This window comes from Poromitra crassiceps (assembly GCF_964638095.1).
Source record: "Poromitra crassiceps genome assembly, chromosome: 4".
NCBI lineage: Eukaryota > Metazoa > Chordata > Actinopteri > Beryciformes > Melamphaidae > Poromitra > Poromitra crassiceps.
In genome coordinates this window covers 7,066,689-7,124,188 of record NC_139626.1, presented here as the reverse complement: position 1 = coordinate 7,124,188, position 57,500 = coordinate 7,066,689, and the positions used below count along the sequence as shown (strand labels likewise).

General features: G+C 43.8%; 2 protein-coding genes across 4 annotated transcripts in view; one reads left to right on the top strand and one right to left on the bottom strand.

The window, feature by feature from the left end:
* Window positions 1-1,814: 1,814 nt before the first annotated feature.
* dhx8 (DEAH (Asp-Glu-Ala-His) box polypeptide 8) lies at window positions 1,815-43,534 on the top strand. 2 transcript variants are annotated; one of them, XM_083634589.1, is made up of 23 exons: window positions 1,815-1,967; window positions 2,278-2,363; window positions 2,499-2,571; window positions 3,742-3,833; window positions 5,716-5,822; window positions 6,824-7,258; window positions 8,173-8,317; window positions 9,676-9,882; window positions 10,063-10,150; window positions 10,871-10,968; window positions 11,356-11,503; window positions 12,776-12,957; window positions 13,327-13,521; window positions 14,005-14,190; window positions 14,335-14,545; window positions 15,080-15,261; window positions 16,158-16,298; window positions 16,579-16,734; window positions 20,912-21,049; window positions 21,230-21,358; window positions 21,860-22,056; window positions 23,555-23,734; window positions 24,041-25,011. In XM_083634589.1, exons 1-23 carry the CDS (start codon window positions 1,859-1,861, stop codon window positions 24,258-24,260), a joined length of 3,705 nt encoding a protein of 1,234 aa, XP_083490715.1. In that variant the 5' UTR covers window positions 1,815-1,858; the 3' UTR covers window positions 24,261-25,011. The 2 variants fall into 2 exon arrangements, with proteins under 2 accessions (XP_083490715.1, XP_083490716.1); XM_083634590.1 differs by lacking the exons at window positions 1,815-1,967; window positions 2,278-2,363; window positions 2,499-2,571; ... (18 more) ...; window positions 23,555-23,734; window positions 24,041-25,011 and adding exons at window positions 25,380-25,516; window positions 25,699-25,784; window positions 25,883-25,949; ... (18 more) ...; window positions 42,194-42,373; window positions 42,603-43,534.
* A 3,275-nt stretch (window positions 43,535-46,809) lies between these two features.
* Window positions 46,810-57,500, bottom strand: part of etv4 (ETS variant transcription factor 4) — a 50,534-nt gene continuing 39,843 nt past the window's right edge. For both annotated transcript variants that reach the window (XM_083634591.1, XM_083634592.1), the window contains exons 8-12: window positions 55,545-55,613; window positions 54,371-54,418; window positions 52,059-52,231; window positions 47,794-47,895; window positions 46,810-47,310 (exon numbers count right to left, since the gene is read on the bottom strand). In XM_083634591.1, coding sequence (XP_083490717.1) covers window positions 47,080-47,310; window positions 47,794-47,895; window positions 52,059-52,231; window positions 54,371-54,418; window positions 55,545-55,613 — 623 coding nt within the window. In that variant the 3' untranslated portion in view covers window positions 46,810-47,079. The remainder of the gene's footprint in view (window positions 47,311-47,793; window positions 47,896-52,058; window positions 52,232-54,370; window positions 54,419-55,544; window positions 55,614-57,500) is intronic.

The window sequence follows — 57,500 nt, the reverse complement described above, 5'->3', positions numbered from 1 at the left end:
ACCTCCTGGGAGGAACGCCTCTCAGAGCCAATGCATTAAGCGATTATTGGCTCAAGTCGACATATGAAGACATACAAACCATATATTTTTTAAGGAAATGTAAAACATGAAAAAGAGTTGGGAGAGTGTGAGGAACGATGTGCAATAAACGTGGATTGCAGTTCAGCACCAGTGTGTATACACAGTATCACAGATCTGACTTTAGAGGCCTTTTCTCCATTAAGATCAGCACAAAAAGAGATTCTGACTGATCACAGTACAGTATACTGTATATATGTACATAAGACACATACAGGCAGTTATAGGTTACTATGTTTTAAAGAATTGTAAAACATCCGAGAGTATGTCAACATTACACATATTATGCAAGAAATCAGGAAAGATTCCTTGACTGCAGTGATTCTGTACTCGTCTGTCTAGTGTCTAGCGTGTGTTTACAGATGGGTATGGGAATTAACTGTAAGGATCTTAGAGCTGCAGGGGCAGGGGTGGGGGCGATCAGCGGGGGGCCCCGCGCAAATAACAGGACGCCTGCAGAGAGAGGCATGGAAACACATGACAGGAGGAAGTGTGTATGTGTGGCGCGCGCGTGTCTGTGTGTGTATGTGTGTGTGTGTGTGTCTGTCTGTGTGTGTGTGTGTGTGTGTGTGGAGGGGGGAGGGGTCATGTGACTGGGTCAAGTGGGTGAGGATGTGCTGGGAGCAGTATGGCGGGTTATCCCAGGATACCGGTGTCTACTACAAACATATTGGAAAAGACACATTGTTACACATGACATTACAGTAGCACTGACGGTATTGCGCACAGGGGGCACTATACGTGCTGCCTCGATTCATTGGCCTACATGACTCCTTCAGTGAAACACTTCAGAGACTTGATGATCTGAGACCAGAAGCACATTAGTTGAGGGAAATATGAGAGCATGAATCATGGCTGCTTGCACTGACACTTTGTGTTTTGGCCAAAAAGAGGGAGAAAAACATAGTGTTGGCCTAAGCTCGTAGCTCAGGACTGCATGTGGAGTGATTCATTACTATGTGCTGTCGAAAGCACAGTAGAAGCTTTAAGCCTGTCCAAATTCATATGAAAAGGCCTTGTGTGTGAGCCGTATATTATTCAAGGTGTCTATCATCTTGTTCTTACTCAACGCTTTGGGTAGGTTATTTTGTGACTCATGCTAATAATTTGATAAAGTTCACTGAGTTCACAGGCAGCCGAACAAAAAATAGAGCGAATGCCTGTTGCGGTTTCGGCACAACATCCCATTCCCCTCCATATTTCACCTCTAAAAACCACGAGTTTTAATCAATTCTTCATTACACTGTATCAAATTATTTAAGCCACCAGGCTAGGCCAGACATAATTGGGCTTTTGCTATGCATCCCCACAGCCAAAGTTAAATTTGTACAGATATATAATAAATAAAACATAAAATGAAATAAGTTGTGCATATATTTGCATAGATCTTTATTACACCTATAATGTCTTAGGAAGGTTTTCAACACGGCCATCTCTTAATGAGATGTTCTATTAAATATATTCAAACGAGACATAACGTTACAATAAATAAAACAAGGGCCAGGAGCCTCATCGTTCAGCAAAATACCCTAAAATCCCTAAGAGGTGCCTTTGGTTAAATGGATCTATTTCAAAACAGATTATTCTATTACCACAACCTACATGATGACAACTTGACAAAAAAAAACAATCAGTGTCCTTTCAAAGATTTTAGCGCCATCGCGTGGCGAGATTGACCAACTGCACGCGTCGTGTTTCCGTACAAGCCGGAAGTTGCTCAAATCCAATATGTCTGCTGCCGCTGTCTACGTTTTCTGAACAAAAACAAGACTCGTGGAGAATGGCAGACCTCGGAGTTGACGAACTACAGCAGCTTGAATACTTATCTTTGGTGTCCAAGGTCTGCACGGAGCTCGACAACCATCTGGGAATAAGTGACAAAGACCTGGGTATGTACTTTGTCGCTGAGAACAGCCGCTTTGTTCATAGGAGCAGCTGAGCTAACTGGCTAACATTATTAGCTGCTGCTAGCTAGCCATCCAGTGGCAAGTTTTCCAACAGAGCGTTCAAGTTGTTCTGTGTTGCTGCAATTGAAATTGCAATTGCGCCTTTACGTGTTTAGTGACGTTGCTCTTAATAGATATTGACGTTGCTATAATATGTGTGGCTGTTTGTGCCTTTGTTATAACGTCGTTGACGTCACTGCTTTCTTTATAAACATACCGCTAATCCGATTCACATTGTTTCATTACTTTACAGCCGAATTTGTCATCAACCTCGCTGAGAAACAACCGAGCTTTGATGGATTCAAATCTCTTTTACTCAAAAATGGAGCGGAATTCACAGTAAGTTACACTCGAGCATAACGTTACACATCTGTAGCTGTCAGTCAGTCACTGATATTAAAGAAAATAGATGTCACGTTAGCTAACTAGGTGAGTGTCTGTTTTAAACCTAAATCTGTTTTTGTGTTTGTGTAGGATTCTCTCATCAGCAATTTGCTCAGACTCATTCAAACTATGCGACCCCCGTCCAAGGAATCTGCAAGCAAAGGTAAGTTAATAATGTGACCTTTGAACTGCCAGGGCATTAACGTAGGTATAAAGTTGAATACGTTTAACTCTGCTTTTGTTAGCACATTTTCGGATGTGATTGTGACATTATAAAGTGACATTTGCATCAACTTTTCGGCCAACAAACTGATGGGGTTATGTCACTACATTGATGTGCATAAAAAGTTGTAGTAGTTCCTCTGCTAATTGCGGATCTATTTAAATAAAGATGAAAGAGGGCATCCGGGTAGTCACGAGGGTCACAGGTTCGAGCCCCCATGTTACCTCCGGCTTGGTCGGGCGTCCATAAGGGTAGAATTGCCCGTGTCTGTGGGTGGGAAGCCGGGTTGAGGGTATGTGTGTGTCCTGGTCGCTGCACTAGCGTCTCCTCTGTTAGCTGGGGCATCTGTTCCGGGGGAGGGGAACTGGGGGCAATAGCGTGATCGTCCCATGCTAGGTCCCGCCAGTGAAACTCCTCGCTGTCAGGGGAAAAGAAGCGGCTGGCGACTGCACATGTATTGGAGGAAGCATGTTGAATGGGAAATCCGTAAAAAGATGAAAGTTGAGATGGGGGGCTGTTTAGACTGAACTGTGATAAGAACTCAAGAGAAACTTCACCCTGGAGTGGCAAATCATTCATCATTGATGTGTCATGTATCATTGTGTGTTTCCTGTACTTGTACTGTGTTGTTGGTAATCCTGTGTATGCGATGCGCTGTTGTTTTCCACACATCAATTTCCACTAACACTTTATAGCCAGGGTTGGAGTTACTTTATAATAACCAGGGTTGGAGTTACTTTATAATAACCAGGGTTGGAGGTATGTGGGGGCCAATAGGGGCTGAGCTCCCATAAGGAGAGTCTAAGATCCCATCCCATGAACACATACACCTGTGGGGGTCCAACATACGTACAGACTTTCTCTCTCCCTTGTAACCGATATCGCTGGGCGATGTTTCCGACTCTGGTGAAGGCAAATCTAAAGTTAATGAATATGATTACATATATAAATATAATGCTAGAAAGGTAAGAAGCTGTACTTGACTTTTACGCCATTAGTTGGGAACTTTACATGGTCATTTATAACAGTAAATGAAGCTGTCCAAGTTAGGACAATAGAGCAGCATAAGTGTCCGAGACAATGATATTAACCCGCCATTTCTTTTAATAGGCTCTGAGCCTGTGGACAAGCCAAAGACGGAAAAGGACAGGTTGAAGGAGCTGTTCCCTGCACTGTGTAGAGAAAATGATCCAGCACCCACAGTAAGTGACAGTTTTGCTCATTAATAGATTGTATTGGCGTTCTATCATGCACCAGTGTACTTAAATAGTCACATAACCTAACCTAACTTCTTCCTACTCCTTTTCGGGCATGATAAACAAATGTAAATTGATTGTGAATTTGATGTCTATTGTATGCTGTGAATTCCAATTGACTATGATTGTTTGGCACTTGTTGCCTATATTTATTTTATTTTTTTGTTTTGTTTTGTTTTTTGTTTTTACCATGTTCGAAATAAATCTAATCAAAAACCTAAAGCAGTGGTTCTCAACTGGTCTAGCCTCACGATCCACATTTTTCCTTAGTCATTAAGTCGCGACACAAATTTCACGATTTTTCCGTCGCCCAAATTTAGCCAAACTTTGGCGCATTATTTAGACCCCTTCCCGAAAGCTAGCATGACAAGATTGGTACCAATGAATGTCTTACTGTCGGTCTTCTAGTTTCATATAATAGCAGGATCTTCACTCTGGCTCTAAAAAGGAGCCCTCTACAGCCTCTGAAAGACAGTAATATCGGCCGTGGATGCCGGCGTCCTCAGACTAGAACTTTTCAAGCACACATCCGTGACCCACATTTGGGTCTCGACCCACCAGTTGAGAACCCCTGACTTAAAGAACTAACTACAAAAGGGTTATTATCAGTGTTTTTTTACTGACAAATACACGGGTCACTTCCTATGAAGCCAATGAAATAGGATATAAAGAATAAATGAGTCCCTTAGATCAGTGACATAACCAAGATGATTGATTAGAGAGCTCTCTCATTCGTTGACAATCTCTCCCTCTCAAGCAGGGGAGATTCTTTTCTTTTCTTTTTCATTTGAATTTCAATCAAATCGAGACATCCAACACGGCAAGAGATTCCAACAACAGCCCTGAAACGTCTGTATCCACCAAACTGTTTCGCTGGCTCTTTAAGAAATGTATATTAGTGAGCAGCCATTAACCCAGCACAGACAGTTGCAGTCTGCACAAGCTTATATGTAGGCTATGAACAACACTGCAGTTTCAACTGTCAGATTATCCCAGATTTGGTGCTATATTTGGCTGGATGCATAACAGTAATTCCATTGTTTGATATCTTTTGAGATGGGGGCAGAAGCTGACATTCACACCCAGGCATTCAGTTTCCTATCCTGATAAGAGCTGCTGGCTTTCAAAAGAACAGTGATCTGCTGATTCTTGAGTAGAGGAATTATTTTGAGGAACGTGGGTTGGAACTTGGTCGTCATTTAAGCTTCAAACAAACTCCTGTGAACTAATGTGGACTCCTCTATGGTCTATGGTTGCAAAATACGATCTCATGATCTCATCATAGCAGCAGCACAAGGGACGTCTCTAGGTCGAAACGGTGCATCTGTGCACTAAATTGCCAGATCAACATCTGTGAATCTCAAAAGTAATTAAATGGTCAAGCTCCCTAACCAAGTAAAGATGTAAAGCATTGACAGCTGATAAACTTCAGCTTGCCTATAATGATTGCATGCGCATCTTGCTGAAAAAGCCCAGGTGGAGCAGTGCTAGTGAGCTGTTCTGTAAGGCGGGGGTGGCCACTTTCCAGGCGCTCCTGAGAAATCTGAGGTACAGGTTAATCTGTAGATTGAACGTGTCTCAGAATGTTATTATTAAGTTGCTCACTGATCCTGGGCTAAGCACTGTGAGATACCTGTCACATATGTGGAAACTCTGGTATGACTCTCTTTTATAATGTACTTTTGTTCTTTTATTGTGCCCTTATGTGCTTTTTGTAATTGTGTATGTGACATCTATGGACCAAGCATCTGCCAATAAAGGTTTGATTGATTGATTGATTGATTACTGTTCCTCCAATGTCTTTTTGTCCGGCTAACTCCTCCCTCAGAAGCTACTAGATGAAGATGATTTGAAAGTAGCAGAGGATGCCATGAAAGAGTTGGAGATGTTTCTGCCCAGTGTCAGTGGGGTCGACTCAAAGAGCAGCAAGAGCAGGTAAGAGAACTGAAAAGTCACGTTTTATGTTCTTTGCTTTGAGGAACTCTTTCGCTCATTCCCCTCCTATATAGTATTTTTGATATTGATCTGTTGCTGGACAAACCAACAACATGCTAACATGTTCACAAATGTCCTGTTTTGTGTACTGAATATATTGTATTGATATGATCATAAACTGTTGACAGCTGTCGGGCTGATGTAGTGGGATCCTAACTTTCAGCTATAACCCCAGCATGGGTTTGAATGGAAGTGAAAAGATATTACATTAGGCATTAGGCTACATTACTTATCAAAAGGAGTTGACATAGAATAGCCTAAATGTGTGTGATTTGGTTAAAGATAGTTCAGAGATACAGTAGTTTTGGGGGGATTTTAATGTTTTTCCCACTTTCACAACTAATAAATGCCATCAGAGAGACACTTTTCTATGTATTTGGTCTAGTCTGAAGTAGGGATGCAACGGTATGAGTTTTTGACAGTATGATAACCTTGGACAAAAATACCACGGTATCGCGGACCATTTGTGTTTTTACAATAGCCGAAATATTCCCATACAGCCGACGTCGTCTTTTTAGATGGGGGAAAGTTCAGGGGGGTCCTTGCGGCTCCTCTCTACTGTGCTCTAGTCTAGGTAGGCATGCAGCCAGGGGGAGGGGCCACACGTAAGCTGCACTCTGCAAGCGACCTGGGCACTTTGTTTTGGGGAAACAGCTGATACTGCGGGGAAGGTATGATGCCAAATTTGAGTGGTTTTGATACCGTGACGTTTTCAAACCGCGGTATACCTTCAAACGGTATACCGCTGCATCCCTAGTCTGAAGTATGTCAAACAGCAATATCAGGCTATCTCGGCTCAATTGTTGAGTGTCTATGGGATCAAATAACATAATCATGATCCAATAGGCCTCCAGGAATTGAGTGAGGGGGTGGCACTGTTCCATGCTTTGTCTTTACAAACCCTTGCTTTATGTAATTGTACTTTTTCACTTCTCTCCCAGGTCAGAAAAGAAGAGGCGACACAGCCGAAGTCGTAGCAGAAGCAAAGAAAGAGACCGAGATCGAGACCGAGACAAAGATCGGGACCGGGACCGGAGGAGACGGCACCGTTCTCGCTCTCGCTCCAGGTCCAGGTCTCGCTCCAGAGACCGCGACCGGCACAGAGACAGAGACCGAGAGCGTGGCAAAAGAAGAGAGCGATCGTCCCGCTGGAGCGAGCGTTCCCCTAGCCCCCGCAGAGACAGAGAGAGAGAGAGAGAGAGAGACAAAGACAAAGACAAAGACAAAGACAAAGACCAAGACAAAGATGCTGACCGCTGGAAGGACAAACATGTGGACCGGCCTCCACCAGAGGAGCCTTCTGTGGGAGATATCTACAATGGCAAAATCACCAGCATCATGCAGTTTGGATGCTTTGTACAACTGGAGGGACTACGGTCAGTATAAAGCTACCAAACTGCTGCAAACACAACATGGCCATAACCTAGAAAAGAGAAGGACCTAGAATTGATACAGGTGTACAAGTACCTGATGTAGATCAGCCGATACATGTACCAGAGTACACTCCTGTTCTACAGAGCGGATGTGCGTGCTCTACTTTCTTTTGCTCTGACTTTTAATGACAAAATAAATAGGGCTGTGGCGATTCACTTATCTCCCGATTCGATACTATCACGATTCTTGGGTGCCGATTCGATTTATATTGCGATTCTTAAGTATTGCGATTCTACGATTATTGCGATTCGATATTACGATTTATTGCGATTTTTGTTTATTTTTTTCTTTTATTTTTTCAGTTTGTTTGCTTTTTACACTAGATTAGAACATGGGAAAAGTTTAATCATACACTAGAGACTGTATATTATATATCATGAGTAGGGCTGGGCGATATAGTTAAAAACAGGGGCGGACTGGGATCATAATTCAGGCCGGGCATTAGATACCAAGCAGGCCAGGCCGATATGGGCCGACGCGCGTGAAATTTGGGCCGTTTGAAGCCCAATTTGGGCCGTTTGAAGCCAGATTTGGGCCGTTTGAAGTCCAATTTTACAATGAGATGCACCCACTTTAACCCTGAAGTGTAATTATTACTTCAGACTAACTAATAAAGTAATAAAACCACTAGTAAACCAGTAGGCGCCGCCTGGCCTGCTGTTCAGTGAGTGGCCTGACTGCAAGCACCAATTTTTTTTTTTTTTTTTTTTTTTTTTTTTTTTTGCGATTATCGATTATGGAATAAAAGATCGATTCAAAAAATCGTGACATTAAAAATCGCGATACTTGGGTGAATCGATTTTTTCCCCCACCCCTAAAAATAAATCTCAATCGTGTTGAATTTTCCCATTTGCAGGAAGCGGTGGGAGGGCTTGGTGCACATCTCCGAGCTGCGTCGAGAGGGCCGTGTGGCCAACGTGGCCGACGTGGTCAGCAAAGGTCAAAGAGTCAAGATCAAGGTGTTATCTTTCACCGGCTCCAAGACCAGCCTCAGCATGAAGGTAAGAAAGCAGACATCTACAGGATACGTGTGGTCACACACACTAAAGACCAGCCTCAGCATGAAGGTAAGAAAGCAGACATCTACAGGATACGTGTGGTCATACACACTAAAGACCAGCCTCAGCATGAAGGTAAGAAAGCAGACATCTACAGGATACGTGTGGTCACACACACTAAAGACCAGCCTCAGCATGAAGGTAAGAAAGCAGACATCTACAGGATACGTGTGGTCACACACACTAAAGACCAGCCTCAGCATGAAGGTAAGAAAGCAGACATCTACAGGATACGTGTGGTCACACACACTAAAGACCAGCCTCAGCATGAAGGTAAGAAAGCAGACATCTACAGGATACATGTGGTCATACACACTACAGACCAGCCTCAGCATGAAGGTAAGAAAGCAGACATCTACAGGATACGTGTGGTCATACACACTAAAGACCAGCCTCAGCATGAAGGTAAGAAAGCAGACATCTACAGGATACATGTGGTCATACACACTACAGACCAGCCTCAGCATGAAGGTAAGAAAGCAGACATCTACAGGATACATGTGGTCACACACACTACAGACCAGCCTCAGCATGAAGGTAAGAAAGCAGACATCTACAGGATACATGTGGTCACACACAGCATGAAGGTAAGAAAGCAGACATCTACAGGATACATGTGGTCACACACAGCATGAAGGTAAGAAAGCAGACATCTACAGGATACATGTGGTCACACACACACTACAAGTCCTTGAGTGAAGGACGTCAACTGCAGTTTTAGAGAATTGGTGGAGAGGATTTTCACAGATCTATTTCTTGCCATAACCTAGAAAATTGAGACTGCTGCTGCTTACTTAATTCAAAGAGATTCATTATATTATTAATTCATTATAGATGGTTTTCACCAGAGTGCAACCCCCACAGCACTTCCTTTTTCTCAGCATTCGGCAAACTGCAGAAATATTCACTTGACATCATTACTTTTGTTTTCGCCGCTCAGCTGTATAGACAGTTTTCACGGAATGGTCAGTCCTGCACTTGAATGTTTTTTTTTCTTTTATGTCCATAGCAAACACTGCAACAGGAAGTGAACGGGGGTTCAATTTAGAATGTTTTTGTTGTCAAGTTAAAACCGTCTATAGAAACTAAGCAAGTCATAAGGCCAGCTTTACCTCCTGCCAGACACTCAGTGTATCAGGTCTCTCTTGTAAAAGAGATTTTAATCTCAATGGGACAAGCCTGGTTAAATAACGGTAAAAAAAAAAGAATCAGCACAGGACTTCCTCTCGGGGTAGACTGGGACCCCTTGAAGTGTCTGTGCACATTTGGCCTATTTTCCACCTCTTTCTCCTCCCTGTCAGGACGTGGACCAGGAGACAGGGGAGGACTTGAACCCCAACAGGAGAAGGAACATGGGTCCAGACGGAGGGGACGACGCGTCCATGAGGAACCCCGACCGGCCGACCAACCTGAACCCGGGTCACGCTCCTGAGCTGGAGCAGGACGACACCCTGGAGCGCAAGAGGCTCACCAAGATATCGGATCCAGAGAAGTGGGAGATCAAACAGGTAGGCTTGTGTTCGTTGGTGCAGGAGAGTGGCAGCGTGGCCAGGGAGACCACTGTTCAGCTGGAAAGATCTGGGTTCAAGCCCCCATGGCAGCAAGCATCATCCATGCTCAACAGTTTCTGCTCATTTAGGCTTCATTTGTCAGATGCTCATTTTCCCATGTATCTCTTCTACCCTCAGATGATCGCAGCCAATGTCCTGTCCAAAGAGGAATTCCCTGATTTTGATGATGAGACAGGAATACTTCCTAAAGTCGATGATGAAGAAGGTAAGAAATGACCAGTTGTACTAATGAATTGCAGTTGAGTGATAAGTAGTTAGTTAGTTGTGGGGGTTTTGGGTCTCATTGAAAAGGCAGATGGCAGTTGGGTAGAAGCTGTCCTTGTGATGAGACGTTCTAGTACTGCCAGACATCAGTCTTCTGCCATGGGGGAGGACCCTGAAGAGTTCATGACCTGGGTGGGAGGGGTCAGCGGGGTGGGGGGGGGGGTGGGATATGCCATTTGCAGTATTTTCCCTAGAAGATTTTAAGTAATAAAAAAAAATGGGGGGGGGGGGGGCAATTTCAGCTCATTTTAGACCATTATTCTGACCATATCTGTGTACAAACATTTGGAAAATCCAGAGCACATAATAAATAAACAACACCCCAAAAAGCTTAAAGACAGAATTTGTCCAGTGGGGACCAGCATTGATTTTACATTCATTCGGCTTGGGTGCTCCTTATCCTATTTCTCCTTAAACTTTTCCCATATTTTGGATGCTCTGGGTCGGTTTGTTTTTTTATTCTCATTTGTACACTCAGGGTTTCATAATGCTATAGCCATGTTCAAAATAGAATAATGTGTCCATCGTGAATGTGCAAATCAACCAATGTACATAGTCAGCATGAATGATCTGATGACTTCAACCTTCATACTAAAAGATGGTATAACCAAATGGATGAGGTTGGACTGCTTGCTAACTGATCTTGCTCCTTGTCATTCAGATGAGGACTTGGAGATTGAGCTGGTAGAAGAAGAACCTCCGTTCCTGAGGGGACACACCAAACAAAGCATGGACATGAGTCCTGTCAAGATTGTTAAGGTACACTATATCTTAACTGTATGGTATACAGACTGTGTGTATGTAGGGGGGGGGTTGTATATAATGTTCTATTATATATTATTTTGCATTGCTATATTGCTGTATATGCGATGGAAAAATTGAATAGTAAAATTTGATTAATATTGTGTATTGTGTCTGTAATGTGTATGTTTTTTAATGGAGTGAGTGCTAATAAAGTTTATTGATTGAATAGAATAATTTTTGGAATAGAATTGATCCTTCTTCCTCTGCCATGCAGAATTTGTTTATCTAGTTGGCCTACAGCCTGACTTATAACACGCTTTTTATGTCCTGTTATAGGCTGGCTATAGATTATTAAAGTCAACTCTCAAAATGATCAAAATCCTCCCTCTTATTGTCCGTCAGAATCCCGATGGCTCCCTGTCCCAAGCAGCCATGATGCAGAGCGCTCTGGCCAAGGAGAGGCGAGAGCTGAAGCAGGCAGCGCGTGAGGCAGAGATGGACTCCATCCCCATGGGCCTCAACAAGCACTGGGTCGACCCGCTGCCAGACGGTCAGAACATACATTAGATGTGTACATGATTCATATTTAATGAACAACTGTTGATGCTGAAGCTGAACCAGACGGTCAGGAAATACATTAGATGTGTACATGATTCATATTTAATGAACAACTGTTGATGCTGAAGCTGAACCAGACGGTCAGGAAATACATTAGATGTGTACATTATTCATATTTAATGAACAACTGTTGATGCTGAAGCTGAAGTACATTTAGTACAATTGATCTAATGTACGGAAACATCAGGCCAGCTGCAATTTGGCATACACTCTCAAGTATGGAGTATGGACTATTTCAGCCACTGTCTCCATTTGATGTATTTTTCAAGTTTGATCTCTGCCGTTTAGTTTTGAGTGTTGCAAATCTTTTTGGAACGTATTAGCCCTGCTTCAACTAGGGATGGGCATCGAATTTCGAATTTTCGAATAATCGTTGTTATTATCAAGGTCGACTTTTATTATTGAAATTCGAAATTCGAAAAAAAAAAAAAAAAAAAAAAAAAAAAAAAAAAAAAATTTGAGTGAAATGTTGCATTGTCTCCCCTGATTCTAAGTATAGTCAAATCGCTTGGTTTGAGCAAGTAAAACAATTTTTATAAGCATTTTAAGCAAGGTTTATGGAAAAATGAATGGCGGATGAAATCCCATGAAGAGGGAGAGGGGGTGACTTTGGCACCCCTTTGGCACTCAGACCTGAGCCTACTAAATATTTAATGAACCACTCATGATTGTCAAAACTGTTTTTTATTTTCGAAAATGTCAATGTAAAAAAAAAAAAAATGTAAAAAAAAAAAAAAAAAAATTACATTTTTAATTTTTTTTACATTTTTATTTTTATTTTTGAAATTCGAATTAAATTCGAATTTGGCCAGCGAATTTCGAATAGTGTTTTTGCTAGAAATGCCCATCCCTAGCTTCAACCAGACTGCAGCCCAGTCCGTGTCAGACATGATACTTCCTTCACGGTGGCAGACAGCAGCCCTAAGGCTGTCCACTACTGGAAGTGGTTATCTGGTTTCCTGCAGCCCCCCCCTAGCAGGCCGGATGGATTGGTCTTAGCATGGCGCTGTGTGGGCCATATCATATGCCCTCCATGGCCCGAGGTGCTCCAGACTGTTTGCAAGGCCGGCACTATCCTGCCAGAACCCCCCGCAGAGAACGGGCTTTGATTCCAACATTGATCCGATGAGGTTTTGGGAGGGAGAGTTAACAAATGCCTAGCAGTTTTCCTCACGATATTAATATTCCGCTGTGTTTTTCATAGTTGATGGAAGACAGATTGCAGCCAACATGAGAGGCATCGGCATGATGCCCAACGACATCCCCGAGTGGAAGAAGCACGCTTTTGGCGGAAACAAGGCTTCGTATGGAAAGAAGACCCAGATGTCCATCCTGGAGCAGAGAGAGAGCCTGCCCATCTATAAGCTCAAAGAGCAGCTCATTCAGGTCCGTGTAGAAAGCAAACTGAAACACATCCTTTCACACATCACACATGGAGGTCTGCACTTAATTGTGGTTGGTATTAGGCTAAAAACAAACAATAAAGTGATGTCTGAAGAAGAATAGCCAGGTAAACCTCTTAAAAATCCAAAGGAAAGTTAAGATTGCAATGGCTTTCTAATAGAAAAAGGACAGGGCAGATTGGGCGTAACATTATACGTGCTTTTTGGCCACAGTGACACTAACTGGACCTTGAAGCCCAGGTTTTGACAGTGATTCTAAACAAAGATCAAAATGCCTAAGCGAGAAGTGCTGCTCGTCCAGTCAGTTGGGTCAGTTTAACTAACTTGTTGCTTCCTTGTTAATCCGTCATAGGCTGTCCATGACAACCAGATCCTGATTGTGATTGGAGAGACAGGTTCTGGGAAGACCACGCAGATCACCCAGTACCTGGCAGAAGCGGGCTACACCACCCGGGGGAAGATCGGCTGTACTCAGCCCCGTCGTGTGGCCGCCATGTCTGTGGCCAAGAGAGTTTCTGAAGAGTACGGCTGCTGCTTGGGCCAGGAGGTGAGTGACCGCTTCTCTGCACTATTTGGATGCCAATTCACTTATGTGAATTACGTGTGTGTGTACCTGATCAAACCCTGAATGAAAACAAAACAAGCTAGTTTTTACATTTTCCAGACATATTGGGCAACTGTCCTCCACTGCAGCTCCAACCTTTTTTGTACCAAGGACCGGTAGATAGATGGGGAAAAAAGTCACGGACCAGTTGTCAATTTTAATAATATATATATATAATATATATTACCATATATATTTTTTTTTATAAACATAGGCTATAATATTATAGGCTGTGTGGTAGTTGAAACATAGTTTCAAGTTGACGTTTATTTATGTTTGTAGTTTGTAAAAAAGATGTTTGTTTAAAAAAAAAGAAAATTGACCGGGCTCGCGGCCCGGTACCAAATGCGTTGCGGCCCCGTACCGGTCGGTTGGGAACCACTGCTCTAGAGGGCTGATACATTTCATTTCTGCTTTTTTCTCCAGGTGGGTTACACCATTCGTTTTGAGGACTGTACCAGCCCTGAGACCGTGATCAAGTACATGACAGACGGTATGCTGCTGAGAGAGTGCCTGATCGACTCTGAACTGGGCCAGTATGCCATCATCATGTTGGACGAAGCCCATGAGAGAACAATCCACACTGACGTTCTCTTTGGCCTGCTCAAGAAGGTAAGCAAGATGTCTCCAATCTGAACCTCTGCATTGCTGCTGCTGGATGAAAACCCAATCCAAACATTTAGAAAAAACGGTGACTAAGTTCCATCCCTGTGTTTAAGAGAGACTGGGTGTTTATTTCTTTTTTCTCTTTCTCAGACGGTACAGAAGCGCACAGACATGAAGTTGATTGTAACCTCAGCTACACTGGATGCTGTGAAGTTCTCTCAGTATTTCTATGAAGCACCCATCTTCACCATCCCAGGAAGAACTTATCCAGTGGAGGTTCTCTACACCAAAGAACCTGAGACGGACTACCTGGATGCCAGTCTCATCACGGTCATGCAGATTCACCTCACTGAGCCTCCAGGTACGATCCAAATCCTTCAAAAGGGAGAGGCACAAGCATACTGGACTTCTCACTAAATACAATTCAGCGACACACCTCCAGGCTCTTTTCTGTTCCAAGCTTGTTGGCTCCATCTCTGTACTCTCATCTGCTCAGACGCAACATCTTACATCAGCAGAGGGTCTGAATCACACAAGTCAGCATTTCCGCGTTTTACCATCAGAAATCCGGTGGCAAAATCTGATTGGCTGGGCTGTTACGGAAGTCCGGCTCTCTGCGTGCATTGGTGCATTGTTTAAAAATCTATGAGTTACATCACGCAAATAAGGAGGTCCGTGGTTGGTCAATTCATATGTCTGTCACGCATTTTGTTTTGGTCCCAGGGGGGGGGCGATTCTTATCCACTTGTCAAGAGTTGTGCCCTAGATGTACAGTACGGTAGATTTATCTACGGCTGGCTACTGCGAGACTACTGCCTCTGTGAACTGAAAGCAAACCCAAGACACATCAAATCTCAAACCTGTGCTTCTCTCCTTGTCCGTTGTCTCTGTCCAGGTGACGTCCTGGTCTTTCTGACGGGTCAGGAGGAGATCGACACCGCCTGTGAGATCCTGTACGAGCGGATGAAGTCACTGGGGCCTGATGTCCCTGAACTCATCATCCTGCCCGTCTATTCTGCGCTGCCCAGCGAAATGCAAACACGCATCTTTGACCCTGCACCCCCGGGCAGCAGAAAGGTGTGTATAGTCAATATACGTCCACGTCCAGGCCGTGTTTCATTTCGGCCCAAACAGGGGCTTTTGTGAAATGTGTTTCAGGATTTTGGGATAATTTCCAGGACAACTTTTACACGACAGACTAATATTCAATGACTCCTATCCAAGCATAGCCTATTTTATTTCTAATTTCTAAAAGTTCATACACAATCACAGTTAAAACTCTCCATTTATCATCACAACCACAGTGTTATTGTCTGATATGTTATGTAATGTAGGCCTACTTGGCAAAAACATGTCAACATATCTACATATACAACATACATACAACATATATATAGCAACATATCAATCAAAATAACATGTATTACAACAATCATATTAGGCCCATGCTAACATTTGATGTTGCAGTTCAACATCCTCCTCTTCTGTCATGTCAACAACATCAGTTGATTGATTGTTTGTTTTTGGCCACATGGCATAACTGAAGTAAAGGCTGTATGTTCTGATATAAACCAGCGCTCCACTGCTGGCTGAGCATGCAGACGGTGCTGCTCTCGACCGCGCGCCTCCTGCGTCACAGCGTGCGTGACCCTATCCATACAGTAGCACTCTGCATCGATACGCGCTTCAGCAAGGAGTAGTAGTGTCTACGCTCCTATTGGCTAGTGTGTGCTGCTCGTTAGTCATTCACGTGCAGTTCAACCGAGCCTGATGTGTGATGTGACGGTGCCTACAGCACCCAGACAGAGCAGAGCGGCTCGCTGCTCCTCTGTTTACTCACTCGTTTAGTCAACGTGATCCCTAATTGTCCAAATTGCAACAAATCCGACACTGCAAATTGCAGTAACGTTAGAATACAGAAGGTTCACTCTTATTTGTGCGCATCATTCAATGAGCTGTCATTTTTTCCTTAGGTCGTCATTGCTACAAACATTGCAGAGACATCACTGACCATCGATGGTATCTATTATGTGGTGGACCCAGGCTTTGTCAAGCAGAAAGTCTACAATTCTAAGACTGGCATTGACCAACTGGTAGTGACTCCCATCTCACAGGTATGCTAATGATGTATTTGGTATTTACACATTATTTCTTCAATGAACGTCTTCAACTGTAACCAAAAAAAAGAATATACAAAACTAAAAGAAACAACGTACAAGTTCCTGACACTGTATTTTATTTTAGCACATAAGAAATCTTCAAATTTTAAGATGGCAATCCTGTAGCTTACTGAAACAAAAACCGCAACAACAAAAAACACAGTATTGCTGCACCTGACACTAAATGTTTGAGAAGATATACTCTCATAACATTTGCTTTACATCCATTTATTAGGCCCAAGCCAAGCAGAGGGCAGGTCGAGCTGGCAGAACGGGCCCGGGGAAAACTTACCGGCTCTACACAGAGAGAGCCTACAGAGATGAGATGCTGACAACCAACGTGCCGGAGATCCAGAGAACTAACTTGGCCAGCACTGTGCTGTCTCTGAAGGTAAGCAGTAACTCTGCACTGTGCTGTCTCTGAAGGTAAGCAGTAACTCTGCACTGTGCTGTCTCTGAAGGTAAGCAGTAACTCTGCACTGTGCTGTCTCTGAAGGTAAGCAGTAACTCTGCACTGTGCTGTCTCTGAAGGTAAGCAGTAACTCTGCACATCATATGTTGAGCTTGCTACTGGTATGGCTCAGCGGTCAGTGCAGCTGCCTCACAGCAAGAAGGTCCCCGGGTTTGAACTCCGGTCCGTCCCAGGTCCTTTCTGTGTGGAGTTTTTCTCGCCGCGTTCGTGTGGGTTTCCTCCGGGTGCAACGGTTTCCTAACCTGACACTGCCAGATGGGGGCAGTATTATCTCGTCAAGAGATCTTGCGAGAGAATCCAGCTGGCTTGCAAGGTTACCGGTTTCCTCCCACCATCAAAGACATGGATGTTAGGGTTAATACTCCTGTCAGTCTGTGTGAGGCACTGGCAATTCTAACTGGAGTTCCAAGGGACAGCAGTTGAAAATTAGCCATCTATATATCTATATATACTGTATATCTATCTATCTATCTCTATATCTATATCTACAGTATATCTATATCTATATCTATCTATCTATCTATACTTGGCTTTTAACACATTCACTGCCAGCCGTTTTTCAATACTGTAGTTAGCTTCTGCCAAGGTTTTTTTTTGAGGATTCTGGCTCATCTTTCAAGAGCCGAGGATTCGTTTCTGTTAGGATTTTGTGAACACACAATATCTCAAAAGAACTAATAGAATGTGTGCTTTCTCTGTCTAAAAGAGTTAGTTTGTAGAGTTAGTAGTTATGTAAGCATTAGCAGTTGAATACAGCATGGTTTCAGCGTCTGAAAATTTATTCTGAGATAAACGGCTTTTTGTGAAATTCGATAGAACAGTCACTTTAACCATTCATTTTTGGCATCAGTAAGACGTCAGACATCTAAACAATAGTTTTGAACAGTAATTTCCTCCATAACAGCAGGAAACACCCCTCTCCTTCAAACTCCTCCCTCCGTGTGTGTTCTTCTTGGCTGCAGCGGGCGTGTCACAAGCTCGTTTCTGCTGCTGTTGTAACCTCGTGTCACCAGGCTCACTGCTTTGCTGCTGCTCCTGCCTGCTGGCGGCCGCTCGGCAAGTCTGGATATGGGCTCGCTCGTTTCTTGCGGTTTCGGTTGAGAGCTTTGATGAAGCTTTTGCGATTCTGGTCTTATTTATGCTGCGTGTTTCAAAGTGTCTTGCACCCATAATCTATTATGCAAATTTGCAATCCTTCCCCGCCAGCTCCCAAATGCGAAAGCGAAAGCGTTTTCGCCAATCCATTTTCATGAGAATGGCTTCCTCACACTGCTTTTTGCTTGCCTTCCTCTAGTTTGGAGAGCACTGTCGCCACTTAGTGGGTCGGTGGAATGGGTTGTACACGTTCGGTTGCTCCAATATTTTTATAGGAGACGTGGGGAGCGTTGATTCACGTCCCACCGTCAAAATTTTTTTTTTTTTTTTAAGCCGAGATATCTCGTCATTGGCAGTCAACCGTTGGATTCTGTAAGCCGAGATATCTCGTCAATGGCAGTCAACCGTTGGATTCTGTAAGCCGAGATATCTCGTCATTGGCAGTCAACCGTTGGATTCTGTAAGCCGAGATATCTCGTCATTGGCAGTCAACCGTTGGATTCTGTAAGCCGAGATATCTCGTCATTGGCAGTCAACCGTTGGATTCTGTAAGCCGAGATATCTCGTCAATGGCAGTGAACGTGTTAAAAGTGACCAATTAGTCAAATGGAGTTGACTCTACAGCTTTTATACACACACACATTCACCACAATGCAATGTGGCTAATGAAAAGAGAGCATAATGCTGTGAAAAATACAATTTACATTTGTTTACTCACAAACGTGACATTTGGATCTTAATGCAGGATTGTCACTCATATCAGGTAGTGGGCCAGATAATTTTTTGCTAACATCATTTTGACCTGTCAACACATGGCTATTTATTATTTGAAAATAATCATTCAAGAAGGCCTACAGATACAAATCAATGAGAAATTGCATTGTTGGCACATGCAATGTAAGATTACATAAAGCACAAGAGAAAACTGCAACAAACAGAATGCGACATATTGACAAGAATACATCTCAAGTACCGTAAATTCCGGACTATAAGCCGCACCGGTGTATAAGCCGCACCTGCAAAGTTGACTATTTTTTTCTTATATAAGCCACACCGGACTATAAGCCGCGGGTGTTTTAATGTTTATTTTTATTTTTATTGTGTTTTAATGTTTAATTACCATATGTAAGGGTTCATGCACAGAGGGGATTGTCGGGAAAGAGATGGCTGTTTGAGGAAGCTCCCATTTATTAACATTTCAACAAAACAACATAACACAACACCACCTGTGTTGTTTTTTACAGTGCACACAGTGTCCGCGGTGTGGTGAAAAGAGGGCAAGAGAGGAAATTAAAACAGAAGTGGATTTATAGTTAGAAAGAGTGCTAAAGAAGAGAGAATTCCGTTTTTTATTTTTTTATTTTAGTTACTCACAGTACTATTGACCAGTCCAACTCAAAAGATATTCGGCAGTTTCACTTTGAGCTCTTGTTCCGCCGCTGTCCATCAATGGTTATGACGAGTCTCGCTGGGTACAGTACGCCAAAGCGATATCCATTGACTTTAACCTTTTCGATGATGCTGTTGTATGTTGCGCGTTTCTGTTGCACCAACGCGGAGAGGTCCTGCCGGACGAAAAAGCGCGTACCCTTCTGCTTCTTCCCCGCAGCCTGGAGGATGAGTTGACGGTCGGGCCAGCGGAGTAGGCGGATGAAGATGGCCCTCGGTGTCAGGCCGGGGTCTGGACGTGGCCGAGGCGCCCGGTGTGCCCTGTCCACTGTGGTTTCTCGCCTTCCTTCAGGTCCAGGATGTAACACAGGATTTTGCCAAGGAAAGCGTCCATGTCACCAATCTCAGCTCCTCTTTTACATTGATCAGGCGAATGTTATTTCTTTTACTCCTGCTGATTAAGTCATCAACCTGCGTGTGCAGGGTTTCGATTTGTTTTTGCATTTTATCCATTTTCGGACTCACTGTGTTGTTTTTGTCCTCCAGTGCGCTGATGCGCTTTTCCGCATTAGAAACTCTGTTCACGGTTGCCTTATTTTCTTTAGTGAGTGAGTGGATGGACTTCTGCACGTTTTCAAACTTGTTTTCAAGCTGCTCAAAACCTCTGAGCGATGTCGGACTTAATCGATAGTGTTTCACGGAGTAAAAGTTAAGCCCAAGCCATGTATCTCCAGCCTCCAGCAGGTGAGTCATTTCCTCATTCATGGCGGTGATTGCTTCGTCTGCTGTTTAATTACCATATGTAAGGATTCATGCACAGAGGGGATTGTCGGGAAAGAGATGGCTGTTTGAGGAAGCTCCCATTTATTAACATTTCAACAAAACAACATAACACAACACCACCTGTGTTTTTTTTACAGTGCACACAGTGTCCGTGGTGTGGTGAAAAGAGGGCAAGAGAGGGAATTAAAACAGAAGTGGATTTATAGTTAGAAAGAGTGTTAAAAAGAGAGATTTTTTTGGGGGGAAAAAATCCATAGATAAGCCGCACCGTTATATAAGCCGCAGGGGCCAAAAAAGGCCAAAAAACGGGAAAAAAGCCGCGGCTTATAGTCCGGAATTTACGGTAAGCTAGAAGAGAGAAGTGCAACAAATAGCCAATCAGAAGAGCCAAACTGTAGAAAGCATGTTTCCTGTTCGTACACCTATTAACAATAATTACATATTGCGTTCGATTATCTGTGTTATTCATTTGAAAGAATGAGCTAATCAAGTTGACAGCGTAAAGTAACAGACATATCTTTACCTGTCACAACACCTCTCTAATGCTGTTTTGCTGCAGTTACGTCCGCACCAAGAGTTGCAGCAGTTTCGAGTTCTCCCCCAGGTCGTTGTTTTGTGCATCTTTAAAAGCCCTTGGTGGCGACTTGTAGGCTGCACAGAGGGATTTTTACTACAACTACTTTTATCCCGCTCTTAACCCAAAGCACAGCTGTTACCTGGATGCACCCCCCCCCCCCCCCCCTTTTGAGACCCGCTTGCGGGCCGTGTCTGACATCTCTGTCTTCATGCAGAGCATCTACTTAGGTTAAATTTGTATTCCCTTCCCCAGGCAATGGGCATCAATGACCTGCTGTCGTTTGACTTCATGGACGCTCCCCCCATGGAGACTCTGATCACAGCCATGGAGCAGCTCTACACTCTGGGAGCTCTGGACGATGAAGGCTTACTCACACGGCTGGGGAGAAGGGTAAGGAGGGGAGGAACATGTGTTCAGTTAGTCAAATCTCTGCAACAGAACTGTCAAACATGAACAGAAATGAATGAAATAACATCCCCCTGATACTAAATTGCTTTTTTGCTTGTTTCTCGATCTCCTGCCCACTTTCCGTACCTTTTCTTCTCCCCTCTCTGTTCATCTGTCTCCTAGATGGCTGAGTTCCCTCTGGAGCCCATGCTTTGTAAGATGTTGATCATGTCCGTCCATCTGGGCTGCAGTGAAGAGATGCTCACCATCGTCTCCATGCTGTCTGTTCAGAATGTCTTCTACAGACCTAAGGTATGCTTACTCCAAGACATTATAGTTACATTATGTGACGTAATTATATATACATGTACATTATATGACTTGACTTAATTATATAGGACTTTTTCTCCTGAGTAGGCAGTTGTCCAAGAACATGGTGTGCTGTCATTTAAGAACCAGAGCAAAAATGCATTTTGTGGGTTCTGTCAGAAAGATTATGAGTGTTGGGAGTATTTGAGCTGTGTTGGTAGTGGTAGTGTATTTCTGTGCCTGACAGTGCCCATGGAAACCAAATTGCTCTATATCCATATATATGATCTTTCATATATGTTCACTCAGTCCGTCTTCTGAGAGGCACCGGTTTAGTTTGTCAGCTGAAGTGCGGATATTCCCTCTTTGTTCTATATCCACTTTGAAAGGGGAACAAAAAAAACGTATTGAGCTTATAGATGATCTAGTCGTTATTGTTTTTACCAGTCATACATGAATTGTTTAAATTGATTGATTGATTGATTGATTGATTCTGTGATAAAGGACAAACAGGCCTTGGCCGACCAGAAGAAGGCAAAGTTCCACCAGGCCGAGGGAGATCACCTGACCTTGCTGGCTGTCTACAACTCCTGGAAGAACAATAAGTTCTCCAACCCCTGGTGTTACGAGAACTTCATCCAGGCGCGCTCCCTGCGCAGAGCCCAGGACATCCGCAAGCAGATGCTGGGTATCATGGACAGGTACAGCAGGCATCAAATACGAGCTGTTGAATTCCAAAGCGTGTGTATTTGTAGAGTGAACTGCATAGCTTCCTGTCTCTCACATCCTGTAGAGCAGGGCTATTCAACTAAATTGTTCAGGGGGCCACATTGTCAGAAACCTAAGGGGCCGGGGGCCGGACCGTTCCCCGAGCCATTATATGTACACTTGACACAACACGCCACCACATTTTCGCAGCCATGCTGGAACTATTATTAAGTAGGGGGTGCTGTAAGGAATGGAATCTCGACGGGCAGCGTCGAAGAAAATCTGATGTTTTTTGGACTTTTATCCATATTTAGAAGAATATTTAATTTTAAATTAACATTAGGATTATACTGTTGTGATGTCATTATTCAGTATCTTCTCCTTTTCTCACTCACTTTCATGTAACCACCTGCTCTCCCTTTAGTCGTTTTACACTACAACAGACAGCAACACAGGCATAAACACTCACGAACTTATTATTATTATGGAAAACCAGATTATGATGAAAATCAAACACTGTAATGTAACAAACAAGGAAAAATGAAATAAAACAGCTTCTCCCGGGCCAGTCATAGATCTTTGTCCCCGACCCAATTTTTTTTTTTTTTTTTTTTTTTTTTTTAAATCAAACTCTGGCCGGCCGGATCAAAATTCAAACGGGCCATATCCGGCCCGTGGGCCGCCAGTTGAATAGGCCTGCTGTAGAGTGAACTGCATAGCTTCCTGTCTCTCACATCCTGCACTGTATGTGAGGTCCTGTTGTTCTTGTACCATGTGTCAAATGATGCACTGTTACTATCTGAGCTGTCAATATGAACCGATAGCACCAAGTCCTTGATGTTTATTGTACTTGGCATCTAAACCTTTTCTCGTCTGATCTGATTGTAATGGGATTGGACCAGGATGCATTCAACTCACTCATAATGTAAAGATGGCAGGTTATGGCGTCCAGGTAGTGTAGCGGTAGATTCCCTGCTTACCAACACGAGGGTCGCAGGTTCGTCTCCACGTGTTCCCTCCTGCTCCTTCGGGCGTCCATACAGGCACAATTGGCTGTGCCTGAGGGTGGGAAGCCGGATTGGGGGCATGTGTCCTGGTCGCTGCACTAGTGCCTCCTCTGGTCGGTCGGGGGGCCTGGTCGGGGTGAAAGGGAACTGGTGGGAAATGGGAATAGCGTGATCATCCCACGTGCTACGTCCTGCCGGTGAAGCTCCCCCTGTCAGGTGAAAAGAAGCGACTGGCTACTGCGCATGTGTCGGACGAAGCATGATGCTAGTCTCGGCTCTCCCCAGATCGGTAGAGGGGGGAGCAACGCCCGGGGCAGCCAGTAGGGCAGCATGGGGATAAATTGGCCAAGTATAATTGGGAAGAATCAGGGGGTGGGGGGGGTGGCAGGTTAGGTGAAGTAGATTAAATGTTAGCTATGTGTGAAAGTACACTAAAAGCTGTTGGTTTTTCTCACGTACATCTAACATGTTATTCTCTCCTCAGACACAAACTGGATGTGGTGTCTTGTGGCAAAGCCACAGTTCGAGTCCAGAAAGCGATCTGCAGTGGCTTCTTCAGGAATGCAGCCAAAAAGGACCCGCAGGAGGGCTACCGGACCCTCATAGACCAGCAGGTGGTGTACATCCACCCCTCCAGCGCCCTGTTCAACCGCCAGCCTGAGTGGTACGGTAGCACCTCAATACAACCTCCTAGCAGTCACACATGAAATATATGTCCTTTAAAGTAGTTGATAATCATTTGGTGATTTGATACTCATGGTCGTGATTTCATTGATTTTCTTCATGAGAGCTGATGTGTGCAAACTTGCAGGTAGCTGTGCTCTGCTTTCAGCGTGGGGACATTAACAATGCTAACAAGCCATTTTTGATGAAAGTGAAAAAATAAAATAAGCCCGGCAAAGGAAAAGTATGCAACTGCAATTCAAATCGTTAACGCAACCCTTAAACTTTCTACCTCACTTGTCTGCAGGGTTGTGTACCATGAGCTGGTGCTGACCACCAAGGAGTACATGCGGGAGGTGACGACCATCGACCCTCGCTGGCTGGTGGAGTTTTCACCAGCCTTTTTCAAAGTGTCTGACCCCACACGCCTCAGCAAGCAGAAGAAACAACAGCGCCTCGAGCCTCTGTACAACCGTTACGAGGAGCCCAATGCATGGAGGATATCTCGCGCCTTCAGACGCCGTTGATACGTTTGACATTATAAATGTGAAACAGGTGCTTCTGGCTGAAATCCGTATCATCACAACTCTAGAAATTATGTATTCACTCCGGCTACTATTGAAATTGTGCATATTGTACATTTTTATTTTTTCTCAACAGTTCCCATCTGTCATTTTGTTTTAAAAAGTAACTATTAACCTTGATTTGAACTGGTTTTCTAGAAAGCATCTTGGCACCGAGTGTAACATTAGGTCTGCACAAGTATACATTTGATTAGGAAACCCAGAGCCATGTACTGTACTTGCCATAGCATTGAACCAGGACAGGGAAGAAAGCTTCAGCATCTGTCCTTTGAGACAAAGGATTTAGGATTAATCTTCTGTGAGGACTAGGAGATTATACATAACAAAACCGTGAACTATTTATATTGACTTAAGGACCTGTTTGGTAACATCAACATAAATTGTAATGGGGCCTTGATGCCATTTGACTAGTCAATGTTTTAGTAGTGAATTGAAACAATACATGTTTTATATGTTTTGTACTATAATTGGGACCATTCACTAGTCTTGTCTAAAGTGTAGCTCTCTGAGGTTGCTTAACTGTACTTACAAGTGGAATTATTGAACATTAAGGAGCATTAGTGAACATTAATAAAATGTGTCCTCAAAGACGGGAGTTCTGTGGCTGCTGTCGATTTTCTGGTGAACTATATGGGCATGGTTTGTTTCTGTGGATGAAATATTCAGGATCCATTACTGACATCAGTCCGTTTAATTTTTTACCCCAGTGTACTTAATCAAAACAGAATACATGCGGTACAATATAACTTTGTTGTTTGATTTCTCTGTCATGCATCATAGCTGCTCCATTCAGAATAAACAATGATTGATATGACATTGCACATAACTTATAACCGCACCTTGTTCAATTACACGTAAACATATAGCACACAGGGACCCTCAGTTAACCCTATCTTGCTCTTAAGCCACTGTATCCTGATTTACACATCACAAGTGGCAGTGGCACACAGTCCAAGGAACGGCCTCGCTGTAGATCGTGTTGTTTCTCTGTTGGTCTGTAGGGGGCAGCAGCACTGAAACACTTGGTTGGAGCTGTGTTGACAAGCCAACACGAAGAAGAAACAAACACTTCCTGGTCAGCTCGTAAACAAGAAAAATGTCTAGTTTAGATGCGCTAGAACGTCTTGAATATTTATCTTTAGTGTCGAAGGTGTGCACCGAGTTGGAGAATCATCTGGGGTTCAGCGAAAAAGATCTGGGTATGTGAATGGAAGCATCGTTTCCTTAACTGCTACCTTCTGAACTTGATATGGCTTGATAGCGTCAACTGCTATTAGCAGTTAGCTAGCCTCATGATTAGCATAGGTTGAGTAACGTTAAACTGTATCAAACTAAACTAACGTTAGCAACTTTAGCTAAAACACGAATTGCTATTTTGCAGCTGAATTTATCATCAACCTTGCTGAGAAACATCCAACATTTGAGGAATTCAAAGCCATTCTGTTAAAAAATGGAGCAGATTTCACCGTAAGTGTGAACAAACATTACTCTACAGTTGTAAGTTTTGCTGTGGCAAGCTTTGCAATGTATCAGCATGTACTCAAAGTCCACATTTACTTTTACAGGATACCCTTATTGGTAATTTACTCAGACTTATTCAAACTATGCGACCGTCAGCATCTACAAGTAAAGGTATGGTACGATTTTATTATATCCAGCTTAAATATAAGAGCAGCTGATGTATCCTGTACTGTTAAATAATTTATTCTCTATGGTGGTAACTGACAGCACATCAGCCAGTGGTCAAGCCAAAGAGTGAGAAGGACAAGCTGAAAGATACATACCCTGCTTTATGTAAACCAGATGATCCAGTGTGGACGGTAAGCTTCAGTATACTAAGTACATGTATACTGTGTATACTGTGTGCGTGTGCGATGTCCAAAGAAACTGTGTGCTCAACTCAGCCTGAAAAAACATCGGGTGCCAACAGGTGTTGTGCCAAAAAGTGATTTGCTGCCAGAAACTGCTTTCGCTCCGTGGGACCACGCACATCGCTGCCTCTACCCACCCTGTGAGAGACCACCTCCGGGGAAGACCCCCTGTGCCAAAAAGTGATTTGCGCTTTGAATTGGATTACCAGGGGAACGAGGGTCCGCCTTGCGGGGCGGGAGCCTGTGTGTAGCCCGGGGGGCGGGGAGGGGTGCTTAAGTGTGGGGTGTGCGCCGGGTCCTGGGGGTAGGGGTCTCCCCTGGAGGTGGTCTTCCCGGAGAAGATGGGAGCTGGGCCGGGTAGGCAGGCTGGGTGGTGGGGGCCGGCCATGGGGCTCACCTGGGTGGGTAGAGTGTGTGGTCCCACGGAGCGAAATCAGTTTCTGGCAGCAAATCAGTTTTTGGCACAACACCGGCCCAATAGAGCATGAAGAGTCCGCTAAAACTGGCAGCACTCACAGATCGAGTTTCAAAAGTCTTGAATCTGCACAGCAGCCGTACAACGAAGAGACACGTTTCAGCCTGTGCCTTTGCTGAGGAAAGCCACATGTGTATGTGATGTCCCTGTACCTTGTGTGTCAGTTTGTACTATGAAAACTAAGCTGACTATGTCACTTCATGGTTGCCAATGCCAAGAATAATTCTAATAATAATATTGTATTTTCCAATTTAAGCTATTCAGATTTGGACACAATGAGAGATAATATGGACTAACTAGGGAGTTAGCAACTGCAATTCTAAGTATGTATGGAGCTATTTTAATGGCGGTCTCACCTGTCCATCAGATTCCACCACGCTGTCCAGATAAAAATGATGAGCAGGTCGCAGCAGCTGCCATGAAAGAGCTGGAGATGCTTATGCCTAGTGTCAGTGGAACGAGCTCTGACAACAGGTACAAAAGATGGGTGGAGATTTGTCACACAAATTGATATCTAGAATTGGGGAGGGGTCGTATACTGTACTGTATACTGTATATGGTTTTAAGTTACATAATGTAACTCTGTTTGCAATGTAACTTGCATTGTAAACAGAGTTTGATGATCATTTGACTGAGCTTGTTCCCGTTTGCTCCCCAGGTGGGACAAGGATCAGCAGAACGACACGAGTCGAGACAGAGAAAGTGGACGTCGCTGGTCTCGTTCCCGCTCCAGATCGAGGGAACGCGACGGGGAAACAAACCACAAGCGCAGAAGGAAGCGGGTGTCCCGCTGGAGTGACCGCACACCCAGCCCGCGCAGGGACAGCAACAACGACAACAACGACAACAACGACAACGGCAACAACAACAATGACCACAGAGACTCTAACCGCTGGCACGACAGACACGTTGACCGGCCGCCGCCAGACGAGCCTGTTGTGGGCGACATCTACAACGGCAAAATCAGCAGCATTATGCAGTTTGGCTGTTTTGTTCAGCTAGAGGGACTGAGGTCAGTGCGTGATGGCCTCATACAAGACATAGTGTCATGTGCGTATGTCTAGACTAGCTGTCGGGTAGACACATTCATTAAAACAAACGCACAACCTGCTCACTATAACTGTTCTTTCCACCTTTTACTGTGAAGAAATATATTTTCTTTCAGGATTCAACTTATTTGGATGCATCACTTCATTTATTTCCATTGCAGAAGCGAGATTCTTCTTACCATATAGCACTTTGGATGAAAACATCCAGCAAATGACATTGTGTTATGTTGCCTTCAGATGTGGTTTTTGCCTGTATTTGACTACAATGTTTTGAGTGTCTTGGAGCTTCTCCTTCTGTAAGCCTCTGGTGTAACTGTGAAGGATGTCTTTGCAGAAAGCGCTGGGAAGGCCTGGTGCACATCTCAGAGCTACGCAAAGAAGGTCGTATAGCCAACATGTCTGATGTGGTCAACAAGGGCCAAAAGGTGAAGGTGAAGGTGCTGTCATTCACTGGGACCAAGGCCAGCCTTAGCATGAAGGTGAGAACATCAACTGTGGATGTCATACTGTGTAATATTGTGTAAGAAGAGCTGGTTTTCGGGGTTTTTTAAGTCCATATTCGAAGGCAGAAACGGTTGTAAATTGTTGAAATGTTGCAGTTTGGTGACTGCTCTTTTCCTCATCTTTCTCCCCCAACTGTCTGAAAAACTGAACAAAGAATGGGTGGGGCAACTGTGCCATGAAATCATTTTATGAATATACAACACTAATAATGGTGATCAGCATTTGATACCCACCTGTCACACATCTGTGAAATGGTTAATTGGAACCTCTTGCATATTATAAAAAAAAAAGTATTCTTTGTGTTTTTAACTGTTTGGGGGTAGCAAATGAATTAGTGTTACATGTATTTTACCCCAAATGTTAGACAATCATAGCAAATTAAAAGAAAGTTCTTTAATATATTTTTCTTTGATTTACAATTTAGCCTACGCTGATGCAGTAAAAACCAAAACCAACTGGTTAATTTTAATTTAAAGACCCCCTAAAGTCATGTTTCAAGATGTGTATAAAATACTCTACTTTGAATAATGGTTTTTCCAACCATTTTTTTTAATTATTTTGTTAAAGCAGCTACGAGCAACTTTTTCGATTGTTATTAAACAGTATAAATTTAATATCAATGCATCACATCTTACCTCTAATAGTCGACGAGACCAACGCAGATTAGTCTCGCTTGAGCCCCGAGTGAATCGGCCAGTGTAGGCTGTCTGTGGCCAGGGAAGATCAGGAAGTGAAATGAAACGGTTTGCAGCAGCCACTTCGGCCATAACCACAAAATAACTTCCAAAAAACCTGTTAGAATATAACGAGAGATGTTCGCGAGAGTATGCGTGGCGTTCACATTGTTTATGTTATGTTGCTAGGCAGCGCAAACGGCGAGGCAGGCAGCTGCGTTTCACTTCCGGGTTTCACTTTTGGGTAGCCGGGCCGGCGGTAAGGAGAGAGAGAGAGCCCCCTGTTGACGCGAGTTTAGACAGACACAGACTTAATAATCATCCAAGGGAGCAATCTCCAATTCACACGGCTTTGGTCTCAACTACTATTATAGGTAAGATGTGATGCATCAATATTGTAATTATACTGTTTAATAACAATCAAAGAAGTTGCTCGTAGCTGCTTTAAACCCCTTAAAATGACCTCCTCTCCTTCTCCCTCATTTGAAAATCCAAAGCAACCAATCATGGTTATCTAGAACATAACTAGCCAATCACAGCTTACAACACGGGCTTTCAACACATTCTCACTCGTGACAAAGTGACAACAAGGGTTCCTGACCGGTCTGCAGTATATGACGAGTTGGGAGTGAGAATGTGTTGGGGCTTTAAATGCTGAATACTGGACAGGGATTGGCTCCAGGATTCGAATCGTGACGTCACAAACCTTGCTTGTTGAAAACGGCCTTTTCAGTGAGCTGAGAGGAATTTCCACTTTCAGACGATTGTGGAAACAGCTATTTTTTTTATTTAGTTTTAGTCTTAGTCCCGTGTTGAATGTCCTTGTTAGTCCGTATCATATTTAGTCAACCTCATCCTGTTTTTATTTAGTCAAGTTTTAGTCGACTAAAAGTTTGAGCATTTTATGCCTACCCCACACTACAGGATAATTTGCAAGATTATGGCCAAGATTCCCCCCTCCCGATTTTCTCGGGGGTGCTTCCGATTTGAGGCGCGTCGGGCAGATAATCTTCCCAAATGATCCTGTAGTGTGTGGGGTTCAAAGATTCACAATCGGGAAGACTGCCTCTTCCCGATTGTGAATCGGGCATATCTAACATGTTAGATATTTACAACCCGACAGGCGATTGCATCTTGAGCAGAGAGCCAGTAGTAGCTGCGTTTCCATTACAGTTTTTCGCAAAATAATCTGGTCCGTGTCCGCCCGCAGCCCCGCACAGAAACAAAGAACGAGGAAATTGTCATCGAGGTGAAATACCCGTGCGTCTTTGAACGGGACTGAAAACTAATGCTATACTGCAAAGCATGTAGCCTACAACAAGCGCTTAGGTCTCATATGCTTCCCGCATCGGCGAGGGTCCGCACGGATAAGTGAGTCAAATCAGCAGACGCGCCCCTCCACAAGGCACCTGTGCAGACGGTTTTCGCCTGGCCGTGCACAGTAGGCCTACACCCCTGTCTGCGCAAATATTAGTTAAACAAATCCTTTCAGTGCAAATGCATTATAAAAACAAAAAATAAGATTTGTTTAGAAAACGAAATGACACAAATGTATTATTATTATTATTATTATTATTATCATTATTACTACTAGGCTACTACACCCGGTGCGCACACTGAATAGGCATTTTAAAAGTTAACGTCGAGCCCTGCTTCCAAGGTGAATCTTCGGCATAATCTTCTAGTGTGTGGGGTTGCGTTTGAACAGACGCGATTGTGTCTGTGTCCCAAGAATGAAATGTTAAAAAATCGGCTCTCTCTGTCCTGTAGTGTGTGGGCTCTCAAGATTTTTATAATCTTCAAGGATTTGAAAATCCTGTAGGGTGGGGTAGGCATAAGTCAAATAAAACCATAAGTATTTTAGTCTAGTTTTAGTCAACGGAAACTGTTCACATTTTAGTCTAGTTTTAGTCAATGACAACTGTTGAATCTGCTGATGCGCCTGCACTAGTAACGGTAATTCAAAGCAGTGTTGGCAACTCTCTCCCAGAAGACATAGTGGATCTGGATTTGCCAAATCCAGATCCACTATGGCCACTGGCTTCTCGGGTGTCAACAGGAAATCTTCAATCTCACTTGTCTATGTCTTACCAGGATGTAGACCAGGAGACGGGGGAGGACCTGAACCCCAACAGGAGGAGGAACATGGACCTGTTTGGGCTAGGAGAGGAAGCCAGGAACCCAGACCGCCCCGTCGTCCCCAGCCTGCAAGAGTTGGAGGAAGACCCCACAGAGCGCAAAAGACTCTCCAAGATAACAGACCTGGAGAAATGGGAAATCAAACAGGTATTCATACCAGACATGCACACAGAGATGCAAAACAGAAGCTTTACATTTTTAAGTCCTTAGCCCTGGTTCACATCATATGCCGAAGCCACGCTGAAGCTACGCAGCGCGGAGGCAGTTTCATCTCGGCGTCTTGTTAACAGGCAAGACCGATCACACCAGACGCACGCCATGCCGAAGCTACACTGCGCGCACGCCTGAGCGGTAGTTTCAGCTTCTGTTCTATTTTTCAAGCATGCAGTGCACTGCTGCCAGGTATGAAGTCAATGTAAGTTGTGAGCGGGGGGAGGGCAGCGCTGAGCGAGGTGCTGAGGAAAAGAGAGTGCTTCCGGTGTGAAGGGGCAAAGCTCGTGCTTGAAGCTTCCGTGAAGCGCTTGCTTCAGCGCTGCTTCTGAGTAGCGCCCTGTGTGAACCGAGCGCAAGGCAAAATCTTCCTTGACAGTTTTTTTTACACTGTTCCATTTACATCAAGCAACTTTTTCCCCATTCAGATGATTGCGGCAAATGTTCTTCCTAAAGAAGAGTTCCCAGAATTTGACGAAGAGACAGGGATCCTCCCCAACATCGATGACGAAGAGGGTAACCCCCCCCCGCAATAATCACAATAATAATAATAATAATAAAATATTTTTGCAAAATGATTATTATACTGCATGCAAACAGATGATAATACCTCTAACTATGCTGTCAACAGATGAGGACATGGAGATTGATCTGGTTGAAGAAGAGGCACCGTTCCTGAGGGGACAGACTAAGTTTACCATGAACATGAGCCCAGTCAAAATAGTAAAGGTATGTCCGTGCTCTAAAAAGGAAAATTACTATTTTCTTCCAATATGTCTGTGTTTTTTTATTGCCGTTCAAATGTAGGAATGGATCACTGGAAATAGTTCTAGGCATCTAACGGCTTTTTGCACTCTCTCTCTCTCTCTCTCTCTCTCTCTCTCTCTCTCTCTCTCTCTCTCTCTCTCTCTCTCTCTCTCTCTCTCTCTCTCTCTCTCTCTCTCTCTCTCTCTCTCTCTCTCTCTCTCTCTCTCTCTCTCTCTCTCTCTCTCTCTCTCTCTCTCTCTCTCTCTCTCTCTCTCTCTCTCTCTCCTCTTTTCATTGTATAATTTTGTCCGTCAGAATCCCGATGGCTCTCTGTCCCAAGCAGCCATGATGCAGAGCGCTCTGGCCAAGGAGAGGAGAGAGCTGAAGCAGCAGGCTCGGGCCGAAGAGATGGATGCCATCCCTACTGGTCTCAACAAGAACTGGATAGACCCCATGCCTGACTGTAAGGCCCTGCAACATTTTCTTTTCTTTTTTTTTGTGACCAAGTTTTTATTGGTTTTTCTTTTGTTCACATGAGGCTACATTACAGATCAAATAACACAAATATTATGGGGTAATTATACATGAATCATTATACAACATTAGGTGATCAGCATAGTGCAAACATTTCAGAGATGTGGTGACAAACACATAAGATAATAAACTCACATCAATCTCTGGACATCACCTACAATGCATAGGACCTTAAGTCAAAGATAAGGTAAGGCCCTGCAACATTTTCTGATATGATTTTGACACCTTTTTTTACTAAGGCTATGATGAATGAAAACGTTCTCTTCTCTAGCCAACTGTACACTTGAATGAGGGCTGTGAATTCAGATGTAGGCAAATCTCTGATTCCCTTCAGTAAATTGTATAGCACACATACTGTAGGTAGGCACACAGAGCATTTTCCGCTGTCAACTGAGACAAAATTGAGTCCTCCGGCCTCAAACGTTTGTTGACCAGAAGCTAATTAAAAGGCAAAAACACTTGAGGTTGATTCAGAAACTTGTGAAAATCTAAACAAACAAACAAAAGAAACTTAGCTGCCGTCTACCAGACCTCTTACACTGTAACTCCCCCTTGGATTACCATGCCATGGCTGGAGATGATGATCTGGCTTTTAGAGTGGCTGGCAGAGACATAATGCACTATGTATGTGTCTCCCATGGCCTGAGGTGGAATCAGAGATGATGGCATGAAGAAGTTCTCTCCAGCCTGGGACACAGTCTCGCTCTGACTCATCATGCAGTACAACAGGAGCTTTTCATTCATTATCATGGCTGGTTATCATGATTAAACAAAAGGGGGTGGGGGGGGCGGATCCTAACCTGTGATCTGATCTCATGATCTGGCGTGAATCCAGCTGCCTTGAAGTTTAGGGGAATCCTGCCAAAACCTCGCATTGGTTCTAACTCACTAGTGGAATGATGAAGACTGAGGAAAACTAAAAATAAATATCTACAATATTAAAAAAAAAAAAAACTTTATCATCTGTACAGATGAAGGAAGGCAGATTGCAGCCAATATGAGAGGCATTGGTGCCATGCCTGTTGATGTGCCAGCGTGGAAACGATATGCCCTTGGAGGCAATCAGGTGTCCTATGGCAAGAAGACAGAACTTTCCATCTTGGAGCAGAGAGAGACCCTGCCCATCTTCAAGCTCAAGGAGCAGCTCGTTCAGGTTTGTGCAGCGAGGAGATTATTAGTGTGGGGCATTCCTGCTTTATTAGATACAGAAGGTGGAGAATATGAAAGATGAATGAGAGAGAGGGACTGACTTGTGAAAGTCTGACTTTTTTCCCCCTGACACTTTTATCTTCTTACAGGCTGTCCATGATAATCAAATCTTGATTGTAGTCGGGGAAACTGGTTCGGGGAAGACCACGCAGATCACCCAGTACCTGGCAGAGGCGGGCTACACCGTCCGGGGGAAGATCGGCTGTACTCAGCCACGTCGTGTGGCGGCCATGTCGGTGGCCAAGAGAGTTTCTGAAGAGTACGGCTGCTGTCTGGGCCAGGAGGTGAGTGACCTTCCCAAACTGTACCAGATCATCTTGTGAGGTTGTTTGTTTTCTCCTGATGTGAGAGCAGCTTTCTCACTTCATTGTGGCCAGTTTGTGTCTCTCTCTGTAAGCTTTTACCCCCCCATCTTACTAGATTACAGTTCTAGGGGCCCTTTACACGAGGACAGTTTCTGAAAGAAACGACACAATAGCGTTTCCTTCACACCTTTTCCTTCACACCTTCTCCCTGTTTACATGAGCGCTGTTGAATTTTTAAAACGCCGTAATGTACATGCCAGGTCGCTAGGTGGCAGTGTGATCACCTTATTCTTTGCCCATACAAGGACGCTTACTGCATGACGTAATTTCGCTTTAAACGCGGAAGTAGAGTACACTTTCCGCAGTCATTTAGACTTGCCAAAAAGCTTTTTTCAAGCTAAAAAAAAAACCCAAACTGTTAAAGTTTTAATATTTGTCGGGTGAGAACGTAACATATATGTGACCAGTTTATCAGAATAATGCCTATTGGAAATCTTTAACGAGCAGCGAGGACCGGGAGTGCTGACTGTGATCTGTCACCCTACTGCTACTGGCAGTGAGAAAACACTGTCGACGTGCTTTGTAACTATAACGTTAAATGCCGACCGGGTACAGCCATCGGCTCCTCGCAGCAGTAACGCTATGAACATGTAACTGAAGTTGGCCGCAGTGTAGCTTAATTCTGAATGTTGCCAAACTTCATTCATACTGACGTTTTATTTGGTTGTCAACTCGCGCACGGCTATGGCGTAATCGCGTGTGTCGCCTGTGCAGGCACGTCAGAGTTTCTGAAATGTGCCGTTCCAGTGATTACATGGAGCGCTCAGCCCCGCTCAGCGGGAAGCGTCTCAAACAATTCCACTCTGGAGGGTGGTTTTAAAATGTGTCGTTTCCTAAGCGCGAATTCGCCGTCGCCGTCTAAAAGGGAGGCACTAACGATAAAATAATTCCCCGTTTCCATAGGAAACCGTCCTCGTGTAAAGTGCCCCCTAGTCAACAATTAATTGAAGTCTCTCAGTTACGCTGAATATTTGAGTATTTGCTTTAGCCCAGAGGTTTTCAAAGTGGGAGGCGGGCCCCCCCAGGGGGGGGGGGGTCTTCCAGGTTTGTCCGAGGGTCGACGGGAGGCCCACAGTGTCATTGAAAAGCTCTACTTTAGCCTGTGTGGAGTGGAAAATGGAGGGGTGGTTACACTTCAGCAATCCAAATCCAAATGTTTTAGTTTTTCTATTATGCCAGATAAAATCAGTCAGCCCCATAAACATAACTGAATGAAGTGAAGTACTGAGGTCACTGGGGGCTTTGGGCCTGCCGGCGTCAAACACATATCCTCCAACTTGCGTATCATGAAAGTTTTCACCTTAGATTCCTCCTCTCTGACTCACAGGCACTGTGATTCCTTACCTGTTTCTTCCCCCTTTGTGGATTTGAGGTGGGCTACACCATTCGTTTTGAGGACTGCACCAGCACGGAGACGGTGATCAAGTACATGACCCATGGTATGCTCCAGAGGGAGTGTCTCTTGGACCCAGACATGAGTCAGTACTCCCTCATTATGCTGGACGAGGCCCACGAGAGAACAATTCACACAGATGTGCTGTTTGGCCTCCTCAAGAAGGTATTGAAGGGTTTTATTGAATTAAAAAAAAAGTGCCTAGTATTTTAAAGAAAGTAAATTGCATTCTTCTATACTGACAATATGTAGTGATGCTGATTTCATATACTTGGTTTCATATATTATTACCTAACCTGAATCTGCCAGATGGGGGCGCTATTGTTTTCACAACAAGACACACCTGCATATCTTTGCCTTTTTTTTTTTAGACAATACGGAAACGCAAGGATATGAAGCTGATCGTCTCTTCCGCTACACTGGACGCTGTCAAATTCTCTCAGTACTTCTTCGAGGCTCCCATCTTCACCATCCCAGGAAGAACTTTCCCAGTGGAGGTTCTCTACTGCAAAGAACCTGAGACAGACTATCTGGATGCCGCTCTCATCACTGTCATGCAGATCCATCTGACTGAGCCTCCAGGTACATTATGGTGGCTTTTGATTGATTGATTGATTGATTGATTGATTGATTGATTGATTGATTGATTGATTTGTTTAGGTGTCAGTGGGTTCCCCTCTGGCATCTTGAATTTCAAGGACAAATAATGGAACCAAGTTTTTTTTAAGATACTTAGATGTAGTTGTGTTGAGAAACATAGTCTGATTTCCTCTCAAGGACAGTGGCTGTTGTGCATTTCTGAAGTTGGACCAGCCTTCCTTATTAAGATGTAAACACCTCTTCTCTCCTTGTCCGTTGTCTTTGTCCAGGTGACGTCCTGGTCTTTCTGACGGGTCAGGAGGAGATCGACACCTCATGTGAGATCCTGTACGACAGGATGAAGTCACTGGGGCCTGATGTCCCTGAACTCATCATCCTGCCCGTCTATTCTGCGCTGCCCAGCGAAATGCAAACACGTATCTTTGACCCTGCACCCATAGGCAGCAGAAAGGTAACGGAAAACGCAGAAGAAAATCAGCGCTGTGTATTGTTGGAAAGTTTTGACACATTAATACCAGTTCTTACACTTCAAATTCCATCCTAATTCTAAAATGTATTCTCCCCCCCCCCCCCCCCCAAATGCCAATCTTTGGTGAATGACAGCACAATATATACCATGCGACCTCATAAATGTATTACATTTTCACATAATTTTCTCTCCAAATAGGCCATAGTTACCCTTTGATGCCTTAAACCTGATATGTATGTATACCCATATATCAGCACAGAATAGATATGTGTCATTTGCCCCACCATATTTACTGTATATCTACATTTTATTTCTGCTGATTTTATTATTTATTTTTTATTCTCTCACTTCTATTTCATCTGCTCACCACCAGGTCATCATTGCCACAAACATTGCCGAGACATCTTTAACCATCGATGGAGTCTACTATGTGGTGGACCCCGGCTTTGTCAAGCAGATTGTGTATAATTCCAAGACCGGCATCGACCAGCTTGTGGTGACCCCAATATCACAGGTCATCCGTTTGAACAGAATCCTTATCATTATGAAATTAAACATTTCACTTTTGCCATCCATTGTAACTTGCATGTCTTCAAAACCCAGATCGGAATTGAAAACCCAGAATGCAATGATACCCGAACATGGCTTTCCTAAACCTTCTGTTGTTGTTGTTGTTGTTGCTTTTGCAGGCCCAGGCTAAGCAAAGGTCTGGTCGAGCTGGCAGAACAGGCCCAGGGAAATGTTACCGGCTCTACACAGAGAGAGCCTACCGAGATGAGATGCTGACAACCAACGTGCCGGAGATCCAGAGAACTAACTTGGCCAGCACTGTGCTGTCTCTGAAGGTATGTGCTTTAGATAAGATCATAGAGAAAAAACAAGACATTTTGAACCTAAACAGTATGTGTGACTTTGAATCTCAGTTATTAGTTGACAAAAATCGAGTGATATTTTTACTTGACTTTTCTCTCATTGTTTCCCCAGGCCATGGGTATTAATGACCTCTTGGCATTTGACTTCATGGACGCTCCCCCCATGGAGACTCTGATCATCGCCATGGAGCAGCTCTACACTCTGGGAGCTCTGGACGATGAGGGCTTACTCACACGGCTGGGGAGAAGGGTAAGGAGGGGAGGAACACAATAACTGTATGTGTGTGTTCAACACAACAGTTAAATAATCATTCAATATGATGCTGACACAGCTGTGTTTGATTCAAGATTCAAGATTATTTTAATAGCCATCGTGAGTAAACATGTTGCAAATGAGGAATTTGTCTATGTGCAGTATGCAGCACAGCGATCACAGCAATAGCAAAATAGGAAGCAGACAGCAAGAGAATCTTCAAATTATTAATTATAAGGTGCGAAGTAAAATACGTTTAAAGTGACATAGAGGTATAGTGGATGTAAATAAGTCCATGTAAAATGTCAGGTAAAGGTTAAAAAAAAAAAAAAAAAAAAAAAATCCGTTTTTTTACACCCCAGACCTTATTTCCAGCTTAACACATTGACTGCCAGCCGTTTTTTTTTGCTGTAGGTAGCTTCTGCCAAGCCGTTTTTTGAGGATTCTGGCTCATTTTACAAGAGCCGAGGATTCGTTTCAGCTTGGACTTTGTGAACATACAATATCTCAAAAGTACTAATAGAATGTGTACTTTCTCTGTCTAAAAGAGTTAGTTTGTAGAGTTAGTAGTTATGTAAGCATTAGCAGTTGAATACAGCATGGTTTTAGCGTCAGAAAAAATATTCAGAGATAAACGGCTTTTTGTGAAATTGGATAGAACAGTCACTTTAACCATTCATTTTTGGCTCTCTCTCTCTCTCTCTCCCTCCCCCTCTCGCTCTCTCTCTCTCTCTCCCTCCCTCTCGCTCTCCCTCCCTCTCTCTCTCTCTCTCTCTCTCTCTCTCTCCCTCCCTCTCGCTCTCCCTCCCTCTCTCTCTCTCTCCCTCCCTCTCGGGAGGGAGACGCACTAGGTTTAATCCTAGTGAGAGGGGGAGAGGGAGAGAGAGAGAGAGAGGGAGGGAGGGAGAGAGAGAGAGCGAGAGAGAGAGAGAGAGAGAGGGAGAGAGCGAGAGGGAGAGTTGCTTCAACTCCTCCCTCCGTGGGCGGACAAGCTTGTCACCAGTCAGTGCTTTGCTGCTGTCCTGTGCCTGTCTGCACGGCCGCTGTTTGAGGAAGTCGGCATGGACTCGCTCGCTTCTTGGAGTTTTGGTTGAGAGAAGCTTTTGCGATTCTGGTCATATTTATGCTGCGTGTTTCAAAGTGTGTTACATCTGTAATCTATTATGTAAATTTGCAATCCCGCATCGCCAGCAATCAGCGCGAAAATGAAAGCGTTTTCCCCCATCCATTTTCATGAGAATGGCTGGGGTGAGAATGGCGTGACAAGTTAAAAAAATGCTTGCCTTCCTCTAGTCAGGAGAGCACTGTTGCCACTTAGTGGGTCGGTGGAATGGGTTGTACACGTTGTACACGTCCAATACTTATATAAGATATGTAAAAGGGTTAGATGCACAACCCACCGTCAAAAAAAAAAAATCGATGCCAAGGACGTGTTTACACGTTGTTGGCAGTCAACAGCTGGATTCTGAAAACGTGTTTACACGTTGTTGGCAGTGAATGTGTTAAAATATGATGTTTTACTCACCCAAATAACTTTGGTTTAATTCGGATGCCCATAGAAGATATTTCACTCCGAGTACACTCCTCAAACAGGCTATAACGGGCGCAAACGGGGCAAGCTGCATGCGCTCTGTAAATAACACTTTTTCTGTCACGCCGCGGTCCATATCCTCATTATATGATCCATAAATACACGTGAGGCTGTTTGTACCAGGTTTGTACCTCCGGGCTGTTCTGGTCTCCTCATACGGGGTCTGTGAATCCAAATCTCGCTCGTCCCGTTCAAGTCTCGTGAGAGTTTCCACACCGGCTGCTCTGAAGTTAGCTGCGCACAGGAGCCATTCCCTCGCAACTATTGTCTTGTTTACAACAACTGGAAGATTTTGTGAAAAATGGCAGAATATTTGTCTGATTTCGAGGATATGGATGATGACTTTGAATACGATGGCCGCCCTTATCGATTTGAGCCAGAGTATACGCTTGAAGAGTTGGCCGAAATTGAAGAGCAGACGAGGAGAGAGAGAGAGAGAGAGAGGAACAGCAGGACGTACAAGCCGCTGCACGGCCGAGAATAAATGGTGATTGGTGGTGTTCATGTGGACGCTGTAACTCTCACGGTTCACAGACCCCGTATGAGGAGACCAGAACAGCCCGGAGGCGTACAAACAGCCTCACATGTATTTATGGATCATATAATGAGGAATTGGACCGCGGCGTGACAGAAAAAGTGTTATTTACAGAGCGCATGCAGCTTGCCCCGTTTGCGCCCGTTATAGCCTGTTTGAGGAGTGTACTCGGAGCGAAATATCTTCTATAGGCATCCGAATGAAACCGAAGTTATTTGGGTGAGTAAAACATCATATTTTAAGCTGGAAATAAGGTCTGGGGTGTAAAAAAACTGAATTCTCCTTTAAGGCTAGATTCAGACAGACTCCGGCGAGGCGTAGTGGCCGCTGCATGTAGTGCAGCTCTAGTATGGCGATGTGGGCGGGTCTCACTTCACCCCCCTTTCTGCCCTCTCCCCTTCAAAACAAGCATGTGTGCGAGCGAAGCAGGAAACAATGTTTTTCAAACGCTGAAGAGAGGAGACGAGAAGAAATAAGAAGAGACGAGAATGAAACAGAGCAGAGCTGTGTGTGTGTGTGTGTGTGTGTGTGTGTGTGTGTGTGTGTGTGTGTGTGTGTGTGTGTGTGTGTGTGTGTGTGTGGAGTAGATTGGCCAGCTGCAGCATGACGTCGTCCTCTCAAAGTCGCCCTGAGCTCTCTCGCCGTACGATCGCTGCATGTTTTTCACGACGCCCCCTGCTGTTAGAGTTATGTGCAAAAGGAGCCCCAACCAAGTATTAAGTGCATACATTAACATACTTTTCAGAAGTTTGACATTTCTGTATTATAAATAATGTTTTTGGTTGGTTTTATGTAATCTAATATTTTGAGATTCTGGATTTTTGATTTTCATGAGCTGTAAGCCATAATCATCTAAATTAAAACAAAAAAGACTTGAAATATTTCACTTTATGTGGAATGAATCTAGAATATATGAAAGTTTCACTTTTTGAATTAAATTACACAACCTTTCTACGATATTCAAATTTTTTGAGATGCAACTGTATATATTTGTATTATATTTGATGGTCAAATCAATCTTTACTCTTAAAATGCTGTTCAAATGATCCTGTGCATCCATTCTGTACCATTCTTTTCCCAAGACAGAAAAATCTACTGCACACAGTTGCTTTTTGATAATGCTCGACGAGCCTCGAAATTAATTAACTTGAAGATAATAGCTGATCAAAATCCAGTGTCATAGAATTGTCATGACATGAGTCTATTTGGTTTGATCTTCAATTTTTCCAAACTTATTTGTATTAGGTACTTATTGTGTAAGCTCACCGACCTATTAGTTCCCTGTGCATACTGTCTGTGTTGGGTTAACTGTGCTGTAGAATTCTCTGTCAATTTTGTGATGCATCTCTGTCTTTGTGCGTCAGATGGCTGAGTTCCCTCTGGAGCCCATGCTGTGCAAGATGTTGATCATGTCCGTCCATCTGAGCTGCAGTGAAGAGATGCTCACCATCGTCTCCATGCTGTCTGTTCAGAACATCTTTTACAGACCTAAGGTTAGTAACTATACACCACAACAGTTACAGTGACCACATTATTAAATTACGCACAGCAGTTTATAATCTTTTGTTATGAAAGCTGAATTGTTTTCATATGATATACAGTACATGTACACAGTGGTCAGCAATTGTTGCTAGCCTTCACTGGCAGCAGTGCATCAAGCTAACTAGATTACTTAGCTATTGAATTACTTGATTCATGATCAGACTAACAAGGGAGGGAATCCTTGTTGGAGAAACGATATAAAAGCTTCTTTTTTTTTCCCATGGCAACAACATGGTAAAGTTGAAAAACACTGGAACACAGAGTACTGGAGTACTGGAACACATTTCAGCCGAAAGCCGGAGATGAAACAAAAAACGAGCAAAACAACAAACCCTTGCTTTTGCAGGACAAACAAGCGCAGGCTGACCAGAAGAAGGCCAAGTTCTTCCAGCTTGAGGGAGACCATCTCACTCTGCTGGCTGTGTACAACTCCTGGAAGAACAACAAGTTCGCCAACCCCTGGTGTTTTGAGAACTTCATCCAGGCCCGCTCTTTAAAGAGAGCCCAGGACATCCGCAAGCAGATGATGAGCATCATGGACAGGTAGCGTATATCCATCTGTGTTTCATCAATTCGTTGGAGCTCTTTCAGTAAAAAAAAAAAAAATCCCTATCAAAACTTGTCTTTGTGTTCTCAAACAAACATTGCGTAATAACATTGATAGAAGTGTTTAATGGACAAAACAAAGACCACATTTTCTACTATGTAATATAGAAGTAGGGGCTCTTTTATAGTTTATTGCCGATCATGTAATATTGGTCACTTATAAAAGTGTACTGTACTAATAATGTAAGTTATTCCCAGTTTATGAAACCAATCGCAGATAACATTTAACCTTCCCCAGACACAAGTTGGATGTGGTGTCTTGTGGAAAAGCGGCACTGCGGGTCCAGAAAGCTATTTGTAGCGGTTACTTCAGGAACGCTGCCAGGAAGCACCCTCAGGAGGGGTACCGCACCCTGATCGACCAGCAGGTGGTGTACCTTCACCCTTCCAGCACCCTCTTCAACCGTCAACCAGAGTGGTGAGTCCACCATTGACAGTATTGCAGGGTTCGATTAAATGGGCGTATCTATCTGACGTGAGACTAGACACATCTTGAGAAGGGGGTTGGCTCTGTCATAACACAATCATTGACTGTGGCTGATTAACACAGTTTCCTATCCATATTCGTTTGATACCGTGACCTGTATATTGCGTTGTATAATCATTAATAATCGTATGTGTGTTCTCAACATTATCCTTTTCTGCAGGCTTGTGTACCATGAGCTGGTGCTGACCACCAAGGAGTACATGCGGGAGGTGACGACCATCGACCCTCGCTGGCTGGTGGAGTTTGCACCAGCTTTCTACAGAGTTGCCGACCCCACGCGCCTCAGCAGGCAGAAGAAACAACAGAAACTGGAACCTCTCTACAACCGTTACGAGGAGCCCAACGCATGGAGAATATCCCGCGCGTTCAGGCGGCGTTGAAGATCTCTTGTGCTGAACACTCGTACCACATGGGCGTGGCACACATGGGCATACAGTATTGTCTGGTGCATATTGAGCCAGCTGATGGCTGATAAAGACACTTTTCCATTTGTACTTTGGTCTGATTGATGTATTTATTTTGCTTTGTCTAAGGGCAACCTTGGACTTAGAATCAGGCTACTGTATTAATTGTGTTGTTTGAATACAAACCCTGTTAACAAATATACTTACGTTTTGTCATCTTCATTCAGATTGAATCAGTGGGTGGGGAAGGAGGGGGCTATGTACCCAGTTTTGGTGGCTGTAATTTTCGCTTGTTAATTTTTGGAGGTTATATCTCGATTCTTGGACTTCCTAGAAATTAAAATAAAGATATTTTAAAAAATCCAATTGGCTTTAGTAAACATAGGTCAAGTTCAGAAAAGTGTTTTGGCCTCAAATCCTCCATTTCCGCTAGTAGTGCCTTGGGGTTAGATCACGAAAAAGCACAGACATACTACAAAGTAGCCTAGTGGGGTTCCCAAACTTTTCCATGTCAAGGCTCCCCAAATAAGCATTAGCCTTTGGCTGTGGACCCTCTATTGTCCCCTCTATTGTAAGATGTCTATAAAAACCCATTGACAATACTATTAAAAATGTCAAAAATCACATCCATACAACCTCAGAATATATTTCCTTTTATGAATGTAATAACCCAATAATTACATTTGTATCAAATCTTTTATTTCTTCATATTCAACATTTCTTCATATGCAATATTTGTTTTCCATTATAAACATTGTTCCAGTCTATTACCCACACCAGAAATGACAATGAATGTGATGGTGTTTTAATTGGCATCCCAATTAGATAGATGGGCATGGCAAATATGATTTTTATGTGGAAGAAAATGATTCACTTATATGTATTAATACTACACTAAATATAATTATAAAATATAATACAATAAAATACATTCTTTATACTGTAGTATTATATTAACAAATATAACGGAATACATTTCCTTCCCAATAAAGATGTTTTTTTTTAAGCATTTCCATTAATTTGATAAAGCCCCCTGGCACCCCCACTGTCAATTTATAAATAGTTAAATAGGCTTACCGTAGTTATGGCAAGAAATTAAGCCTAAGGCCTAAAGATGACATTCCAATAACAAAGTTAATAGGAAACAACATTACTGGGTCCAAGACATTTCCAGTAGACTAAAAGAAGAAATGTGGCCTGAAAAGTATTTTTTTAATCAAAAAACAAATCAATGATTTCTCTTTATTGTTAAGGCTTCCTGCTTTATTAGAGACTGTCTGATATTTACATGGGATGGGGTAAATTATATATATATTTTTTTTAATCAAGTGCCCTACCTGACATTTAGATTATTTTCTCTCTGCCCTCCCCCTGCACATGTAAAAAAACGATCTGTGCTCCCCCACCCAGTTCAGCCTTTTATAATTTTATACACAACTTTGTTTGAAATAAAACAGTAATATTAACTTTTTATCACCCGACCGTCATATTGAGAGCCTGATTGAAATTGTATTCCTATATGCGCAGCAGCAAGGGCAGCAACGTTTCATGTGATTTGAGTTGTTATAGAAAATATAGCCTATATGCACGGCTCACAAGATTTGGTTCCTGTTACAATTATGATTTAATGAGACGTGCGGCGGCTCTACGCATGGACAGATATCACGGATCATATTATAGTGCCATTTTAATCCATTTAATGTCAATCAAAAGATACAGGTGAAATAGGATATACCTGATGATATTGATCGATTGTTGAAGTTTTTCTTTACTCTGTAGCCTACTCCTCCATTACGTGACTGCAAGCCTTCTATTTAACTCCCACAACATTCTGAGAATGATATTCTTAAAAGGCGCAGCGCAGAAAGGAATGTATGTGCAGGTACCAGTAGGCTATTGTTTTCATATTTATATCATCATATCATTTGGTCGTGTGGTCAGTATAGTTGATTAATGAGCAGAGATGGGAAGTAACTACGGTAAGTACAAATACTTCATTACTGTACTTGAGTAGGATTTTCAGGTATCTGTACTTTACTGAGTATTTATTTTTCTGACAACTTTTTACTTTTACTCCCTACAATTTAACATCTGTACTTTCTACTCCTTACATTTTCAAAACAGGCTAGTTACTTTAATTTTAATGCATGACAGACAAATATGATGTAACATTGTTTGTTTGTGACTGTCTGGCTGAATATGATCTTATAATTTATATCCACTTTGACAAGCATCACAGGTATCTCTTTGCTAAAGCTGTGACAGGGGGGCCTCTGACAGGGCCTTGCTGCAGCCGCCCCCTCTCTCTGGAATGCCCTCCCCAGTCACATCTGACAGGCCAAAACTCATTGTCTTTCATACTCGTTATGTCATCTTTCCAAAAAAGCTGTGGATCTTTTACATTTAATAAGTTGAATGACATTATGACAAGCTCCACGTAGTGATGGTGGAGCAGGAATTAAACGAGCCATCTGCATGCTTCCACGTCTCTATGTGGTCGATATATCCATCGCACCACCAGCTCCCCTTCGTACTCAAAGCTCTTCAGCTTTTATCTTTTTCGTCTGTCACTGTTCAAAACTGACTGAGCCTTGAACCCACGACCTCAAAAGTTACTGAGGTTTGAAACCACAAGCTAAACACTGCTGGGCAGTAATGAAACTCTCTGAGCCACTGGGTCACACTTCTTAAAATGGGCTTTCTCAGAGCATTTCATTCTTTCCTCTGGCTGTTGCTGTTCAAAACTGACTGAGACTCAAACCCAAGACCTCAAGTGACCATGGAACGTACTGCTGGGCAGCAAACCAACTCTCTGTGCCACCAGGTCTGAGTTCTCAAGGCTGGTTTTCTCAGCGGTTTTCACTCTTTCCTCTGGCTGTTCCCATTCAAAACTGACTGAGGCTTGAACCCACGACCCCAAAAGTGACTGAGGCCTCAATACAGCTGGGAAGCAAAGCAACCCTCTGTGCCACCAGAGGTCTTCCACTTTTTCCTCTGGCTTTTGCCGTAACGTTCAAAACTGACTTGGGCTCGAAGAACCCACGTTGTTTGTCTGTCTCTCTCGTCTCATGCTTTCAGCTTTCACGCATTATGTGCCTCTTTTTTGTGGGGGGGAAAAATTATTAATCAAAGTATATTCTTTATGCATCTTAAAAGATGTTTTGAAGGGATCTTTTAAGTTGAATAGTATTTGAATTATATTAATATGACATGAGTTTCTATTCGCCTGGCACAGAAAATACTTGTACTTTTATACAAAGACAGAGATCCCGCGATCTCTCTATATACAGACAGACACGCACCAAGTATCGCTGCTTTATCTCGTTGGCTCATTTTAGGCAGTTTGTAACACTTAAGAAAATAATAAAAATACTGTAGTTAAAAGAAAATCCATTGTTCCCAGGTGTGAACAAGCAGAGTATTGATCACTATAAGCAAATTATTCAAACAGCATGTGTAGTATAGGAATGATTTGGGACGAAGCTTTTTGATGCATATTAGCGGTTGATCACTATAAGCGGATTCCACTGTATTACTCAAATTTTAGGTGAGTAAAGTGTCCTTCAATAAACTATTCTACAAAGGGTTCCCACTGCTGATCTTGAACCCCAGTCTCTCAAACCACAGATAGACCACTATAGATAGACAAACAGCACACACAGCTGCAGCTATTGGTTGACACATCCAGGACACGTAATAGATAGCCGAGCAGAGGAGTGAGACTTGCAACCTGTCAACCTGTGCGCTTGTTACTTGTTTTTTCCCTTCTTCCCAAAAACATATATTTTTGCTAAATATTTGTATGAGATAAATATTCATAAAAACCCACTATTTGTGCTTTTACGATTCAGATTCGGCTCCACCCCTCCACCTCTCTAAAACTACAGTATACGATATGATCACATGCAATTCATCACAAAAACAGGAGAAAGAATAGTCCGCACTTCATTTTGGGTAGTATTACGGGTATTTATTAAGCAATCTCTTTAACCACAGTCATGTTTATGGATTGAATAGGCCTCAGAAGTGAGAGGAATGCAGCTCTTAAAAACGCAGAAAAAAATCCCTAATGAGATTAATTTAAACAAAAAAAAACAAAAAAACACCATAGCCTTATATACAAGTGGATGGGGTGGGCATGTGCAAGAGGTGCTGGGGGAATGGGGGCATGTGTATGATGATGGGTGGGTACAACAGGAAGCTTTCTGAAGGCAGGGGGACAGGGGGGCGGCTTTAGTACATGTAGCCTTTGGAGTAGGGCTGCTGGGGGCCCATGTTTTGTGGGGCTTGTTCGGGGGGGTAGGACCCTCCCTCGTCCAGGTGGGACAGGGGCACTGTGTCCTCCTCGTTGACGTAGCGCTCAAACTCCGCCTTCAGGCTGGGCCTTTGATTGTCGGGGAAGGCCAGGGAGATGAGGGCCTCGGGCTCACACACAAACTTGTAAACATAGCGCTCTCCTGCCACCTGCAGGAAGAGGGAAAAGCTTCATTCACACGGGTGCATACCTTTGAATTCCTTTTCTAGTTAATATCTATCCAATATTTTCATAGCTGTCTAAAGCATAGCTGTCTAAAGCATATATATACATATATATATAATGATTAAATCTCCCATACCAATGATTTAATGTATTATATATAAAGGTATATAAACTATATATAAACTGTATAAAACAGAATTCAGTGAGTGAAATCAGTGTGTGAATGCGTGCGCACTGGGCAGAAAGCAATTGGAGCTGATTGGAGAAGCAGTCTAATGATCTAACCCCCGTATGTTCTGTTGTTCTCTGCACACTGAACAAGGCCAGGTGGGGTTGCAACATGTTGGGTGTGTTTTCTCACATTTTAACATGGAATAGCCAAGAATAATAAAGGCCCTTTATTATAATTAGCAGTTTCAATTGACAAATCCTCACAGCTAAAAATATGGCTAGAATGTGCTTTGTACCTTCTGCATGATTCCCTTCTCGTAGTAGTAGCGCAGAGAGCGGCTGAGCTTGTCGTAGTTCATGGCTGGACGGTTCTTCTGCATGCCCCACAGCCTGGCAACCTGAGGAGAGGGAGGAGGGAGGGAGGGAGGGAGGGAGGGAGGGAGGGAGGGAGGGAGGGAATGGCAGGGGAGGAGGAGACAGGGAGGAGATGTGGTGGTTACGCATCTGGGATGGTTCGCCTCTGGTGAGCTCTTGGGTCAGGGTCCTTCACGGGTGACTAGCTACATGGCTATTTGCATTGTTTAGAACAGGGGTTCCCAACCTTTTTTGTGCCAACGACCAGTAGATACTCACCAGGTGGCGAAAAAAGGGTAAATAACAGCCTTTTGTGTTGTACTGTATGTAGCCTACAGTATTTATGTTTTTGTTTCAACTACAAACATAAATAAACGTCAACTTGAAACTATGTTTCAACTACCACACAGCCTATATAATATTATAGCCTATGTTTAATTTTAAAAAAAATGGACCGGGCTCGCGGTACCAAATGCGTTGCGGCCCGGTACCGGTCCGCGGCCCGGTGGTTGGGGGACCACTGGTTTAGAAGAGCTGAGGATTTAGGCTTTCTTTCAAATGACAAGTCTACACATGAGAATAATTTGGGTCTGTGTTGTTTTCATTTTTGTTTTCTTAAAAAAAAAAAAAACAATCATTGAACCCACAAATCAGTGACACACAATCATGTGTAACTCCGTACTCTAGCCACTAGGGGGCCTCAGTGGCAAGTGAAACGCTTCCTCGGGGGTGTGTCGACATTGCCAAGAGCTGGGCGAGTCCCCACATGTGGATTCACTTCCTTTTTATGTAACCCATTACCACTTGAATGCAACCAAAGTCCCACAATGTGCGCAGTGAAATAAGAGTCGGTGGCTGCTTGTCATAGGCAGGCTATGAAATACACTCAACCCCGAGTTGAACTCCCAGCCGACATGAGGGCCACTCATTCTGATACCAAACATCTCACAGTCACAATCACATCATTTAGGGCTCGTGAACGAGCCTCATGTTGACAAACATCTCACATATTGGAGGAGATATTGAAATGGGGTGAGGAGATACTCAGAGAGTCATGAGTCAGGAGGAGATGGGTATGTATCCCACACTGGCCGTGCAGCCAGCAGCTGCGTTTGATCTTTGAGTGTTGCTCTTAGCTCTAATTGCTCTTGTAAAACTCTCGCCTCATTCATTTTTAATGTACAGTAAAAAGATAATGGAAAAGAGCGTTGTTGGCCTATCTGTATTACGGCCCCGCCCACATCCAATCGAGATGCAGACTTAAACATGGCAAAAAGAAATGTCTCGGCCCAAAGAAATGTGAGGAGGTGAGAGAGGAGGGGTGGAGGTGGAGGGGTGTTGGATGAGGAGGGGTGGAGGTGGAGGGGTGTTGGATGAGGAAGGGTGGAGGTGGAGGGGTGTTGGATGAGGAGGGGTGGAGGTGGAGGGGTGTTGGATGAGGAAGGGTGGAGGTGGAGGGGTGTTGGATGATTCAGTGAGGAGGGGTGGAGGCGGAGGGGTGTTGGATGAGGAGGGGTGGAGGCGGAGGGGTGTTGGATGAGGAGGGGTGGAGGTGGAGGGGTGTTGGATGAGGAAGGGTGGAGGAGGAGGGGTGTTGGATGAGGGGTGGAGGTGGAGGGGTGTTGGATGAGGAGGGGTGGAGGTGGAGGGGTGTTGGATGATTCAGTGAGGAGGGGTGGAGGTGGAGGGGTGTTGGATGAGGAGGGGTGGAGGTGGAGGGGTGTTGGATGAGGAGGGGTGGAGGTGGAGGGGTGTTGGATGAGGAAGGGTGGAGGAGGAGGGGTGTTGGATGAGGGGTGGAGGTGGAGGGGTGTTGGATGAGGAGGGGTGGAGGTGGAGGGGTGTTGGATGATTCAGTGAGGAGGGGTGGAGGCGGAGGGGTGTTGGATGAGGAGGGGTGGAGGCGGAGGGGTGTTGGATGAGGAGGGGTGGAGGAGGAGGAGGGGTGTTGGATGAGGAGGGGTGGAGGTGGAGGGGTGTTGGATGAGGAGGGGTGGAGGTGGAGGGGTGTTGGATGAGGAGGGGTGGAGGTGGAGGGGTGTTGGATGAGGAGGGGTGGAGGTGGAGGGGTGTTGGATGAGGAGGGGTGGAGGTGGAGGGGTGTTGGATGAGGAGGGGTGGTGGATGCGGAGGGGTGTTGGATGAGGAGGGGTGGAGGCGGATGAGGGGTGTTGGATGAGGAGGGGTGGAGGCGGAGGGGTGTTGGATGATTCAGTGAGGAGGGGTGGTGGAGGTGGAGGGGTGTTGGATGAGGAGGGGTGGTGGAGGTGGAGGGGTGTTGGATGAGGAGGGGTGGTGGAGGTGGAGGGGTGTTGGATGATTCAGTGATAGCAGCACTTGTCCTTCATTTTGTATCAATCTACCGTTTCATGTGTTGAATAATGAATGGGGGACTAATGGAGGAGGGATCAGAGAATAGACTTATAAGGGCACGTGGGCAAATCTCACTTGTGATCGTTCTAATCTAGGCATCGCCTCCAAAGCATTTGCTCTACATGGATTCATTCCGAGTCATATTCCTGTTGCTGCTCTTATCAGATTTGGATTCACATTGCGATCTCTATCAATACTTTTCCAATATAGGTGGATAAGGAACTAGATTAAAATGAGATCAAACCTAATATTGACACATTTTAAATGGGGTATCTCTTTAATTCCACACACTGAAGCTTGATGCAGATTTCATGTAATGTTCTATCTATCTATCTATCTATCTATCTATCTATCTATCTATCTATCTATCTATCTATCTATCTATCTATATCTACTGTATCTATCTATCTATCTATCTATCTATCTACTGTATCTATCTATCTATCTATCTATCTATCTATCTATCTATCTATCTATCTATCTATCTATCTATCTATATATCTATCTATCTATCTATATACACACACACACAAGTAACCCAAGTCTCCACAAGCCCTGAGATGCCAAGTTGACTTGAAAAGATGTAATTTACACCCTGTTTTTACCCGAAACCTTCACTGTAGCCGTAGGAACCAGGAAGCACAACGGGGACATGGGAACCTGCGACAGTGAAGATTTCAGCTCAAAACACGGTGTAAATGACAGTAAAAACAAGGTGTAAATGACCGTGGAGACTTGGATTACGCCAGACGAGCAGTATGGAGGCATGTTGTAAAAGTTGCTGAAATCAAGGGGGCAAGTGGATAATGACAGATTTTTAATTTTTGGGTGAACTTCTCCTTTTGCTCCTAAGATGAGGTTCAGGAGCACTTAGCAGGGAAATCATAAGAACACAAAAACCAATGGAGCGGGGGGGGGGGGGGGGGGAACTGGGGGGAAATGCAGGAAAACAAGAATAGTTGTGTTGCATCCCTGCATCTATGTATTTGTCTCCTACTATGTTAGGAGTGTGTGTGTGTGTGTGTGTGTGTGTGTGTGTGTGTGTGTGTGTGTGTGTGTGTGTTCAAGGTCCCTATGGCTGAAACATCACATGACTAATCAGGCCCGGCTCCAGACCCAAGTTACAGAGGGGGCCTGCCACTAGCTTGGGGGCGCCAAGCTACCCAAGGGGGGTCCGGGGGGATTCTCCCCCGGAAGAAGATTTTGTACATTTTAAAGTAAAATTCGTCAACCTGGTGCATTTGAGAGCAAAATGAAGAGGCTAAATCTGTGAAGAACTACACACATCTCTAATGTGTTGTGACTTTACAAATAATTAGGCCTAAACAATTAATATTAAGTGTATTTACACATTGTGCACAAATTGCATTCATTGTGACAAATTTACAATAGTTAATATCCAGCCAGAATCATTGCAAATGGATGTTCAAAGTAACAGTTAGCAATAGCATTCAGTTAATCAATGCCTAATGACAGCCAGATTCCATGTTAAACTTTAAAACAGAAAAACGGAAAAACGTTTAGCAAAAAAAAAAAAAAAAAAAAAAATTTTTTTTTTTTTTTTTGAATGGGGGGGCCAGTTTGTTGAATGGGGGGGCCCGGCCCGGTCAGGCCCGCCCCTAGCGCCGGGCCTGTGACTAATGATACAATGAAGGATCTGCTTTTAACGGATAGACCTACTCATCCCTTTGCACATACTAATTATGTAAGATAATTAATCAATTAATTATTTAAGACAGCACCTCCACTCCTATCCCCCCCCCCACTGTTGTGTCCAAAGAACCCGAAGCTAAATCACACCTTCAATTAAAAAGTCAAATAAGTTGAGGCTTACTTCTTCGGGTTCAATGAGTTTGAACTCCATGCCGCGGCCGGTCCAGGCGATGAAGTGGGCGTTGCCCGGGTCGTCCAGCAGGGCCACCAGGAACTGCCAGAGTTGCAGGGAGCCACGGCGCTGGTAAGGCGTGCCCTCACGAAACACACCACCCCCCTCCTGCTTCACCTCACCTGGACAAGGAGCAAACAGACTGGGGCTCAGCGGGCTTTTATGCTATGGCCTTATGTCTCCCTTTTACTTCTCATTCACCAAGTGTGATTAAATAGATCCTTTATGTGATTCAAGCACGTCAAGCTTTATAAAGACCTAACCGCCCCAACAAGGTGAAATCCATGGCAGTCTGTCTTCTCTTTCAAAATGAAAAGGCTTTTATTGTGTTGGCTAACCCCAACAACAGTGAAATCCACTAGAATCGTATCTTCTCTTAGTTAAAATTGGCTAAGTGGCGTCTGTGGCGGTGTGTGTCACGATTGTGATGTCATCAGTGATGATGTCATCAGTGATGTCACTTGAGCAATTGTGATGTCATCAGTGATGTCTTCTTCTTCTGCTGTGTTTTATGGCAGTTGGCATCCTTTATGTTGCATTACCTTCTTTATCCATCCACTGTTTCCCTACATTCTGTAAAACTCCTCTCCTCTGGTTCTCCCACCCTCTTCTCTCTCCCTCCAGTGATAAATCCTTCCTGGCTGAGGCTATATAAGTGGTGGGAGTATAAGTAGGGACAAGAGGACAAGTGGCACATCATCTCCAGAGTCTCCACCCTAGGAATCTCCCGCGCACAGCGCGCTCAATTCCTAGTCACTTAAAAAGCGCATCATTAGTTACATTTGTTGGTGCGTCTAAGTCTCTAGCAGATCATGACAGTTCAACCACTGAAACTGTCTGCTTTGAGGACCAATTGTTTAAAAGTTTAGAGAGAATTCTTGCTAATTACAGCTAGGGAATACATTGTGAATACCAGTGGTGACAGCAGATGACCCTGATAATCTAATGTTGATGTTTCATGTTTGAATGCTGACAGGCGAGAAGCACATTTCTTCAGGGAAAATTGTTGGCCCTTTTGTGAGTAACAATGTACCTTCTTAAGCTTCCCTCAAGGACTCAACACAGCATTGTTTGACATACGGATCAAGGTGATGAGAACTAGCAGACTTTGAAGAGGCTTGAACGTGTGAACACTTCCCAACCATGCCGTGTTACACGTTAAGTTTTTAAAAAAGTATCGAAAGAATTTCAATTTCTATTCTTGCACAAAATATATCAATTCAAGCACTTTCAACGACCCATTTCTATTTATGTCTATTTTCAAAAAATGTCAAGGCCTTGATTTCCTTTTTCTCACATTCACAAACGTTCAAGGATTTCAAGCACCCGTGGGAACCGAATATAAGAAAGGAAAAACACACACACACACACACACACACACACACACACACACACACGCACACGCACACGCACACGCACACACACACACACACATCTGTAGATGTTAAACAGGAACAGGATCACACCGGTTGTTGACAGGCGTATGAGAAAAAAAAGAATGATTACCAATAAAGGGTGAAACCATGTGTAAACGGACACTGTTCTGTGCTTGGAACTGGTTGTTTACTGGTTACTGGATACGTCGTACACAAGTGTGGGAACATGAGGACCTCAGCTAAGTTACTGGCGTTGTCTCTAATGTGAACTTGCACCCTTTACTGGTTCAACCAGTGCTAAAGCCCTCAGGCTGTCCACTCAATCTCCTTTAGCATCGCTCACTAACGCCACAGCGACGCCATGAGAAGCTGCTCGTCTCCTCGCTCCTCGCTGTGACACAGGAGCCCGACATCGTGTGCGTGCAGAAACCAGACCCACAAACCAAGCCGCTACCGACATTAGCTCGCCTGTTACACAGAGACCACTTAATAGGTATTGTGTAGTGACACTACCCGATACAGACGGAGCTCTGATCCCCGATAGAAGATGATGGTCAGTGATCGTTACTGGATCCCAAACTCAGCGCCAACTAGCTGAGTGTATGGGTTGTGTTTCTGTCTTTTATACCCCGAGTGCTGCCATCCATAACCATCGGATCATTCCGTCCAACTGACACCTAGGCGAGTGGATTGTGAACGGAGTGTGTGTGTGCGTGCGTGTGCATTTGTGTGTGTGCGTGTGCGTGTGCGTATGTGTGCGTGCGTGAGAATGAACACACATGCGTCTGTCTGTCTGTCTGTCTGTATGTATGCACGTATGTGTGTATATAGGCACACACGTCTGCATGGTGGTCCAATTGAGAATGTGCGAGTGTGACTGCTCACCTTCGAACTTCTCTGGAACCACGCGGGAGTCATTTTCAAACAGATAGCCTGGAAGACAAGGGGAGGATTGTGTCAGAGCTTCAAGCGGGGCCTTGGTCTTACCACAATTAGGATGTTCAGTTGGGATGGAATCATGTCTATGTTCCCCGGGTTCTATGTTCCCCGGGTTCTATATTCCCAGTTTTTCACTAACCTCTCCCAGCCCCCACGCCAAACCTAACCTCCCCCCATGCCTAAACCTAACCTCCCCCAGACCCTAACCCAAAACCTAACCTCTCCCACCCCCACGCCTAAACCTAAGGTCGGCATTGCGGGTGGTCGGCATAGCGGGTGGACACCATTTGGGAAAAACGGGGAACATAGGACCCGGGGAACATAGGGATGACCCCGTTGGGATCCATGCCAACATCTCCGCAAAAATACAAGGGTGTATTCACCCATGAATAGCGTTAAGCCAAGGAGTGTGTGCTCCTCATCCAGGAGTGTGTCCTCCTCATCCAGGAGTGTGTCCTCCTCATCCACTCCAACACAAGTAGAGTGTAGAGCACTTTAGTGAGAGGATTTCATGGTGCAAACATCTGAGAGGGACTTGGACCGTCGCTCCCAGTTTCATCGGCTGTAAACTCAGCAGTAAACACCCATATAACTCCCCTTTTGTTTGGGCCATTGAAGAGTTTGAGTTATTCCTCAGCCCCTATTTGCTATAATTGGCGAACAAGAAATAGAATTACCCAAAATGGTGCAACAAACAATGGGAGTGAATGGGAGGATTGTTTTCCATTTTTGCGAGGGAAAAATACTGTGCTTCTTTCCAGGAGTAATATTTATTCAGGGATTCTTGAGGCGGGAGTGAGGCCGGAGCCTCTGCCAATGGAAACATGGACACACCGCCGGTTAGCCAATGGAAACACGGACACTCTAGGCCCGGTTAGCCAATGACCGCAAAGCATAAGCCAGTGAAGGCTCCATTTAGATAAAGCATGGGAGAGAAGGAGATTGGATATGCAACTGCAATGCATCGACATCATTATGAACCCTTCTACAGTGGCCAGAGATGATTGTTTTTTTTGCCTTTATTTAAACTCGTAGATGAATTAAGAATGAATACTGATGAACAACAACAATAATCTGGCAGATACCTCTAAAAAGATTACAATGCAGTTATTGTAATTACCTTCATTGCTGTGCTGGGGGGTTGGGTAGCCCTCGCTGTGCTGGTACATAGAGGGACATCCAGGCACATCTACAACACAGCAACAAATGACTACAGGTCAAAAATTCAGTTGAGTAATAACAGTGATGTAAAACACCAACAAATACAACGTATTTAAGGGACAGCTCACCCTAAAATCCAAAACACATATTTTTCCTCTCACCTGTAGTGATATTTATCCATCTATATCGTTTTGGGATAGTTACCTGAGTTTTGGAGATATCGGCCCGCAGAGATGTCTGCGTTCCCTTGAATTCAATGGAAGTGGATGGCACTCGGCTTGTGGTGCTCGAAGCACCCAAAAAATACCTTTGAAAAACTCAACAGCATTGTCTCTTTCCAGAAATCATGACCCAGTTACTCAAGATAATGCACAGCCTTTGTTGTGAGCAGTTTCATGTAGGAACTATTTGCTTTTGCAGTCTCATGTAGGAACTAGCTAGCAGCTAGCGGCTGTAGTTCGGTCAAAAGAAAATTGAGGTCTGGATTATCTTGAGCAACGGGGTCATGATTTCTGGAAAGAGACATTGCTGTTAAGTTTATCAAATGTATTTCTTTTGCACTTTGAGCACCACAAGCCGAGTGCCATCCAGTTCCATTGCATTGGAGAGAAGACAGAAACTCTGTGGCCGATATCTCCAAAACTCAGGCAACTAACACAAAACGATATAGATGGATAAATAGTAGGGGTGTCACAATATATCGTCCCACGAAATTTCGCGATAGTAAAACGTCACGATATGTATCGTTGAGATGAAATCTCATATGGTGAAAAAAAAAAAAAAAAAATCCCCCCCCCCCAAAAATAGACAAAGAAACGTCTTTGTTTGTTGAAGTTCAATGTGTGGAAAGTAGTTCAGTTGAACAAGTCTCTGAAGAGACACATGAGAAGTTATACAGGAGAGAAACCATTCAATTGAGTTTCTGGCAAAACTGTTTACTTGACAGGAAAAACTGAAGATGCATAAAAAATAGACTAAGAAAAGTCTTGTTGTTTGAGTTTGAAGAAAAACTGAAGATGCATAATGAGAATTTATACTGCTGAGAAACCTTTTAGTTCAAAGTAAATCTAAGTGACGGTGTAACTCATTCTATTTCAAGATAAGCCTTATCTCCAATCTCATGTTTTTTCTAGTTATTGTAATAACAATTTCCCACAACAGCATGTTTTGTATTTGTGCATTTCAAATAAAATACTACTTTTCCAGTCATATATTGTTAAAATCGTATCGTATCGTATCGTTATCGTGAACCCAGTATCGTGATACGTATCGTATCGTGAACTGAGTGTATCGTGACACCCCTAATAAATAGCACTACAGGTGAGAGGGAAAATATGTATTTTGGATTTTAGGGTGAGCTGTTCCTTTAAGCACCGGAAGAAGAAGCAGCCCGTGTAGCCAAAATGATATGTTTTATCCATGTTTAACCAGCAATTAAAATGAGGGTTATGGTTAGATTTCTAGTGCTGGGTCACAATAGTTCATAAGAATTTAAAGGTGACCTTGTGCAAATGCACACTATGTATCTATATGTTTCCAAGTGGGTAGGAAAAAGCATACCATAAAGCATATTTGGTACAAGGATCCCTTTCTCTGCTTGCTAAGCCAATATCCACTTGGGAAGGTGGGCGTATTAAATGAATATTTTTGTGTGATCACCGCTAGCGCTGCAAGGACAAACGTTGCATTTATCATATCGCTTGTCTTGTCTCTGCTGGTATTTTTAGGGCATGAGCAAGCACCTTCACCCGACCAGGAAGTGGTACGGTATACAGTGTCTGCGCTTTGTCTGGGCACATCATTGGCTGACTCCGATAGCTGCATTGACTGAAATAAGAGTTTCTTTCTTTTTTTTATCCCCGCTCATAAACCTTCAAGCAAAATTCTTCTGCAAGTTGGAACACTTGTGAAGCAC

Excerpts from the sequence above, each read along its gene's own strand:
- dhx8 (XM_083634589.1), top strand. The coding sequence starts at position 1,859 with ATGGCAGACCTCGGAGTTGACGAACTACAGCAGCTTGAATACTTATCT. Across the intron at positions 10,969-11,355 it reads GTCCTGTCAAGATTGTTAAG|AATCCCGATGGCTCCCTGTC; the intron begins GTACACTATATC and ends ATTGTCCGTCAG. Across the intron at positions 21,359-21,859 it reads ATGTCTTCTACAGACCTAAG|GACAAACAGGCCTTGGCCGA; the intron begins GTATGCTTACTC and ends TCTGTGATAAAG.